Consider the following 72,089-nt stretch of genomic DNA (forward strand, 5'->3'; position numbering starts at 1 on the left):
TATGCAGGTTATATTGTGTTTCTATTCATAGTGAGGATAACACCTTTTGCAATTTGCACATGTCATTCACTTAATATCACAGACAAAGAAGTGGGAGAATTGAAGCACAGTAAGAGAAGTAAAAGATGTTGATTGACTGGAACATTATAACTTTTATTACATACTGTGGACCCAGGATGTTATAATAATTAGCCTGTCAAGTCAATTGTTACTCTTCATTAAAAATGAGTATGAGGGAGCAATTCATCTCACAACTTTATCTTCATTAGGAAACTCTGTTTTTTGAGTTAGTAGCAGATGGGTTTCTCAATCTAAAGCATGTATCATTTTCTAATTAAAGGTTTTTCCCTTCATTATTTTGATTTTTGTACTCAAGCAGAAAAGTATAAGCTTATTTAAAAAACATAAAATTCTGCATTATTTCTAACTTCCTTTTTGAAATTCATTACATATACAAGAGTTCTTTTCTTGCTCCATTTCTGCTACAAGTCTGTAAACTCAGAATGTCACACACTTTGAAAATAAATCATGTTTTTTAAAATGCTGATAGTCACAAAAATAGTCCAGAATTGAAAAAAAAAAGCTTTTCTACATATCTCCAAAAATTATTGAAAGAATCTGAAGCTGGGAGTTGATATTTTTGTTACATTGGGTGGTCAGAAGAATGGTAAGAAAAACGTACCTGGTAATAAACCGTGGCTAATTTGTGTTAATTACTGACCAACTGATAACAGAGACTGAAAACCAAATTGCTCCTGTCTAAAGGAAATATAGGGACAAAGAGTGGAGCAGAGACTGAAGGAAAGGCCATCCAGAGACTCCCACACCTGGAGATTCATCCCATATGCAGACACCAAACCCATTGTTGATTCCCAGAAGTGGTTGCTGATAGGAGCCTGATATAGCTGTCTGACTCCTGAGAGAATCTGCCAGAGCTTGACCAACACAGATGTAGATGCTAGTAACCAATCATTGGACTGAGCCCAGGGACTCCAATGGAGGAGTTAAGGAAGTACTTTAGGAGCTGAAGGGCTTTGCAACCCCATAAGAAGAACAACAATATTAACCAACCAGATCCCGCAAAGTACACACGGAGAAACCCATGGCTACAGGTGCATATGTAGCAGAAGATGGCCTTCTTAGGCATCAGTGGGAGGGGAGGCTCTTGGTCTTGTGAAGCCTTGATGCCCCATTGTAGGGGAATGTGAGGGTGGTGAGGTTGAAGTGGGTAGGTGGATGGGGGAACATGCTCATAGAAGCTGGGATAAAGGAGATAGGATAAGGAGTTTGCAGATGGAAAACTGTGAATGGGGATAACATTTAAACTGTAAATAAATAAAAACAGGCAATAAAAAAAGAAAGTAGAACTCATATCATGGCAGAAGTATTGCTTTTACTTTCTATATTTGACCAGAATAAACACAAAATAGATTAATAGTTAAAAACCAAGAACTTTTTTTTTCACTGACAAGTGTCATGAATTGGATATTTAAAGATAAAAGAAGTCTGTGTGCCATAATCTGGTAACACAGAAATATATCATGAAAAGTAGAACATTTATTAATTTCTTCACCCCTACTCAACTTTGCCATATAAAATTCTATTGAGGAAATGTCCCAGTGTGCTTGAGAATCAGATAAAGCATTTATTGCTTCTATGGATATATGAATGAATAGCATACACACACACACAACGTTTACAAGTGTAAGTGTCACCCAGATATAGCTGTCTCTTTTGAGACATGCTGGGGCCTAGCAAACACATAAGTGGATGCTCACAGTCAGGTATTGGATGGATCACAGGGCCCCCAATGGAGGAGCTAGAGAAAGTAACCAAGGAGCTAAAGGAATCTGCAACCCTATAGGTGGAACAACAATATGAACTAACCAGTACCCCCCGGAGCTTGTGTCTCTAGGTACATATGTAGCAGAAGATGGCCTTGTCAGCCATCAGTGGAAAGAGAGGCCCATTGGTCTTGCAAACTTTATATGCCCCAGTACAGGGGAACACCAGGGCCAAGTAGTGGGAGTGGGTGGGTGGGGGAGTGGGTGGGGGAGTGGGTGGGGGAGCAGGTGGAGGACTTTTGGGATAGCATTGGAAATGTAAATGAAATAAATACCTAATTAAAAAGAAGTATAAGTGTCAAACAGTACCAAAAAGAATGTGCTTTTACTGACCGGGCTTAAATGGAGCCTTGTTCCTCATGAATATATTGTTTGGGAGAAGAAAAATTATAAAATCTGAACTTTGTGAATATGTGCCATTTTGGAAAGTTTTAACCCCAAACTCATAGGTATTTAAACCCAAATCCATACTTAATGACATTTAATCTAACGGCAATGATCAGAAGTAAGGCTCCATAAAAGTGGCTAGATTGGAATAGATCCTTTAGCTCTTAACACCTAATCCTGATGGGGTTAGAAGGAAAGTGAAGAGCGGACACACACTTGCCAAGTCTTCTATGTTCCTGCCATAATGAAATACAACCACAGGAGTATCACACCACAGCTCTATTATGGTATTGAAATTCTTGGTTTGCTAACCTGTGAGCTAAATAAACTTCTCTTCACTAACAAATAAGTCCTTATGGATATTTATATACTCACTAAGAATAGACTATCAAAATATGACAGTGTTTACTTTTATAAAAATTATTCATTGTCAAGCATTTTTGTAGTTTGGATATCTAAAAACAAGATGACAGCAGAATTTTTTTTTCATGACTTTATACTCAACTTTCATATAGGTAGCTGTCTTCTTTATGTACCATTGCAACAAATGTGTGTGCTTATACATCTGGATACATGTCTACATTCATCATTCTATAAAGAATTTTATTTGATTGGAAAAAAAAACTGTCTTGTTTTATCTAAATTACCCCCTTTAAGGGTCTTAAATACATTTATGTATTACAGTAGTGGGTCAGGCCTGCAACAAATGAATTTCAAGGGAACAGAATATAGTCTATAATACAATATCTATACAATTAGAATGAAGGGACAAAAATTCTCAAAGATTCATTTGGAGGGGGTTGCAAAGGGAAGACTGGGAACTGGGACAACATTTGAAATATAAATACAGAAATTAACCAATTTAAAAAGAGGGAGAAAAATCAATAAACAAAACACACAAAAACATAATCTGTAATGTGTCTTTCACAGGGTAGCAAATGAGTGAAAGTTATTTTTTCTAATTACCCTTAGACATGTAATATCTAACTATTGAACCTTTGATTGAAGTTTCCTTGTTAATCTATGTGTGGCCTAAGAAACAGATCAAAGCAATTGGGAATGATATCAAATAATTCAATGAGACTATATACTATAAGTACCATAAATGAAAACAGTACACACCACAGTACACACATACACACACATACACACACACACACACACACTGAGAGAGAGAGAGAGAGAGAGAGACAGAGACAGAGACAGAGACAGAGACAGAGACAGAGACAGAGATAGTGAATAAAATGTTCTAAAGAGGTCCTCAGTTGCGTCTGCCATACAGCTGGTTACCTCTTCTCAGTTTCATATTCCTTATTCTCTGATTGTACAGTGAATCTCCACCTCTTTCCCAAAATCCCCTCTGTTTCTCTGCTGGATTCCCACCTTCTATTTCTTGCCTCAGCTAATAGGCCATCATCTTTTTTATTGACAGATGATGCTTCCACACAGTACCTAAGAGTCACCCTCTACATGTATTAGTCATTATTATTAGTTGGATATATATCTACTATAATGGAACTTCACTATCCGATCTTAGAGATTATCAATAGGTTTGTTTACCATGAATACAGTCATATAACCTTCCAACAAAAACATTGAGTGTTTTCACATCCAGTTGATACATCTTAAAATCATTTGCTTAAAACAAGATCACATCATTATTAAAGTTTTGTTTTTGATAGCAAATACTTTTCTAGAGATATCTACTTATTCTTATCTGAAATGTAGGGATTTTCTGCTATTATGATGCAGTCATGGAGTTTCAATGAGTTTCTTTGCTTGCTTATCTTAATCAAATCCAGCTATAAGATTATACTGAATTTCGTACAATTGCTAAACTATACATATTTTATTCTCCCTGTTATTTGTATAGTCGATTGTATTCAAGAGGTAACCAGCTGTATGGCAGACACAATCTCTAGGATGGGAACCTATATGGAATTGCTGAGATTTATTTGGTTATATCTAATATAATCAGCATATGGTGAATATAGAATAGTTAGCTTTGATTTGAAGTCCAATCATTTAATAGAGATATTAAAATTATAGATATACATGGGAATTATATACAATATTCTACTTGACAATAATTTACTGCAATTTTTGAAGCTTTATCAATCTGAACATTTGTGTCATCTAACCTGTTACCATTGAGGATGCTTTTAAATGTGTGAATTAATTAGATAGATAGATAAATAGATAGATAGAAAGATAGATAGATATAATATCAACATATAATTACCGATAATTATCAAAAATACCAACATAAAATATATGATGTAGAGTCTGAAGAATTATACACACCTAGTAAGCCTATGATCTTTCTTTCCTGCTAATTTCTTTACTTGGGATTGTTTCCTAACTTTGTAATGCAGATGGAGTTCTAAGAGTTTAACAAACCACATTTTACTTTAGTCATTAGCTCATGATGAAATAAATGGTTTTAAGATCCCAAGCCTGTAAGCGTTAATGGATTTTAAATTGCCTGATATGTTATCATATGCATATCTATGTATATTTTTAATGTATACACATCTTCCTTCCCCTAGTAATATACTTTTGACTTCATGTAGCAGAACTGATAATATATTCTCAAAAAAGGATGAACTAAGAGAAAGCCTTCATACATAATCCTGAGAAAAGAAGTTAAAATTACTTGGTATTTAGTTTCTGGTTCTTGGTCACCCAAGTAGTGTCAGATGTTTGCTTTATCTAATCAATTAATATCAAATCATATAATGGTTGCTTAAACCAAAAGGTTTTTGTTACTGTTGCCCTAGCATATTTAGTAAGCTAGAGTAAAATCAAATACTACAGTTTAAAAAAAAAGAAAAGAAAAAAAAAAAGAATGAAATTTAAAAGTAACAATGAGATAACTCTCCTTACCAGCTCTGCCACTGAGCACAACTTCTTGGGAAGGTGGGCAGTTGGACTGCACTTATCCCAGGCCAGTGTTGGAGCATGTGCCAGGCTGTAGGGAAGCACAAGACACCACTCAAGGGGTGGGAAATAACAGTCTGAGGTGTGTGATAGCAGAAATTGGTTTGGGAGTCCCCGAACCTGTGATGAAATCAGAACATGGTGTTCTCAGACTCTTGGATATCCAGGCACTACTGAGAGTCACAGAAAATGGAGTCGGGGTCCTGCAGTCTGGGAACAACCTCTAGCCCAGGACAGAAGGTTCGGTAGAAAATGGGAGGTTTGACCTGTCTTAGAGATGATAATTCTTAGCTTGGTGTGTGTAGGCATGGTGGAGGCTGTGGCTGGGAGGGAAGGGATGCCTTCAATTGGAGAATGTCTTCTCCTTGACTCCCCATGGCAGATCTTGATAAAAGAAACATTTAATGGTTCTAAATTGTTTATTGGTTGTTCATGGCAGAAAATGGATGCATAATGTACCTTACCCATTTCTCAGGGTAGAACTGAGATTAAATACTTTTGTCAGGGAGGACTATCTGGGAAGGAAAGCTTAGTGGCAAAGCCTCCAGGCCTTTAGGTGCCTCATTAGCATGGAGAATTCTGTTTCAGGCCTAGATGACCACAGAACACGTGGTTTCTCTGTGTGTGAAGTGTGGCACAGGTTACAGGCCAGGAATCTGGCAGGAAGCTGGGCACCACCTAAGTCTCAGGTGTGTGTCCACCAAGTCTTCATGTCTCAACCTCCTCTACCTTACGATATTTTCTGACATGGATTAACCATCCATCCAACATGACACTTAATGATATTTCTGTATACTCATAGATCAGTGTCTTATTCAGCAATCCCTCAGAGAATTTACCTTCTACAGCAGATGAAGACAAATAAGGTGTCATATAGTTAGAGATAATGAGATTTGATTTCATTTTGAGTTGTATGTTTAACATCTCTCTGCTTTTTACTCACCTGAACAAAGACAACTGCCTCCAACACATGAATTAGAAGTCTAGAAATCACTAGAGATTAAAGAAGGAATGGGCAAATCAGCCCACTCATGTATATCTATAGCCCAGATATGAAAGGCAACACGATAAAACTCAATGGGGTCTCAGACTCAATAGACCACAGTATATTAGTTCCCAAACTTTCAAGTGTGTGTTATTTAGGGCTAGTTAGCAGAAAAATGAATTCCACAGACAACACTATGGTAGAAATCCTATTATACATACTATACATATAGATGTGGACAAAAATAAAAACAAATAATTCGTACTTTAGGAAAAGACTAAGAATTCAGAGTTGCTTTTATGTTATACCATCTTCACCCCTTAGCAGAATACTTTAATATTCTTGGTTAGCTGAAGCTGCCATTATTTCTGATTTTGTGAAGCATCCTTGGCCTCAGAATGGAGTGATTCTGAGCCTTCAGAAAAGATCAGTAGAACTGAATGTGAAGAGCCTGATGTGGCAATGAGACACACAGTTAGATTTCAGTACCTATGATTCTAGAAAAGACTTGCTCAGTGGAAGGATGAAGTAGCTATTTATGATTTCTTTGACAATGCAGTATGTCATGTGATATTTTTCTGGAAGCTGTCTTGTGAAAGGGCATCTTACGTTAGGCTGAAAACAAACACTTAAGAGGGAATGTTGTGTTTAGAACGCATGTAAATAGAACCCCAAAACAGTGAGAGGATACACTTGGATTGTTATGCCCTGCAATGTTTACATTGGTTTTCACTGGTCTTTGCTGGTCTTTACCTCATAGTGAGAAACATGTTAAACAACTTCTTGTAGTGTTCTGGTTGATTCTGACCTTTCCACTGACTCTCACTGATGTGGTTGAGGCTTGCTGTTGCTGCTGGATCATGACACTATTACTGATTCATGTTTCTTGTTTGCTATTGAGCTGGACTGCTGTTATCCTGAGAATGAAGAGAGAAGTTACCCCAAGGAACTACTTCTAAAAATGTCCACAACATCCTTTTCCTATTAATTTTCTTTTTCCCCTTCCTCTGCTTGGTGGGTTAGAAGTACGAAGAATTAAAGGACTCTAAGTTAAGTATGTTTCAAAAACACCTAAGCTTACAGAAGGCCTTGTGTTAGGATGTGTGAGACCTCATGGATGTGTTCCTCATTACTAGATAAATATTATGAGATATGTGCTTGTGAGTGTGACAGAATTACATATATGTTCAATTATGTTTTCTATTGCTGACTATACTTGGCATAGAATACAGGAATAAATGCTTCTATAGTACACTATCAATTTTTTTCTATTTGAATTCACATTATTTGTGCATAAATATAAATTTTAGTGTATATTTGACAAGGACTTCTCATGTGTGTGCCACTTCAATTCTTCCTTAAAAATCATTTCACTTACTAACTTAGTGTTGAAATAAGCTAACAGGATAAACTAATACTTCATGAAAGTTGCTAGATTTTAGCCTTGTTATTTCTTCTTACCTTTGCAATGCTTAGGAAAGGATTAGATTAATCTATAAAGATGGTATAATATAGCAATTAAAACCTGATTGGAGAGGACCTATGTAGATTCAGTGCCCCAGTGTTTTATAAGATGCCCTAAGATTATTCTTTTCCAGTATCTGGATCTTATATTCTTCTGTAGTCTAAACACATTTTTGAAAATAGAAAATAAAATAATGCACAACAAGGCATCAGAGAATCTAGCACTGCAGAGTGAAAAATTTTGACTATAACCTCATACTGGTAGCTTTGAAATACACTTTTGGCATTTCAAAATTTCTCTTTGATCACATTTCTAGGAAGGAAGTGAAAGACATTCTCCTCTACAGGATGTTTTCAAATAATACTGATAATTCTAAAAAGAAAACCAGGATGGACCACAAATGAAAGAACTTAATAGAATAGCATGCTTTTCTTTATTTCTTATCACTGAATAATGAAACAATTTTAAGTATAGTGATTCAATATAGATTTTTAAATGAAAATTTCATTAATAAGTAGTCAAGGTGTCATGTGCTTTATTTTTAAAGTATTAATATTAGCAGTATGTATTTATTCATTTATTGTCCATTCACCTAAGCTCATCACCAGATACAATCAGAGATAAACTTATAATCATTGAAATCACCGGACTTTGAAGATGTAAAATCAAGATGGAGTAGCTTTGTTGAAAATCCAAGAGGATTTTCTTTTTTTTTCCTTATACAGCATATATTTGTCTCTATTTTAAATCAAATTTTGCATTATATTTCTGTGTAGGAACATTGGTGCCCTTTGACAATATAGGATTACAAAATTATAGAACCAGTTATCTAAAACACTAAAGCCCTAAGATTAAGAGTGTTGTTTTGGAATTGACAGCAGGTGCTATGAGGAATGATAATACCAAATTAGCTGTTTCACCATCAACAGAAAACTGAAGCCAGTAACAATAGAGAAAGAAATCCCAAAGTCCTCAGACTTTAGAATATCTCTTATTTATAGCAATACATTTATTTCTCACAAAGCCTACGCAATTTTTATGACTTAATTGCCTTCCTCTATTTGCATTTATAACACCAATCTCCTCCCTGTCTTTCAACTTGTGTCCCAGAGAAAGGAAATAGAAACACAGTACATTATTCAATAGGATTTCATTGTGCACTGAGGGGGGAAAAGCAGGCACATATAAATGGAAATACATTTGAAAGCCTTCCCCACTGAAACCTGAAGGGAGGCAAACCACTTCATTAGGATTTGTAACATCGATAGCAAGTTACTTCACACAAAGTGCTACAATCGTGAATAAGGCACAAAATTGACTGTCAAGGAGATGTAAAACCATCACAGAATCCAATCGTTTTTACGCAGAGTACACCATGGTAACAGTAAACCTCTGCAGCTCTAAGATTTAGATTTCATAAACTGTTGGAAGAGATTCACCACTGAATCTTCATTAGGCACTGGAATAAAACCCCATGATAATGACACCATGGGAACTGTTCAGCTGATGGCAGGAAACAAGTTTATATTTTACTGATATGTTCTGAAAATCACGGTCAAATGCGATTCCACGCACCCTCAATTTCAAATGTGAACAGTGACATGACTTAATCTTATAATGACGATAATTATATATTGTGTGCCCGATTCTATGGGTAGAAATAGTCTCAAGGTTGCTATTCTGAATTTATGGTCATATAGAAACAAATAAATCCTCTGGTCTCCCATACACAATGACTCCCATTATTGAAAAGCATTGGTAATGCATGTTTGCTGCTGAGTAATATTCATGGGGCTTGTTATCACTTCTTAAACTGATCCCTTTATAGAGTACATACATCTTCTCACCATCCCATTGTTTCAGACTACTATCCACTACCTTGTTTCAATATCTTGTTACATAGAAGGATGAAAATCATCAGTAATGAACCAAGTATTCATTGTATTTGTAAATATGACTTACAATTAAATACTAATTGCATATGAAATGCTTTTTGGAATTCTACAGTGGCTAATTAAAATATAGATTTTCTTTACATTTCTTTGTTTCTAAAATGTACAATTCAGGAAAATATATGAATTCACATGACATAATATTTTAACTTGAGCATTTTAGAAAATGCGATGGAATTACATTCCTGAGAATTTCATTGAAGTGATATGATTCTTGATCTGGCATGATCTTCTTCTTAACATAAATGTTTTAATCTCCATCCTTTTGAGGCATAAGCTACTGAAAGATGAAGATACTTGATTGTAGTGCATATTGAAATTTAACACTGGCTTCAGCAGGGCTGTCTTCAATTTTATGTATGCAAGTATACATTCGCAGCATGGTTTATGTTAGTGCATGTAGTTAAAGAGATTCAAATTAATACAGCTTATAATAATTCATTTATATAGATATTATTTTACTACAAGGTACATGATCTTTCTTTGATTATTAATTATTCCCATAGATGAGAACTACTTTGGTCACTTGTTGACATATGGCTCAGAATTAGATACATGACAAAGAGGTTTGGATGTTTTAAAATTAGCCATTTCCAATGTGACCCTTATCATAGAATGGAGAAAGTGTTGACTTTTGTTTGAAAAGAAATGTTCCATGAGAGAAGAATCAGATGTAAAAGCACCCTTTCCCAAGTTTTTGTCTTACTGAATACTTCTCTCATACAAAGGAAACCATACCCTTCAATTTTTTCCAGCACTTTTAAAAGAGATAATAGTTGATTCCTAACATATCAAGGATAAGTAATAATACATTGATAATGATAACGAAAAAGACAACAAGAGTCTATTTTGCTACATACTTTCAAATTTTAGAGTTAATAAGTAATTATGATGTGAATTCATGTGTGCGGTAGTCCCTTCATGTCCATAAGTCACTGCTTCTCTATGATACTTGCCAAATGCTGGCTCTTCCAAACATTTTATTTTTCCTCTCCTCTAAGATGGTTGTCAATCCTTGGGAAAAGGTATGAAACTGATGTCATATCTATAACTGAGAACTCCATTTCCAGAAAAAGTATTTCGTTTATGAAATCTCTGTGTTTTGAGAATGTAGTGTGCCTGAACTATATGTAACTATGAATAGCGAAATAGCAGAGCATCATCTAGTGCTGTGGTAACTGAGTCGCTGATGAGCAAGGGGCAGTTCTTGCTCAGGGCATAATGAATTAGGCGAAAAAAAGGTACAAGAAATATAAACTCTTGTAAAGAAAAATAAATGCACGATAATGTAAACAGACAAAACACACAATAGCTCAGTTTTTAAAGTGTTAAACTACTACTTATTAATATCTCTTACCCTGTAAATACAATTTCTCCAAATGGATCAAAGTAACACAGATGAACTTCACTGGTTCAGAAATATGCACCTCACCTAACTGAATTTTTCAAGTGGAAAGAAGTTCTTTTGAAGTGATAATTAGTAAGCATTCTACAGGTATTATTATTTCAAGTATTAAATTGAGAAAATAAGCTCAATTCATGTTCAGCTTACACTTGCTGGCAGCCCTCCCATTCATGCTGACTGCTGTTGTGAGGGTCTCCCTTTGACTTTCAGTACAAGCATCTTAACACCTCTGTCTTCCTCCAGCTCCAGCATGCAGAGATCAAGAGCATGACAGAGCGAATAAGCTGGTCTCTTTTTAACCTGGTCTTTATAGTTATGCAATTATTTTTTATGTTTTTCATTAATGATAATTGTTCTAATTTATTTCCATTTTCAAAAAGTCCCTGTTGCCAGTGTATAGTGGAAAACCCCATTAATCTAATCATTTGGGAGACAGAGGCTGCTAGATCTCTATGAGTTCAAAACCTGTACTAAAAAGTAAGTTCCAGTATAACCAGAGGTACATAGTGAGATTGTGTGTTGAAAACAAAACAAGGCAACAAATACCATAACAACAACAATGACTATGACAATAACAAGAAGAAAGGTAAGTACACTCAAGAAAACACACCGAATTAATCACCTCACAACAAACCCCAAAAGAAGAGAACTGCACAAACACAAACCACCTCTACCAACAAAAATAACAGGAATCAACAATCATTGGTATTTAATATCTCTTGACATCAATGTATCCAATTCACCAACAAAAAGGCAGGCTAACACACTGGATACATAAACAGGACCAAGTGCTTTGTTGCATACAGGAAGCAAACCTCAGTGAGGAAGACAGGCACTACATCAGAGTAAAAGGCTGGAAAAGTTTTCCATGCAAATTGTCCCTAGAAACAAGCTGCAGTGGCCATTCTATTATACAATAAAATAGACTTTCAACCAAAAGTTATTAAAAGATATGTGAAAGAACATTTTTAACTCATCAGAGGAAAAATCCTCCAAAGAGAAAGTCTTAGTTTTAAACAACTATGCCCCAAATACAAGGGCAGCCACATTTGTAAAAGAAACTATACTAAAGCTCAGAACACACATTGAAACCCACACAATCACAATGAGAAACTTCAACATCCACTCTTATCAATGAATAGATCATGGAAACAGAACATAAACAGAGAGAGTGAAACTAACAGAAGTTATGAACCAAATGGATTTAACAGATATCTATAGAACATTTCATCCTAAAACAAAAGAATATACCTTCTTCTCCTGGTACCTTCTCCAAAGTTGACAATATAATTAGTCACAAAACAAGCCTCAACAAATATAAGAAGATTGAAATAATCTTCTATCAGACCGCCACACACCAAGGTTAGACTTCAATAACAATAAAACAATATAAAACACACATACTCTTGGAAACTGAACAACTCTCTATTCACTACATAGTCACTTCCAGGATAACCAGAGGTACCTAGTAAGACTTGGTAAGGGAAGACATAAGAATGAAATTAAAGACATTCTAGAATTTCATGAAAATAAAGGAACAGCATACCCAAACTTATGGTATACAGTGAAATCAGGAAATCTCATAGCACTGATATTGGAGAGATCTTAAACTAGCAACTTAAGAACACATCTGACAGCCCTTGATCACAAAGAAGCAAACACACACAAGAGGAATAGACAAAAAGAAATAATCCAACTCAGGACTGAAATCAACCAATTAGAAACAAGACAAACTATGCAAAGTATCAACAAATCCCAAAACTGGTTCCTTGAGAAAGTAAACAGGATAGATAAGCCCTTAACCAAAATAACTAAAGTTCATAGAGACAGTATCCAAATTAGCAAACACAGAGATGAAAAGGGAAACATAACAACAGAAACTGAAAAAAATTAAAAAAAAAAAACAGATCTTACTACAAAAGCCCGTACTCATCAAAATTGAAAAAAATCTAGAAAAAAAAATGGATGTTTTCTAAACAGATATCATGTATCAAAGTTAAATAAAGATAAGATAAACTGTGTAAACTGACTTATAACCTCTAAAGAAATAGACATAGTCATCAAAAGCCAGAAGAAAGAAACAAACAAAGAGACAGAGACAGAGAGACAGAAAGAGAGAGAGAGAGACAGACAGAAAGAAAGAAAGAAAGAAAGAAAGAAAGAAAGAAAGAAAGAAAGAAAGAAAGAGAGAGAGAAAGAAAGAAAGACCAAACTACATACATACATATATAACTACAACAACAGAACAAACAAACAAACAAAAACAAAACAGGGCCAGATGCTTTTAGTGCAGAATTCTACCATATCTTCAAATAATACCTAATACCAATATTCTTCAAACTAATTTACAAAATAAAAAGAGAAGAAACATGATCTAATTCCTTCGACAAAGTAACAGTTACTCTGATACCTAAAGTAAGACCAAACTAAGGAAGAGCACTTCAGACCAGTCTTGCTTACGAATATCAATGCAATAATGCTCAATAAAATTCTTGCAAACCAAATCCAAGAACAATTCAAAATGATCATTCACCACAATCAAGTACCCTTTATCCCAGGAATGCAGGGATGGTGCAACATATTAAAATTCATCAATGTAATCTACTATAAAAGTAAACAGTTCCATGATCATCTTAGTAGATGCTGAAAAAGCCTTGACAAAATGAAACCCCCTTTCATTTTAAAAGTCTTGGAGAAAACTGAAATTCAAAGCACATACTAAAATATAATAAAGCAATATACAACAAACCAACAGCCAACATCAAATTGAGTTAGTCTTGAAGTAATTCCACTAAAATCAGAGACAAGACAAGGCTGTCCACTCTCTCCCTATTTATTCAATATAGTGCTCAAAGTTCTAGCTAGAGCCACTAGACAACAAAAGGAGGTCAAAATGATACAAATTGGAAAGAAAGAAGTGAAGATATAACTATTTGCAGATGATGTGATACTATACTAAAATACACCAAAATTTTTATCATTGCACCCCTTCAGCTGATAAACAATGACTAAAGTGGCTGGATATAAAATTAACTCAAACAAATAAGTAGCTTTCACCCATACAGAGGATAAATGGGCAGAGAAACAATTAGAAAAACAACACCCTTCACAAAAGTCACAAACAATATAAAATTTCACAGTATATCTCTGACCAAGTGAGTGAAAGATCTGTATGACAAGAACTTCAAGTCTCTGAAGAAAAAAATTGAAGACCTCAGAAGATGAAAAGATCTCCCATGCTCATGAATCTGTAGGATTAACATTTTAAAAGTGATTATTTTACCAAAAGCTATCTACAGATTCAATGCAATCCTTATCAAAAACCCAACTCAATTTTCCATAGGGTTAGAAAGAACAATTTGCAAACTCATTTGGAATAACAGAAAATCCAGGATATTCTCAAAAGAACAAGAACTTCTAGGGGAATCACCAGCCCTGATCTCAAGCTGTCCTACAGTGCAATAGTGATAAAAACTCCATGATATGAGTACAGAGAAAGAGAGGTTGATCAAAGGAGTAGAACTAAAGACCAAGAAATAAGCCCCACACACATATGAATATTTAATCTTTGACAAAATTCCAAAAGCATGAAGAGGAAAAATAAAGCATCTTCAACAAGTGTTACTGTTCAAACTGGAGGTAAGCATGTACAAGAATGCAATTGAACCAATTTTATCTCCTTGTACAAAGCTCAAGTCCGAGTGGATTAAAGACCTCCTCATAAAACCAGGTACACTGACTCTAATTGAAGAAAAAATGGAAAGTAGACTGAAACATATGGAAACAGGAAATTTTCCTGCACAAAATATCAATGGCTCAGGATCTAAGATCAACAATTGACAAAACTGAAAAGCTTCTATGAGCCAAAGAACACTGCCAATAAAATCAAATGGCAACGTACAGATTGAGAAAAAAATCTTTACTAACTCTATACCCAATATCCAAACATCCAAAAAGCTAATATCCAAAATATACAGAGAACTCAAGAAGCTAGATTCCAAATAACCCTATATAAATGGGATACAGAGCTGAACAAAGAATTCATAATTGCAGAATCTTGAATGGCCAAGAAGCACCTAAAGAAATATTCAATATCCTTAGTCATCAGGGAAATGCCACTCAAAATGACCTTTATATTCCACCTCACACCAATCAGAATGGCCAAGATCAAAGTTAGGTGACAGCACATGTTGGTGAGGATATGAAGAAAAAGGAACACTACTCCTTTGCTAGTGGAATTGCAAACTGGTACAACCACTCTGGAAATCAATCTGTGGCTTCCTCACAACACTCTTGGGTATATACATGAAAGATGCCCGCCCCCCGATGCCACAAGGGTATGTGTTACACTATGTTCACAGTGGCCTTGTTTGTGATAGCTAGAAGCTGAAAACAACCCATGTATCTCACAACAGAAGCAAACAGATAATGTGATTCATTTACACAATGGAATAATGCATAGCTATTAGAATGGGGACATCCTGAGGTTTGCAGGCAAATGGATGGAACTAGAAAATATTATTCTGAATGCGGTAACTCAGACCAAAAATGAAATGCATGTTATGTCTCACTTTTAAGTGGCTATTAGCTTAAAAAGTACAGAATTCCCAAGATACAATCCACAGAACTCAAGAAGGCTAACATGCTGAAGGGCCCCAGGGAGGGATGGGGTTGCCTTCCCACAGTGAAAAACTCTGACCCATAATTGTTCCTGTTTAAAAGAAATGTAGAGACAAAAATAGAGAAAAGCCTGAGGAGAAGGAGGTCCAGTGACAAGTACAAATTGAGATCCAGCTCAGGTGGAGGCCCCAAGACCTGACACTATTACTGAGGCTATGGTGTGCTTACAAACAGGGACCTATCACGACTGCCCTCTGAAAAGTCCAACATGCAACTGAAAGAGTCAAACTCAGATATTGACATTCAACCAATGAACAGAAGCAGGTATCCCCTGTGGCTGAATTAGGAAAAATCTGGAAAAAAAATGAGGAAGGCAACCCTACAGGAAGATCAGAAGTCTCAACTAACCTGGACTCTCGGGCTCTCTCAGACACTGAGCCACCAACCAGGCAGTATACACCAGGTGATGAGACCCCAAACACATATACAGAAGAGGACTGCTGGGTCTGGACTCAGAGAATATGCAGGTAACCCTCAAGAGACTTGGGGTCCCAGGGAGTGGAGAGGTCTCATGGAGTCAGGTGGGGCATCTTCTTGGAGACTAGGGTTAGGGGGCAGAGGAAGCATGGATTTTGGAACACTCAGGGTGGAGCAGGAAGGGGATAAAGTCTATACTGTAAAAGTAGATTAAAGGATTTTTTTAAAAAGATCAAAACCTTACTGTTATATAATAGGAAATTGTTTTTTAAAGGAATTACACACAAAAGAAAATGGTGTGGGAGATGAAGAAACAAACAACAACAACAACAAAACAAAATAAAACAAAAACCTTAACAACAATTCTCATAAAGAACAAATCATGTAGAGCTATTTAATAAGACAATCAAAATAGAGAAAGTGAAAATGCTTAGGATTTAAATCTAACTTTTGTTTTGTTTTATTTTTTTCTCATTTTCATTCTTTTTTATTTTATTTAATCTTTTTTTTTATACTCCAGATTATATCCCCTCCTCATCAACCCTCTAACTGTTCCATATCCCACACCTCCCCTCTCCCTCCCCACCCCACCAGACTTTCCCACTTTCTGGAGCCTCCAATCTCTTGAGCATTAGGTGCAACTTCTCTGACTGAACCCAGACCAGGAAGTCCTCTGCTATATATGTGTTTGGAGCTCCATATCAGCTGATGTATGCTGCCTGGTTGGTAGGCCAGTGTCTGACAAATCTCAGGGGTACAGGTTAATTAAGACTGCTTGTCCTCCTACAGGGTCACCCTCCTCAGCTTCTTCCAACTTTTCCCTAATTCAACGACAGGGATCAGCAGCTTCGTCCATTGGTTGGGTTCACATATCTGCATGTGCCTCTTTTATCTGCTTGTTGGGTCTTTGGAAGGCATTCATGATAGGCCCCATTTTGTGAGTGCTGCATAGCCTCAATAATAGTGTCAGACCTTTGGTATTGGGTGGGGGTAAAGGACTGAAGCCCTGAGGGTCAGCAGAAAGAATGGAAACAGGCAACCCCTGAAGGTGGGAGAATGACCCTCCAGAATTTACCAGAGACCTGGGAGGTAAGAAGCTCTCAGGACTCAAAGGGAGGTACCTTAGATGAAATGTCCTACAGTGGGAAGGAGGAACTTGTAGAGCCCACCTCCAGCAGAAGGACAGGGAATCAAATGAGGGATAGGGTTGTCATCCCACAGCCAAAACTCTGACCCATAATTGTTCCTGTGTGAAAGAAATGCAGAGACAAAAATAGACAAAATCCTGAGGAAAAGGTGGTCCAGGGAAAAGCCCAAATTTGGGATCACTTTTCTTTTCTTTTCTTTTCTTTTCTTTTCTTTTCTTTTCTTTTCTTTTCTTTTCTTTGCTTTGCTTTGCTTTGCTTTGCTTTGCTTTGCTTTGCTTTGCTTTGCTTTGCTTTGCTTTCCTTTCCTTTTTCCTTTCCTTTCCTTTCCTTTCCTTTCCTTTCCTTTCCTTTCCTTTCCTTTCCTTTCCTTTTCTTTTTTTTCTTTTTTCTTTTTTTTGTTCTTTTTCATCTATTCCTACAATTTGAATTTCTTCTAGGTGTGGTACTTCATGGACATTATCTTAATACTTGAAAAGTGAAAGCAGAATGGTCAGAAGTCCAAGGTCATCATCAGTGTACCAAATATTATTCTAGGCTACAAGAGACATAATTTACATTATAAATGAAATAAAACTCAAATAGTCATGACAACTGCCATGCAGTGACAGATGAATAATTGCTAAAGGAGTCCAGAGGCCATTACAGTAAGCAAGTATGAGGTGGAGAGATGGGAAAGAATGATAATGGATGATTTTGGACACTATGGAGTTTAGGCAGACCTGTAGATGTAAGGATTGAAATGTTTATCCTGATATCAGTAGCCTGCACTGCCATCTGAGGCTATGCTAAAGACTTGGCCCCATGCTGCTGCACAGGTCCATGACCCTGCACAAAAAGTTGTCTGTTTTGATTTCATGGTCATGTTACCACCAACTGCTTTGCAGACATGGCTGGTCTGGTCTACTTCTGGAACCATCTCCATATATAAGACCTAAGCAGAGTTGGACCTGCCCCTCATCAGCTGTAATGCTTGGGAAAGTGTCCTTCCTCCTTACCTGGGCATTGTGGGAAAGGTGGCTCATAGTGCAGGAGAGCAGATCTGTTCCTTCTCTTCTTTGGCTGTGCAGTGTACAGTGTCATGGACATGGAGAGATGTTCCCTCCCCCCAAAAACTGCCTCCTCCACTAGCCCCTTCCAGCCTCTGGCAGGCTGGAGTGCTGACCCCATCTGCTTGCCTTAGCAATGCAGTAGAACTTGTCCTGGTAGCACCTGTGCAGGACAGCTGGACTCATTCCCTGTCATGTTTCTGATAGGAGAGATCTCTTTCCCCTGGCCCGAATTGCTAGTGGCCATTAGCAAAGTGAAATGCAAAGGAGAGCATCCAGCCCCCTTGTATGGACAATATGGGAGAGCATGGCCCACGAAAGAGTAGGTCTTGGTGGTGTGAGTAAAGGAGAGATGGCAGGCTAAATACCACAATCACTACCCAGGATAAGATCCAGGGCCCTGAGTTGTCCCACCCCAACATCTACCTCATTTATGAGACTCTGGAGTATATTAAGGGGCTGGTACTGCCTAACTAAAGCTGCAGGGTCTCCATGACACAGGGAGAAAACAGGTGAGAATTTAGTATTAATAGTGTAGAAGAAGCCAGAGGCCTCAAACTATACCAATAATGCAAGTAAAATTATTTCAATTCTTGTGACATACTGTGACACACAGCATCTTACATTGCAATTTTTATGTTATTCTCTCTCTCTCTCTCTCTCTCTCTCTCTCTCTCTCTTTCTCTCCTCTATTTGAGAATAATTATTTTTATTTTGTTGTTTCTTTTTGGGTGGGTGGGAGGTCACAAGGCCAGAGAGTTAATCTGTAGGGATGAGAGATATGTGATATTAAGGCACATGAAGTGAAATTAGAGAGAATCAATACAAAAGTTAAAACAAATAAATGAAATAAAACACAACCTACTGGACAAAAGAAAGGAAGATTGGAGGAAGAGGTGACATTAATTAGTCAGAGTCATGAAATCCAAGATGCAGTTCTAGGATGCAAATAGGGAAATGGCTCACGTTCCTAGGGGAGCTAGGTTACCAGTATCATGCAAAGGAGGAACCTAATTTGTCATAGAAAATTAGATGTAAGACCCAAGACCAAACTTTTAGGAAACGTGTTCTGACATAATTCCTAGCACACTAACAAAAGAGGAGAAGGTGTTCTTTGTATTGCTTAAACATAATGTGGTGTGCTAGAAACTGGAAACTACCTAGATGTCTATCAATGAACATATGGAGAAAAAATATATGACACACTTAGAGAGTGGAATATCACTTGGCTCTTAAGACAAATAAAATATTCAAATAAACAGAGGAAACTAGAAAAATTATCCAGACAATGTAGCACAGACCACAAATTACATCTTTACTATACTGTAATCGGTAAAATGATATGTAAGGACTGGTTTTTGGTATCATGCCACACATGGGATCATTTTACCAATTACTGCCTCAGTTAACAGCCAGGTACTAAAATTCACACTTACAGATATTTGCATGAATTCCCTCTCTGTTTTTCCATGTGGTTGAAACCTGTGCAAGGACTGTGTATGCTGCCACAATCTTTGTAAGTACATAGGTGTATCAATTCAGTTATATCTGAATGTACTGTTTCTTTGCTATCATCCATTTCTTTTGTTCTTGCATTCCATCCATCTCTCCTTCCATGCAGTTCCCCTAGCCCACACAGGAAGGACTGATGGAAACACTCCATTTAGCACTTGGTGTCCAAGGCCTCTTACTCCCTGCACATTGCCCATCAATGGGTCTCTGCATTAATTCCCACCTACCACAAGATTCAGTTTCTTTGACAACTGCAATGAGAGACATTGATCTATGAATATAACAAACTGTTATTAGGTCTCATTTTATTATTATGGTCACAAAGGTTCTCAACATATAATTTCTCACATTTTGTTGAGGGAAGTGGACAGTGGCTCCCATCTTAACTAACAAGCTATGTCTAGGTGACATCTGCTTACAAAAGAAAACTTAGGGAAACGAAATCAGGTCTCTTCATTTAGGAATATCACTTACCATGAAGTTTTCCAACCCACTGATGCTTGCTACCAAACTGTGTAATGACACAGCTCAATGCCAAATCTCAGCCATACCTTCAAAACTACTTCTGCCCCCGATTTAGGTGTCTGGAGCCTGCCTAAGGCTTGAGGAAAACTTAACAAGTCTATCTGCTAATTCTCATGCTCCCAGAAGGGGTGTATCAAATAGCCAAACTCCATTCTGAAAGCAAAAAATGGATTCCATTGTTACCTGCCTCACAGAATAATGGGCTCTTCTTAACTAACACATAAAAGATGTTCAACATCATAATATACACTCAAATGCCAATGAAAACAATGACAAAACAGGAAAAATTGGATTTCTCCAGTGGAGTTGGCCTGGGTAAATTAACCACATGCGAGTATAGGTTCCATGGCTAGCAGTAGATAACACATAATGAACTCAGTGGGATTTTGTTGACTTTTTGTATCATTGCTCTTCGTCTTACTGATGTTTTGCTTGCATATTACGACTTTAATGGACTTTGTATATCAGTGTGTTTCTTGTAGGGTTGACTTTTTACAATTTTTAAAAATTCTGCTTTATTTGACTGTTTTAATAAATGAGAGGGAAAGAGAGGTTGTAAAGTTTGTGGATGTGATAGTGGGGAGAATCTAGGAGAAACTATAGGGAGAGGAGAACCTATAATGAGAATATATTGTATGAAAATTTTTTCAATAAAAATATAAAAATTTAAAAATTAATAGACTACTAGTGAATGAATTGTGCAAATGCATACTATGCTTTTTAGCTATGCTTATAATCATATGTAGACTATCATATAACCAAATAACACCAGGCAAACTTGTAGTAACTCTGACCACTAAGCAAAACAGTCTGATTAAAGTTCATTTAAGCTTACATTTTCCAAACTATTTGTTACACAACAATTTCTATAGAAACAGTGTTTAGGGACACATCATGTATACTATTCTCAGTGATTTAACAGAATGAGATAAAACTGATAACCAATATCTGATGACTAGGGTCAACTACCATCCTTATATGGCTATTACTGGAATTTGATTTATTTTTTGTACTTGAAGGGCTGATATTCCCTTTTAGTTTTGATTTTATCTAGGGTCACTTTCACCTACTATATCATCCTTTGGATCCAAATCACTTGAACCATAACCTAAGCAAGTAAAAATATTAGTATATTTAGTTCTTAATTTTGTTGCCATCAGAGAGATTATCCTTTTAAATCTCCTCTGACAGAAAAATCTACATTAATGATAATATACTTCAAACCTAACTGATTAGAAACTTCAACTCCAAGTGAAATTTTTCTCAATACTATTCTATAAGCATGCTTTTTGAGAGAATTTTAATTTACCATATTCATAGATTCTCTCCCTCTCTCTCTCCACCTCTCTCTTCCTCTCTCTCTCTTTCTCTTGCTCTGAGTGTGTGATTATAGAAGGACTGATATCATATCCAAATACAAATCATATTTAGTATTCTCCAAATTCTTGTGCTTCATTTGAGATTAAACCCTCAAATCTATAATATATTGAAATATCATCATCTCTTCCAAAATCAAAACAAAATATCAGCTGAAAATAAAACTATATCTAAAATAATATCATTCTTATTCAACTGTTGAAGACATTTCAGGGTATAATTACTTAGGGATCAATTTCTGTCCACCAATTTCTTCATAGTTCATCCATTTCACAATTTGCTTTAATTTGAAGTCTCTTTCAAGGATATGCCATATTCTATCATGTTAAACTCCTTGCCTTATCATGTTAGACCCACTACAATATGCTTTGTGTTAGAATTATTGTATCATGAATATCAGAAACATCTGATAATGTTTTCAGATGAGAGAACAGTGACTATGATAGCAATATTTTACAGGTTCATCCTGTAATCAAGAGAAGGAAATTCTGCCGGGGTGTATCTCAGGAGCTAATATCTTGGAAGTCTACAGAATGCTATAAAAAGTCACATCATTTATCTGAGATTACTTATATTTGAAGCATGTAGGCAGTAGAGAAGAGAATTTTTCTTCATTTTACTTGGTTCATATTTCAAACATTGTCAAGAATGATTGAGGATTATATGACAAAGACTGAGAAGGACGAGGATTCATCAGCCATATAAAATGGAAAAAATTGAAGCAGTATGTACACTCAAAACACACAACTATAAAAAAGGCCAAAGAACAGTGACTGTTCAATGTAAAATTTCACTTAATATTTCAATAAACATTAGATACTTACAGTCAATACACAGGAAGATTAATAGTGTTTTAGAACAGAAAAAAAGGAATCAATTTATCCTGTGTGGTTTATGATGATAATACTGAATTCATATAAAATGATATATTTTAAGGATGAAACCTGATGTATAACTCAAATTTGCATACAGACTAGTAGAGGAATAATATAAGAAAAGATGGGGATTAAATGTTAACCTATATGGTGTCAAGCTGAATGACTTCTCCTTCATTCTTGCCAAGTCTTATATTTTCATGCAGACAGCAGTTTGAATGCATTTTAAAACTCTTTTGAAACTTTTTAAGGTAAACATTGCACCTAACTGAAATATGGCAAAGCAAAGCTGCCACTCATGTTTAGAGGCCTATACGTTTCTCAGTGGATTTCTTTCTTTGACAAAAAAGTAATTAAAAGTCATGATAAAGCTCAAATACAAGTTCAATAATTAACAACATTCTTACCTGCAAATGCATATATTTATATACACATGTAAACCCAGTATTTTAATAGATATAATGCTTTCATAGTAGGTTTAGTCTAAGAGTTGACTTAAAAGAAAAACAAAAAGAAAAATGAAAACAAAACAACCCTCCCCCTTTTAACTGTCTGGTAATTGATTCTGATATACAGGGTAAGTTTCCAAGGGTTTGCTTTGTATTATTTACTACTTTCTGCAGGGTACAAAGTATCTAATAGAGAAGCACAAATATTCAAGCTAAAGCAAAACTATATAATTATTGCTCCAAAAATAGTAAGCTTTAAAAAACGACAAATCAAATGGATATTTCCTGGCACATAAATTTCTTTGGTATTCAAACCTGCATATAGTAGCATACTCCATGTTCCTTAGTGCATTTATTTGGTATTCCTGAGCTGAGAGCAATATTGAAAAACTATGAAAATCCATCGATGATAAATGGCCTACAGAGTCTAAACTATTTAGTTGGTGGCTCTTTATGGATGAGAAGATAAATACTTAACCGTTTTCTAGCCTAGAGAATGAACCTTCCATGATTTTCTTCAACTTGTTCCAGCAGAATCTTTTTTTAAGTCCTATTTTTTCAATGGTTCCTTTAATAACATAAACTCTTCCAATGTTTTTCAATTAAGATTTCTGGTTTTGACTGAACATTCTGATTTCATTGCTAGCAACAGAAAGCACATTACCAATATAATTATCTAATGACTTAGTCCAAGAAATCCATTAACCTGGTATAATTATAGAATTGAGTTGACCATTTCACACAAACTTACCAGTGGTTAGTAAAACCAAACAAGTCAAAGATTTTGTCTTTAATGATGTTCAGTACAGTGAAAGAAAAAAAAATATCCCAATTTGTCTTATATAAATAACTGAACCTGTTAATGGAACATATTTTGTTTGCAAGGGTTACTATGAGGCCAGGAACTATTTAAATTTGCATAAAATTGATTTCCTGCCAACTGAATTGGGGAGTTCCTCTATGAGTCCTGACTGAACACCAGAAAGTACTGATTGAACATGGACAAGCCCTGTTTTAGAAGCTTTGTGCTGTAGACCTGCTTCCTGCATTCAAACTGACTAAATATACCAGGACCATCTTATTCAGGACTCCTACTTATTTTCCCTCTTTTTTTCTCTCTCTCCCTCTGCTTTTACTTTTTTTGCTATTATCTCATAATCAGGCAGTTATTACTGACGTACATTCATATCCATTGTCTTCAGGCTAATAATTAACTGTGTTTATTAATTATCATACACATCATCCAGTTTTGAAGAGTTATGCTGTTCACAAAGAAATACATGACTTTACATATAAGCGATACTATATTCATTAAACCAAATGTGATTTAATAAAGAAATATGTCAGAATTAATTTTATAGCACTTTAATTCTATATATTCATATGAGGAACTTATTTATATTGACTATTGAAAGACATTAATAGGGAATTATTTTAGTAGTTAGAAACATAAAACATGTGACTAGAAGACTGATTGTTTACACTTGTTTTTAGCAAAGTTGGGAATTAATTCACATAGTGAGAAAATTCTTGATATTCATGTAGGGTACTGATAAGCTCCTATGTGAAGACAAATGGTCATAGACTGTGATAATTCACAACATTTAATATGTAAGTGAAAAAAACTGACTTTTTCATTTCTTCTTCCATTTTCCCATCATCTAAGACACATCTGCAGAGAGAAAAGATATCTTTATAGTGTACAATTCACTTGAAATTGGGTTGGTGACATGGTACTTGCACTCAAATTAATCCTTTTCCTGATAGTGATAAGTACATGAATCCTTTTAGATTGCTGCTATTTGTGGCAATCTTAGGGTAAAGTAGAAAATTTACTGCGAAGTAAGGAATGGATACCCATGAGTAAAGTCATGAAATCGAAAGAAGAGATTAGTGTCAATTCAGACATGCTCCATACTGCCTCATTCATTTCTTTGAGCCCAAGGTGAAACTAAGAACTTTTGAAACTAGCTTAGAATAATTCACCATTATAGGAGATGAATGTAATAATTTTACATATTTTATTGAATTTAAGCCACAAGTAGCAAGAAGAAGAGTCAACTTGGAATTTAATTTTAAAGATGAAATATTGAAAAATACAGTTGACATTACTTCTATACTTATCCAAAATAATACACGCATATTTTATACTACATTCAGCGAACACTGTAATGATCAACTAGGTATATGTATTTTTTCCACTCTGTGTTGAAATAATTTGACATAATTATTCATACTTTTAGAACATGTTATAATAATTCATTAATATTGACCACTGTATCTGTGATGATATTTTCATATTATTAACATGAAAAGATCAGATTAACTTGATGACTAACAAATTCAAAATAATTAATCAGTTTATGAATTATCAACTAAGATGTTAAATACTATGTAAATAATCATTTGGAGTATAAGAGCTTTTTTTTTTTTTCTTTTACTTGACTTTTAAGTTGCAAAATGGGAGACTTGTAGTGACTATTGTTAAGATATGGACTTAAATTATATGCTTGACATTTGACCAAACTATAGATGTTTCTATCTTTTATGATTAATTAATTGTGTTTGAAGTTTTTGCTTTTTCTTAAGGTCATATTATTTTAGGCAATCATGATGAGTCTTTTGGTAAGTCAGCATGAATTCAAGAATTATACAATCATACTTGGTTGTCAGGTGGAGACTTGTGTTGAAAATTAACTTAAGACTTCTCATCCAACAGTGCTTTTAAAAAGGTATGTCTTCTAACTTCTCTATTTAACACTCATTTTATCTCTCCTTGTAATGGCGTGGTAGTATATATTTATCCCAAAGGTACTTGCTTCCCATTTATTTGACTCCTTTTACAAGTGGTCACATTAAAGTGTCTTAAAGTGAAATTACATAAACAATAAGATTATGCTATAAAAAGATGATTTAGCTTACTTTCTCATGAGAATATTTGAAAAATACATCTGATATCCAAAAAGTAATATATTTGAAATTTTTTCTTTCACATGATTTGTTTTGGAAAAATATTATTCTCAATCCATTACTTTTGTAAAAAAATATTCACAAATTAATGAAAGAGAACCAATTCTGATGCTAGGGGTCAAGTGGTGAAATTCAATTAGCTATAAATTCACTTTGTGTATATTATTTATCTGCTAAGGCTTGTACCCAATACACTGTTCTCCATCAACTGGTTTGTATCCTACATGTATGCTCTGTTGTTTGGTTGGTTTGCTGTAGAGGAATTTTCATCCAGGAACATGGCTTCTCTGGCAAGGGGTCACATTCAAAGACCTTCTAGGTGTATATGATCTGGCCAGAATGCAGACAAGCCCTGGATTACAGTATGATCTGGCTGAAATATAGACACACCCTCATTATACACCTTTCATCCCAAACAAAGAAGGTAAAGTTAGTTTGTAGAAGGAAGCAGTAATGTTTGAAAGTGACATCTACTTGAGGAACAGACAAAATGATGAATCAAAACTCCTTCATTTTTGGTGGGATTGCAAGCTGGTACAACCACTCTGGATATCAGTCCTGCAGTTCCTCAGAAAATTGGACATAGTATTACCTGAGGACCCAGCTATACCCCTCCTGGGAACATACCAAAAGGATGCTCCAACATATAGCAAAGACACATGCTCTACTATGTTCATAGCAGCCTTACTTATAATAGCCAGAAGCTGGAAAGAACCCAGATGTCCTTCAACAGAGGAATGAATACAGAAAATGTGGTACATTTACACAATGGAGTACTACTCAGCTATTAAAACAATGACTTCATGAAATACTTAGGCAAATGGGTTGAACTAGAAAATATTCTAAATGAGGTAACTCAATCACAAAAGAACACACATGGTATGCACTCACTAGTAAGTGGTTACTAGCCAAAAAGCTCCAAATACTCAAGATAATTTTTACAGAACACATGCAGCTCAAGAGGAAGGAAGACCAGTGTGGAACCTTCAGTTTTTCTTAGAAGGAGAAACAAAATACTCAAGGGAGAAAATATGGAGACAACGTGTGGATCAGAAACTGAAAGAAAAGCCATGCAGAGATTGTCTGTCCCACCTGGAGATCCATAGAGACACCAAACCCAGACACTATTGTGGATACCAAGAAGTGCTTGCTAACAGGAGCCTGATAAAGCTGTGCCTGAGAGGCTCTGCCAGAGCCTCTCAAATACAGAGGTGGATACTCACAGCCAACCATTAGACCAAGCACAGGGTCCCCAATGGAGGAGTTAGACAAAGGATTGAAGGAATGTAAGGAGTTTGCAAAACCATTGGAAGAACAACAATACCAACAAACCAGAGCTCCTAGGGTTAAATCACCAACCAAGGAGTACACATGGAGGAACCCATGGCTCCAGCCACATATGTAGCAGAAAATGGCTGTATTGGGCATCAATGGGACTGGGTGGATATGTGGGAGTACACCCTAATATAAGCAGGAATAGAGGTGATGGGATAGGGTGTTCCTGGGGGTGAAAATCGGTAAAGGCAGTAACATTTGAAATATAAATATAGAAGATATCCAATTAAATAAATAAATAAATAAATAAATAAATAAATAAATAAATATAAGAACCATTTGACAAAAGTGTATCAGAAATAAGATATACCCAACTCTCACAAGAACAGACAGGAAAAGAGGAAGAAGTAAAGGGTAAACTAGGCAGAAAATAAGAAGGAACCAGAAAATTAGAACCAATCGACAGAATTAGTTTAAGGGGAAGAAGAACATTCAGTCAGAAGCCAAGAGAATCCAGCTTTAATCATTCAACTTGGAGAGGATTTTGAGCCAGATTACCTGATTTGAACCAGCCAGCCAAATTTAGAAAAAGCAGAAAGGTACACCTCCAAGTTTACAATTGCCTTATAGTTTGTACCCACTGTGTATGCTCTGTTGTTTGGTTGTTTTGTTTTATTATTTTTCCTATGTGTATGCCATATCAGTTCGTTGGCTTGTACCCTGTGTAAATGCTCTGTCAGGTGGTTTATGCTCTGTGTTTATTCCATTTGCATGTCAGCCTAGCTCTAAACACTATACTAAGGTTTGTTACTCTATTATCGAAGAAATTATTTATTTCTCCTTCTCATGTGTTGTTTTAGCATATGGGAAAAATCAATTTATGTTTAAATGCAAAACTCTTAGGAAGATTTTCCTAAGTCTGATTTCCTAAGTCTCAGAAGTCAAAGGAAAGAAATTTGAGTAATCTCAGTCAAATACATGTTCCACCCTCAAATTAAACTCTCACTCAAGAGCAGTGTCTAATCCAAGCATCATTCACAGAGCCTTTGACATGCAGACAGACTGAACTTTCAAAACATCTCTTTATACCTCCAGTGCTTTGCTGATAGAAATCTGCCCCTCAGCTTGTATTTTCAGCTTCCTTATCTGTGTGACTTCAATTTTTATTACATGTTTGTGGTTTGCCAAGTTGATCTGAATCAGTTTTTGTTGCTTTTAAGGTCAGAACATACTTATCTGTCTAGTCAGATTTTCTATGGTAATATGATATTTGAAATATGCATCCTAGTAATTAATAGTTGCTACACAGTATGAGAGCAAAGTAAATGGTGTCTCCTTTTAATTTCCTTTTGTATTAGTGGGAGATTTTAAATAGGAAATTATGTCTGTCAACTTAATATTTTGGTTCATTTGCTTTTAGTCATTAAATAAAGGCAGTTTAGAAATATAAAGCTGAGTTACACATGTTAGATTCTAGTATAGTTCAAACAACAAATTCTCTGGCTACAGGAATTTTATTTACCACAATTCTGCACATATATCATCTGCCTGAACAGACTCCCCAGAACATCAAGTCACAGAATAAAAAGTTTTTTGATGAACTAAATGTTATTAGAGATAATCACTATGTATTCACTAACATAATTCATATTTTTCTGTTTAGAACAAAACAATAATTATACTGAACCTTGGTATTTTATACTGTATTGTTTATATTAACAAAAACCAATTTTTAAGAATTTAATAACACCAAATATCTGTTTTTATATCATAATTTTTTTTTCAGAAAAGACACTTATTATGTGATCATTTGCTTTAAAGAATAAGAATTTATTCCAAGACCATTTTGTGTGATCATGGATAGGAACAAAGATTAAGACTGTTCTACATTCTGTACTTTAATATGAAAGCAGCTTTATGACAATTTTAGAAGTTTTACAAAACAAAGGAAATAATAATTTAGACAAAAATAAATTTAAAATTAGATATATTAGTGCATACATCACAGAGTCAGTTACAGTGTAATAGGGAATACTTTACATAGGCCCACGATGCTATCTGATGAAATTCTTATCTTTTGAGTTGGAGGAAAATACTGGTCTGCTAAATTAATAGATTCCAGAATGATTTTTATCTATTAATCCCAATATGTGAGTTCCAACACAGAGGTATGCAAGGAACGGCTGGTCTACGTTCTAGAAATAGCTCAAGATAAGGTACTTATCTGGATTTGCAGCTTCCCACCTTTCCACATTTTTCTTCAGTGTTTGCAGACACAGGTTCCAGAAGCTATTGTTCATAGTGCCCCCTGCTGGTCAAGCTTCACACTTTAGGCATTCCGGAGTCATATATTATATATTAAATATTAATATTTTTTCCTTTCCCTCTTAGTTTCTAAAAACAAATATATTAAAGGATGCTATTTATCAGAGTTCAACTAGAGAAACAGTAACAATGGAAAATGATAAATTTGACATTTACAATGGTGGGAGATGGCCAATATATCTGAAATCCATAGTGTGGTAACCAAGAAGAGTAGCCTAGACCTTTCTGATGAGACAGAAACTCCATTTTCCATGGGAGATTCATCTTTGTTCTTAAGTCCTTTGCATTTGACCATTCAGGTCATCCAAGATAATTTCAGATAACCTGACTTCTGCAAAAACTCTGACCATACATGTTATGTCTATGGTTATATTTACAGCAATACTGAGAGAAGTGTCCGTATTATGAGGAACTAGCTTTGGCATTCTGCCCAGATGCTTGTGGATGACCTACCTTACATTTTCAGACATTTTTGCTCAGGAAGTCTTATGATGTACAATCATTCTTCTGAGAAAATTTCTTAACACACATAACGAAAATCTTACTCCCTATGTTGAATTACAGTTGATGTATTCTTGGGACTTGGAAATTTGTTTTTTTTTTTTATTTTTACAGATTCTTGGGACTTGGAAATAGGTGTTTTATTTTAACCCCTCACTTCTGACATTTTTCTCTTCTACCATAAATCAAATTTTTTTCTCCTTCTTCCATTCTTCTCTCTCTTCTTTTCATTCTGTGATAAATTTGGCAAAAAGTCTACTGACCTTTTAAAAATCTAGTCTTGAAGTATCATTCATTTCTTCTACTATTTTCTTTTATCACTTTCTTTAAAAGTCTATTTATTATGTTTGTTCATGTGTGTACCTGAATAAGTTTGTGAAAATAATGTGTGTGTGGTTACAAGGAAGATACAAGATATTTGATTCCTGAGAACTAGAGATATAGATGATTGCCAGACACCTGATATGGGTACTGGTAACCAAAGCTGAATTCTGTGCAAGAACAGTTAGCTTTCTTCACTACTGAGCTACCACTCTAGTCCCTTTCACATTTTAAAAAACTAACATTCATGAATTTTTTTCTATCCTTGTTTCTTCATTCTAGGATCAACTAAAATGGATTTGAATTAATATTTTTTGTTAACAATTATATTCCACAGTTCACTATGGATCTGTTATTTATTGTCATATTAAGTTAGAAAGATAAAAGGTAGAATTTTTCAGTTTGTTTGTTTGATCTTTAGGGGGTAGCTGCTTGTTTTATGAATGTTAACTCTGTTTCCCCAAAAATCTGTTTGCATGATATGGTCTGTGAGTAGCTTCTGGGAACCTGACCCCAGTTGGTTCTGATTGGTAAATAAAGAAGTCAGCAGTCAATAGCTGGAGAGGACAGACCGATGCAGGATTTTATGATACCTGGCCTTGGAACTAGGAAGAGGAGCAGCAGAGGAAGAATGAAGACCCACATTGCATTAGGTGAATTTGGAGAGAGGAGCTACATGGAGGCCACCATGAGGTAGAGAAGCAAGGAGAGTACTCTGGATTCTGGTCAGAAAGTGTAGCTCAGAGGGCTGCACAAATGGGTCCAGAGCTACCAAGAGGGAACATAAAAATTAGTAAGTAGTAACTCAGAATTATTAGAGGAAGGTAAATTCTACCAGCATAGAGCCTAGGCAGTAGCCCAGCTATTGTGCTGATTAAGGCATATTAAAATATAAAGATTGTGTGTGTGTCTTTCATTAATGAACATAAACCACTGGAGCAGGTAACAACCCTGCACCGGGATGCATTAATTATTAATTGACTCTACATTTAGGTACTATAGTTCTTATTAAATTAAAAATCTCTGGCTTGAATAGTGAGGGAATAAAGTAAAACACAGATGAATACCCAGAGAAAAAGGTAAGATCTTGTAGTCTATACACTCAGCTGAAGAATTCTCAGCAATGTAGGTCAGCACGTTTATTATATAACAAACAGAAAAACAGAGTTGTTGCATAATGATGAAAAAGAAAGAATGATTATTACAAAAAGATGAAAAAAAGGAACTAGGGCTTTTTATATGCACCTAGATTAAAGGGGCAGGTTTAGCTCTTCTAGGTAGAACAGTCTTGAAGCCTTAAATTTCTTAATAGATCGTGTACAGTGCATTTCCATACTTTAGTGGATGAAACCAATCACAAAAGAGTTGGTGACTCCAATAAGATTCATGCAACTGTTGTATGGTGGGCATATACTGCCAAGAAAGTCATTATTCTAACTTGTTAGTTTTCCAGTTGGATATGATTTCTGATTACTTTTCTTCTCTAGTAGCATAAATAGCAACTTCAAGTGTTTGAAAACTTAGTGGGACTGAATCTTCCAGGTCAGTATCCTTTGGATCTCTTCATGTTCTCTTACTTAAGTGTGTAGTAGACCCTTCAAAAGTAGGGTCTGACTAACAAGTTGTGGTAGAAAACTAAGAGCAATAGCTGTCAGTAATTATTAATCACTAGGGGAGTCCAAGTGACCCCAATAACCAAAGACTGGAAAAGAGGTAACACAAGACAGGTAATAAGCTTTTATTGAGAAGCCTAGGGTGTATGGAAGAAGAATCACTAACACTCCTCCCCATTACATATTAATTCCACTGAAACATCTTTTGTTTATGTATATGTGTATAGGTAGGTTGTATTCACTGTAGTATGTTTTCATATGCATTTTCAAAGGCCATTAATATTTTCTACACACACACATAAACACATACACATCTCCTGTTCTAGCTTTCCCTCTCATTTCTTCTTTAACCCTTTCCTAATTTATAATTCTCCTTTCCATGATTTTATATTAAACCAAAGGAATCAAGAAGAATTCAAGGTGTTTGTCTTTAATTTCCATTTTTCAAATAATTTTCTATTACCAAGTCTAAAACTACTTGCCTACATTGGTAATATAATTTGAACCAATTGTCCTCCGAATACTCAGAAATCATTAAATGTTGACCCAGAGCTCATTTTTTCCAGCTTGAAGATAAATTTCTTCATCATCTGCTCGGCCAGGGTTTCATTTCCTTATTGACATTTATATTCCTATTAAGTTCTTTAATAAGACAAATACTTGTGTTAAAAGAAAAATGAAAAAGAATGAATGACTCTAATTAAATTTGCTGAAGTTTTTCTTTTTCCAATCACATGAAGCACTTGAGCTTTGCACTACTTTTGAATGAAGTGGGAAATAACTCATTATACCATTACATTTAGGCAAATTTATTCTTAGGAATAAATTTTATAATAAAAAACTATTATTCAGCTGATTCATTAGGTCAGAAATAAGTCAAATATCCTTTACCTTTTTAAGAGAGGCAAAATAGGTCTATATTTGAAGAACAGTAAAAAAAAAGTGCTACTATTCTGATGATTTAATGATTCAGTATCTGAGGGTCTGAACAAATATGTTTAATTTAAATTTCCTTATTATAGGATATTTTGATAAAATTAGCCTATGCCAGAGCCTTGAATATGTTAATGGTTTTGTTTTCTTTCAAAGCTTAGAAAAACTCTACTACATTACAGAAGTTTCAAAAAGAAAAGGTAAAAAGAAACAACTAAGAAAACATTTCTGCATAGAATATTGACATTACTATCCATCTATCTATCTATCTATCTATCTATCTATCTATCTATCTATCTATCTATCTATCTATCTATCTACCTATCTATCTATCTATCTATCTATTTATTTATCTATCTATGCATCTATCATCTATCTGTATGTGTGTGTATGTGTATTCAAGTCTCTCTCTCTCTCTCTCTCTCTCTCTCTCTCTCTCTCTCTCTCTCTCTCTCTCTCTCTCTCTCTCTTTCTTTCTTGAGTAAATCGACAAGATAGACAAATCCTTAGCTAAAAAAATGGAAAGACAAGGAAACAGAACCCAATTTTACAAAATTGGAAATGGAATTCGACACATAACAACAGACATGAGGAAATTCAAAGAATACAGCCTCTGCCTCCCAAATGCTGGGATTAAAGGTGAGGGTCACCACCACCTGGCATGACCAATGATTCTTACTTCCTGTTAGTTTGACATTGGTGATGGTAGTGTGTGCTTCTTTTCTATTGAAATTGTCAGTGTGAAGGCTTGTATAAAGGTATTACTTAAATTTGGATTTGTAATGAAATTTCTTGTTTTTTCCATTTTTGGTGATTGGAAGCTTTGCTGGGTATAATAGTCTGGGCTGAAATCTGTGGTTTTTTAGGGCCTGTAGGACCTCTACCCAGGCCCTTGTAGCTTTGAGTCTCAGTTGAGAAATCAGGTGTAATTCTGATATTTCTGCATTTTTATGTTACTTGGACATTTTCTATTGCAGCTTTTAAATTTTGTTCTTTATGTGTTGATGTGGTGGGAGAATTTTCTTTTCTGATACAATCTGTTTGGTGTTCTGTAAGTTTATTTTACATTTGTAGGCATCTCTTTCTTTAGGTTAGGTTATTTTTGTTGTAGTTTTGTTTTGTTTTGTTTTTTGTATTATTTTATTAAATATGTTTTTTGTGCCTTTGAGCTGGGAATCTTCTTCTTCTAGTTCTACTTTTCTTAGGTTTGCTATTTTCATAATGTCTCAAAATTCCTGGTTTATTTTGACATGACCTTTTTAGATTTTGCATTTTCTTTGACCATTATATTGATTTCTTCTATCTTAACTTTTATACTTGAGATTCTCTCTTCTGTCTCCTGCGTTCTGTTGGTCACACTTCTGTCAGTAATTCCTGTTCTCTTTACTAGGTTTTCTATATCCAGGTTTGCCTGAATTTATGTTTTCTTTATTGCTTCTTTTTCCCTTTTCAGGCAGGTCTTAGACAGTTTTAATTATCTTATTCACCTGATAGATTAAATTTTCCTGTTTTTCTTTATTTTCATTTGCCTCGTTTTTAAGGCTTCTTTCCTTTTGAATGCACTTTCCACTATTTCTTAAAAGGATTTATTCCATTCCTATTTAAAGTCCTCTCTTATCTTATTGATTGAATTTATGATCATCATCTTGTGCTTCATATTTCATTAGGATATCCACGGTTTGCTGTAATAGGATAACTCAGAACTGGAAGTGCCATATTGCCAGGCATGTTGTTGATTTTGTTCCTAATCTGTCCTTTAGGCATCTGGTTTTGGTTGGTGTTGGCAGGATGATCCTCATGGCAGCAGGGCTTCTTAAAATGTTTGAGGGTAATGGTGGGCAAGACCATGGATATCAGGGTAGCTGACTCTGCTGTTTATACCTCAGGCACAGCAGCTTGGCAAAGGATTCATGGAGCAATGTTCCAATGTTCCTATGTCTCCACAGATCTCTACAGAGATGTAGGGCGTTCTTGGGGTCCACCAAGTTACCCCAGGACTGAAAAGGAGAACCAGAGGTAGACAATGTAATTCAGGGGACCATGAGAAACTCACCTCTGGAAGCTGTGTCTGGGGAAGATTACTGGGATGGGATTGGTAAAGTAAGGTTCCAAGCTTGTTACTATTGGGATCCCCAGAGACTTTCACTGGGGAGCAGGATGTTCTTGGAGTCCTCCAAGGTTACTAAGGACTGAAAAGCAAGTCCAGAGCTGGACAATAGATTTCAGGGGATCACAGTAACTCACCTCTGATGTGTTTTTTTAACCTATAGTTCTTTTTTTTTTTTTTTTTTGAAGTCTTTCCTTGATTGATCATGTTAACTCCAGGAATATTTATGGAACAGTGGAAGTTTCTGCAACTTTCCTTAACCCACCTACCAATATATATATTTAAGATGACTTCATTTAAAATTTTGTTTTCTTTTTTAATTTTTAATATTTTTTATTACATATTTTCCTCAATTACATTTCCAATGCTATCCCAAAAGTCCACCATAGCGCCCCCCACTTCCCTACCCACCCATTCCCATTCTTTTGGCCCTGGCATTCCCCTATATTGGGGCATATAAAGTTTGCAAGTCCAATGGGCCTCTCTTTCCAGTGATGGCCGAATAGGCCATCTTTCGATATATATGCAGCTAGAGACAAGAGCTCCAGGGTACTGGTTAGTTCATAATGTTGTTCCAACTATAGGGTTGCAGATCCCTTTAGCTCCTTGGGTACTTTCTCTAGCTTCTCGATTGGGAGCCCTGTGATACATCCAATAGCAGACTGTGAGCATCCACTCATGTGTTTGCTAGGCCCCTGCATAGTCTCACAAAGAGACAGCTATCTTTGGGTCCTTTCAGCAAAATCTTGCTAGTGTATGCAATGGTGTCAGCGTTTGGAAGCTGATTATGGGATGGATCCCTGGATATGGCAGTCTTTAGATGGTCCATCCTTTCATCACAGCTCCAACCTTTGTCTCTGTAACTCCGTTCCATGGGTGTTTTGTTCCCAATTCTAAGAAGGGGCATAGTGTCCACACTTTGGTCTTCATTCTTCTTGAGTTTCATGCGTTTAGCAAATTGTATCTTATATCTTGGGTATCCTAAGTTTTGGACTAATATCCACTTATCAGTGAATACATATTGTGTGAGTTCCTTTGTGATTGTGTTACCTCACTCAAGATGATGCCCTCCAGGTCCATCCATTTGGCTAGGAATTTCATAAATTCATTCTTTTTAATAGCTGAGTAGTACTCCATTGTGTAGATGTACCATAATTTCTGTATCCATTCCTCTGTTGAGGGACATCTGGGTTCTTTCCAGCTTCTGGCTATTATAAATAGGGCTGCTATGAACATAGTGGAGCATGTGTCCTTCTTACCGGTTGGGACATCTTCTGGATATATGCCCAGGAGAGGTATTGCTGGATTCTCCGGTAGTACTATGTCCAATTTTCTGAGGAACCACCAGACTGATTTCCAGAGTGGTTGTACAAGCTTGCAATCCCACCAACAATGGAGGAGTGTTCCTCTTTCTCTACATCCTCGCCAGCATCTGCTGTCACCTGAATTTTTGATCTTAGCCATTGTGACTGGTGTGAGGTGGAATCTCAGGGTTGTTTTGATTTGCATTTCCCTGATGATTAAGGATGTTGAACATTTTTTCAGGTGCTTCTCTGCCATTTGGTATTCTTCAGGTGAGAATTCTTTGTTCAGTTCTGAGCCCCATTTTTTAATGGGGTTATTTGACTTTCTGGAGTCCACCTTCTTGAGTTCCTTATATATATTGGATATTAGTCCCCTATCTGATTTAGGATAGGTAAAGATCCTTTCCCAATCTGTTGGTGGTTTTTTTGTCTTATTAATGGTGTCTTTTGCCTTGCAGAAGCTGTGCAGTTTCATGAGGTCCCACTTGTCAATTCTCGATCTTACAGCACAAGCCATTGCTCTTCTATTCAAGAATTTTTCCCCTGTGCCCATATCTTCAAGGCTTTTCCCCACTTTCTCCTCTATAAGTTTCAGTGTCTCTGGTTTTATGTGAAGTTCCTTGATCCACTTAGACTTGACCTTAGTACAAGGAGATAGGAATGGATCGATTCACATTCTTCTACATGAAAACAACCAGTTGTGCCAGCACCATTTGTTGAAAATGCTGTCTTTCTTCCACTGGATGGTTTTAGCTCCCTTGTCGAAGATCAAGTGACCGTAGGTGTGTGGGTTCATATCTGGGTCTTCAATTCTATTCCATTGGTCTATTTGTCTGTCACTATACCAGTACCACGCTGTTTTTATCACAATTGCTCTGTAGTAAAGCTTTAGGTCCGGCATGGTGATTCCACCAGAGGTTCTTTTATCCTTGAGAAGAGTTTTTGCTATCCTAGGTTTTTTGTTATTCCAGATGAATTTGCAGATTGCACTTTCTAATTCGTTGAAGAATTGATTTGGAATTTTGATGGGGATTGCATTGAATCTGTAGATTGCTTTTGGCAAGATAGCCATTTTTACAATGTTGATCCTGCCAATCCATGAGCATGGGAGACCTTTCCATCTTCTGAGATCTTCTATAATTTCTTTCTTCAGAGACTTGAAGTTTTTATTATACAGATCTTTCACTTCCTTAGTTAGAGTCACGCCAAGATATTTTATATTATTTGTGACTATTGAGAAGGGTGTTGTTTCCCTAATTTCTTTCTCAGCCTGTTTATTCTTTGTGTAGAGAAAGGCCATTGATTTGTTTGAGTTAATTTTATATCCAGCTACTTCACCGAAGCTGTTTATCAGGCTTAGGAGTTCTCTGGTGGAATTTTTAGGGTCACTTATATATACTATCATATCATCTGCAAAAAGTGATATTTTGACTTCATCTTTTCCAATTTGTATCCCTTTGATCTCCTTTTGTTGTCGAATTGCTCTGGCTAGGACTTCAAGTACTATGTTGAATAGGTATGGAGAAAGTGGACAGCCTTGTCTAGTCCCTGATTTTAGAGGGATTGCTTCAAGCTTCTCACCATTTACTTTGATGTTGGCTACTGGTTTGCTGTAGATTGCTTTTATCATGTTTAGGTATGGGCCTTGAATTCCTGATCTTTCCAAGACTTTTATCATGAATGGGTGTTGGATCTTGTCAAATGCTTTTTCGGCATCTAACGAGATGACCATGTGGTTTTTGTCTTTGAGTTTGTTTATATACTGGATTACGTTGATGGATTTTGTATATTGAACCATCCCTGCATCCCTGGGATGAAACCTACTTGGTCAGGATGGATGATTGTTTTGATGTGTTCTTGGATTCGATTAGCAAGAACTTTATTGAGTATTTTTGCATCAATATTCATATGGGATATTGGTCTGAAGTTTTCTATCTTTGTTGGGTCTTTTTGTGGTTTAGGTATCAGAGTAATTGTGGCTTCATAGTATGAGTTGGGTAGAGTACCTTCTGTTTCTATTTTGTTTGTGAATAGTTTGTGAATAGTTTGTGAATAGTTTGTGAATAGTTTGTGAATAGTTTGTGAAGAACTGGGATTAGATCTTCTTTGAAGGTCTGATAGAACTCTGCACTAAACCCATCTGGTCCTGGGCTTTTTTTGGTTGGGAGACTATTAATGACTGCTTCTATATCTTCGGGGGATATAGGGCTGTTTAGATCATTAACCTGATCTTGGTTCAACTTTGGTACCTGGTACCTGTCTAGGAACTTCTCCATTTCATCCAGGTTCTCCAGTTTTGTTGAGTATAGCCTTTGGTAGAAGGATCTGATGGTGTTTTGGATGTCTTCAGGATCTGTTGTTATGTCTCCTTTTTCATTTCTGATTTTGTTAATTAGAATGCTTTCCCTGTGCCCTCTAGTGAGTCTGGCTAAGGGTTTATCTATCTTGTTGATTTTCTCAAAGAACCAGCTCCTTGATTGGTTGATTCTTTGAATAGTTTTTCTTGTTTCCACTTGATTGATTTCGCCCCTGAGTTTGATTATTTCCTGCCGTCTACTCCTTTTGGGTGAATTTGCTTCCTTTTGTTCTAGTGCTTTTAGGTGTGTTGTCAAGCTGCTAATGTGTGCTCTTTCTAGTTTCTTTTTGGAGGCACTCAGAGCTATGAGTTTTCCTCTTAGAAATGCTTTCATTGCGTCCCATAAGTTTGGGTATGTTGTGGCTTCATTTTCATTGAACTCTAAAAAGCCCTTAATTTCTTTCTTTATTCCTTCCTTGACCAAGGTATCATTGAGAAGAGTGTTGTTCAGTTTCCATGTGAATATTGGCTTTCTATTATTTATTTTGTTATTGAAGATCAGCCTTAGTCCATGGTGATCTGATAGGATGCATGGGACAATTTCAATATTTTTGTATCTGTTGAGTCCTGTTTTGTGCCCAATTACGTGGTCAATTTTGGAGAAGGTACCATGAGGTGCTGAGAAGAAGGTATATCCTTTTGTTTTAGGGTAAAATGTTCTGTAGATATCTGCCAGATCCATTTGATCCATAACTTCTGTTAGTTTCACTGTGTCCCTGTTTAGTTTCTGTTTCCATGATCTGTCCATTGGTGAAAGTGGTGTGTTGAAGTCTCCCACTATTATTGTATGAGATGCAATGTGTGCTTTGAGATTTACTAAAGTTTCTTTAATGAATGAGGCTGCCTTTGTATTTGGAGCAGATATTCAGGATTGATAGTTCCTCTTGGAGGATTTTACCTTTCATGAGTATGAAGTGCCCCTCCCTGTCTTTTTTGATGACTTTGGGTTGGAAGTCAATCTTATCAGATATTAGAATGGCTACTCCAGCTTGTTTCTTCATACCATTTGCTTGGAAAATTGTTTTCCAGCCTTTCATTCTGAGGTAGTGTCTACCTTTTTCTCTGAGATGAGTTTCCTGTAAGCAGCAAAATGTTGGGTCTTGTTTGTGTAGCCAGTTTCTTAGTCTATGTCTTTTTTTCGGGGAGTTGAGACCATTGATATTAAGAGATATTAAGGAAAAGTAATTGTTTTTTCCTGTTATTTTTGTTGTTAAAGTTGGCATTCTGTTCTTGTGGCTGTCTTCTTTTAGGTTTGTTGAGGGATTACCTTCTTGTTGTTTCTAGGACGTGGTTCCCATCCTTGTATTGGTTTTTTCCTGTTATTATCCTTTGAAGGGCTGGATTCGTGGAGAGATAATGTGTGAATTTGGTTTTGTCGTGGAATACTTTGGTTTCTCCATCTATGTTAATTGAGAGTTTGGCTGGGTATAGTAGCCTGGGCTGGAATTTGTGTTCTTTTAGTGTCGTATAACATCTTTCCAGGATCTTCTGGCTTTCATAGTCTCTGGTGAAAAATCTGGTGTAATTCTGATAGGCTTGCCTTTATATGTTACTTGGCCTTTTTCTCTTACTGCTTTTAGTATTCTATCTTTATTTAGTGCATTTGTTGTTCTGATTATTATGTGTCGGGAGGTATTTCTTTTCTGGTCCAGCCTATTTGGAGTTCTGTAGGCTTCTTGTATGTTCATGGGCATCTCTTTCTTTAGATTTGGGAAATTTTCTTCTATAATTTTGTTGAAGATGTTTACTGGTCCTTTGAGTTGAAAATCTTCATTCTCATCCACTCCTATTATCCGTAGGTTTGGTTTTCTCATTGTGTCCTGTATTTCCTGGATGTTTTGAGTTAGGATCTTTTTGCATTTTCCATTTTCCTTGATTGTTGTGCCGATGTTCTCTATGCAATCTTCTGCACCTGAGATTCTCTCTTCCATCTCTTGTATTCTGTTGCTGATGCTCGCATCTCTGGTCCCAGATTTCTTTCCTAGGGTTTCTATCTCCAGTGTTGCCTCATTTTGGGTTTTCTTTATTGTGTCTACTTCCCTTTTTAGGTCTAGTATGGTTTTGTTCATTTCCATCATCTGATTGGATGTGTTTTCCTGTTTCTTCTTAAGGACTTCTACCAGTTTGGTCGTGTTTTCCTGTTTTTCTTTAAGGACTTGTAACTCTTTAGCCATGTTCTCCTGTAGTTCTTTAAAGTCCTTCTTGATGTCCTCTATCATCATCATGAGATATGCTTTTAAATCCAGGTCTAGCTTTTCAGGTGTGTTGGGGTGCCCTGGACTGGGCGAAGTGGGAGTGCTGGGTCCTGATGATGGTGAGTGGTCTTGGTTTCTGTTAGTAAGATTCTTACGTTTACCTCTCGACATCTGATAATCTCTGGAGTTGTTATAGTTGTCTCTGTTCAGAGGTTGTTCTTCTGGTGATTCTGAGTATCGTCTGTCAGCAGACCTGGGAGACAGGCTCTCTCCTCTGAGTTTCAGTGGTTTGAGCACTCCCTGCTGATAAGCTTTCCTCTTAAAGGGAAGGTGTACAGATATCTGGCGTTTGGACCTTCTCCTGGCCGAAGAAGAAGGCCGAAAACAGGACCTTTCCCAGATGCTGTGTTGCTTTGGCAGGTCACAGAAGCTGTCAGCTTCTGTGGTGCACACTCTCAGCTGTGCAGACTACGTTCCTAAGTTCAGAGGAGTCCTGGATCCAAGATGTGCTCCCTGCTCCTGAGGCAGAGGGCTCCTGTGCAGGGCAGAATACAGTCTTCCAGCTGGGAGGGTTCCGGATGTCTGCAGCCCCAAAAGGGTGCTGCCTCAGCGGCTCTGTGGCTCCTGCCTGTCCCAGAAGCTGTCTGCCTCTGTGGTCCTCACAATCACCTCTGCAGACTAAGTTCGGCGGAGCCCCGGAGCCAAGATGGCGCTCCCTGCAGGGCAGATCACTGTCCTCCAGCTGGGAGGGTGCTGGATGTCTGCAGCACCAAAAGGGTGCTGCCTCAGCGACTCTGTGGCTCCTGCCTGTCCCAGAAGCTGTCTGCCTTTGTGGTCCTCACTCTCACCTCTGCAGACTAAGTTCGGCAGAGTCCTGGAGCCAAGATGGCGCTCCCTGCAGGGTGGATCACTGTCCTCCGGCTCCTTCAGTTCTTTTTTAATTCTTTATATTTTAGATGCCAATACTCAGCCAGATGTATTTTTGATAATGTTTTTTCTTTTTTAATTTTCCCATTCTACAGGTTGCCTCTTTGAAGTTTTGGTTGGTTGCATGACACTCAAAATATTGTTTGTCTTTTTTAACAGCTGAAGGAAGGTATTTATTGGTGGTGAGGATGCATACATATGCAGCAGACACTCAAAGAAAAATACCTTCTGCAAAGCAGAGAGGGCATTCAGAAATCCAAAAACTCTCTGTAAAGTCTCCTCCAACCCCTAAATTTAGCATTAGCTAGTTGGAAGAAAGGAAAGAAAGTTGATTCACCCAGAACTGTTATCTGTCCTGTGCTAAGCAATCCTCAAACATGTCCATTAGCAAACAGCCTGGTAGTGGGAGGGAAAAAGCCTAAAGATCCTTTATTTTAAACATTAAGGCATTAAAGATTTTTTTTTTCTCAGGTCTGGAGTTTAAGGAAGAAGCTGGCTATCTTGGAGAGTTGCCACTTTCATTATTGAGCCATAGCCCCTGTTCCTATTTGTCTTGCTACCAGGAAGTCTGGCTAACTATAAGTTCCTCATTTCCCACTCTCAAAGGTCACCCTAACTGCCAGAAAAGAGATTGCAGGTGACAGATGTCTTTTCTTAGCTCCTTGGAGTTGACAAATGGTCAACTATTAAGGATCAGCCATCAGAGTTTGTCAGTGGTGTGCCTGCATAAAGGACCCTGCAATAATTGATTGTCTTAGTGTTTATCCTACCAGTGTCTAATTCAGAAAGTCCTTTCCTATGTCAATTAGTTCAACTATAATTTAAAACTTCTATGAAATGACAAAAAACACAGTATAGTTTAAAAAACATCCTTGAACAGCAGCAGCAGCAACAACAACAACAAAAACTGTTGGAAAAATCCACCTTCTCAGATTTCAAATTATACTACTGCAAAGTTGTACTAATGACAACAGCATGGTATTGATTGGTCGAAACAGACATATTCATCAATAGAATATAACTGAAAACTAGCACATAACTCTCCACATCTATGGATCTGTTTTTTGATGAAACATGCCCCCTCCATGGATAAAAAGACAGCATTTTATACAAGTGGTGCTGCTAAAACTGGATAACTGCATGTAGGAGATTGAAAAATAGATGCATACCTGTTATCCTGCATAAATCTCAACTCCAAATACACTAGAGATCTCAATATAGAAACTGATAACCTGGACATGATAGAAGGTAGATTATATAATACACTTATTTTTTTTCTTTTAATCTGAATACAATGTGAGCATTTCATTGATTTAGGAAAGACATTATTTTTTAACTAAACTGACAGTGTACTACTTCATCTGAGCAGTCCCAGAACACATACAAACACACACACACATACACACACACACACACACACACTCATCCATGTGCACATGCTCAAATACAACTTTCAGAGCCTATTTAGTTATGTTTATTTTTCTGTGTGTTTACTACAGACCACTTAGGATTATTTAAGCTATCAAATGTCTTGTCCCTGGAAAATACTGTTTCTCCTTCTGTCAGTGTCCAGTGATTGTAAGTAACTCCTTATTTAGTAGTTGGAGCCTTGTCATATGTTCCTTGCCTATAATATTTGGGTCCCTTTTGACAAGGTGACATATAACATATGAGTGAAAAGATCTAGAATCAAGCCTACCTAAATAAGTGCTTATACTTCGTGGTCTTTACAATCATGAAGCCTGAATATATGCAACCATCTTAGGGAGTCTGTGTCTTCTAGGTTTGATATCTTATTTTCAGTTCTTTGAAAGTCAAAAAGACATTGACCAAGATATTTCTCTGGGGAAATTTTGAAAAACAAAACAAAACAAAACAGATAATCACTTGTTTAGATTACAAGGAATATACATTTATCTGATAAATGTTACTTTAATCTGGGTTCAATATCTAGGCATATCATTGTGTTACTTTTATGACATAATCTATGTTAGGTGGTAGAATCTGAATTCTCTGAGAACGGTTGAGGTTAACTAGAAATCACTAGGAAATATATCCATAAACATTGCTGTTTCGTAGACTTATTTTGGTGGTGCTAAGAAATATTTCTTTTAGCTAAAGCTTTTGTGCTCTCAGCTAATTACACATTATGCTGTTTTCCAAATTATTCTATCTAACATTTAAATTGAAAACAAACTTTTCTCACTACAATACAGGGAATGTTCTTCATTCCACCATTTAATACTGCAATTCCCCCATGTCTTTGAGAGTGGGCACTATCATTACAGGGTCAAATCAACAGTAACCTAAATCACCTCACTGATACTCATAAAGATTCTGAATATTACTTTATACAGTACCTTCACACAAAAATACAAAATCTACAGGAAGATAATTCATAAGTATGTATAACTAGTCAATTTTACTCCTGAAGAAATAATAACATAAATAAATCAAAAACATAAAACTGCTGGATTTGAATATATTGAGAGTGACTTTAGTAAAATGTCTTGAATGTTTAGTGGCTCTAGACTAAAATAACCAAGTACTTTCTACAAATTACTTTCTCTGATTACCTGATAATTTCTCACAGTAGCTTTCTCTAGTCAGTGTAAAAGTGATAATTCATGGAGCTCTGAAAGCACAACGTTTAAGTATGTACACATTATACCAGACATCCTCTTCTTAAGACATAACACCACTATTTATTAAGCCAATTAAGGGTTTCAATCTTTATAGATTTAAAGCTGTTACCATTATGAACTAGACAATTTTGCTACAAACCAGTAGAAGAAAATTGCAGTGTTCTGATGGCAAAAACTGTTCTCAAAAAAAGGTAGCATGATATTCAGGAAGGAAAACAGGGTTAAAATAGATTATATGAAGTTTCTTCATATTTAAAGATGGATGTATCTCTACCATGGCCAATAGCCAGGCAGAAACTGCACTTACAGGAAAACCCTAACTGCTGTAGAGTGATCCAAATTGTCCATGTGCACTGAGTAGACAAAGGTAAATAAAGAAAAGATTGGGCATAAAAGGAATAGTGATGAATCAGTAGCTACTTGGCAAATTTGTAAGGGAATTTGAGAGTTTGTATTTGTTCATTGCTGCGGAAAAAAACGGGTAAGTATAATTTTTTACTTAAACATTATTAAAATTTAATTAAACATTATTATATGCTAAAGGACGTTGCTATACCAAGCTAACTTAAAAGTATTTACATAGAGCATACTTAATCATATCATATTTTTAAAAAGTCAAATTTATGTTTAGACTTAAACTCCATTATTAGTGAGGATAAAAAGATGTCAATAATCAGCTCCAGGATTTGTTTATGGGAGATACTCTGATGTAGAATTTTATTTATTTATTTTATTGGGTATTTATTTCATTTACACAGGACATGGAGTCTGTGTCTGGTTTATATACCCAGTGAGACTACATTGGGGATAACTGTGTTTTCTTTGTGAGCAGATTTCAGTAAGATATAGCTTTGGGGTTAGGAATGTGTGTGTGTCCACTTCTGTCAGGACCCTGACTTTATATAAGGCTTATGCTGGCTGTTTGCATCCTGTTTCAGTGTCTGTGAGTCGATATGTGCATCAGCCCTTTTGTGTCTAGAAGGCTTGTTTCTTTGGTATCCTTCGTTTCTTCTCTTATAATATTTCTGTCTCATCTTCTTTAGGGTTCCTTAAGACCTGAGGAGAGGAATTTGATGGGGATAGCCCATTTATTACCAACTGTTTCAAGGTCTCTTGCTATCTACACATTTCCAGCTCTAGGTCTCTCTATTTTTATCCATCACAGCAGGAGGAAATGACTTTGATGATGGCTAAGCAAGACATTGGACTATCTAAGTGGATATCCACCTTTCTAATGCTCTGACCATTTAATACAGCTACTTATGTTGTAATGACTCCAAACCATAAAATAACATTTTTCTACTTCATTACTGCTATGGATTTTAATGTAAATTCTTGTGGTTTTGGATAGTAGTGTATGACCTCTCTGAAAGGGTCATCTGATCACCCATTGGCATTGTAATCCATAGGTTAAGAACTACTGGTCCATGAATACAACACAATGTTGTTAGGCATCATTTTATTTTTATCTTCTTTAGCAGAACAGTAGTATTTTGTTTTTCTCTAGGTTCCTAGCCTATCTAATTTCAGGCTCTTGGCTACCAGAGTAGTGTCAGGCATGAGATCTTCCTCATTGGTTAGGCTTTAAATCCAACCAGATGATACTTGTATGTACATCACTTGTGACATTGTTCCACCAATATACAATAAATAAATATTGTAGATCAAAGGCTCTATAGTTGAATTAGTGTTTACCTTTCTTCTCTGGTAGCATACACAGTACATTCTAGTATCATGATCACTAGTTAGTAGGGGCAAAGTCTCTAATTAGTCACCAGCTTAACTTCTCCAAGTTCAATGAATTAGATAGGAGTTATAGTCAGCAAAGGGGCTATATAACTAGTTTGTAGAAAACAACTGATGTAATTGCATATAGCCTAGGTTGTTTAGGGTTTTCCATGTGGTATCTTTGACAAATTATGCCAAAGATAATATGTCACTTTCTGTCACTGCAGGTTTATTTTATTGCAAGAGATAGGAGCATTGTTGACCCTGTTTTTGGTGATTACATTTACATGTATGTAGTTTAATATTCTTCTAGTATAATAGATTATCATATGACTCCCCAAATGATTTTTAATATTAGATTTCATGAATATATTGAATCATTTACATCATCTTCCCTTTTCCTTTCAATATAATCTTCCTTTTGTAGTCCCCAGTGCCTCCTGCTAGTCTCCATATAACTGTATATTGTATTTCCTCTTCCTAGAGAGAGCCTCTATACCAAGATCCTTTAGTGGATACATAAGCTCCTTGGTTAATTGGATTTTAGTTTACTTATCAGTATCTTAAAAGCTAACATCCACATGTCAGAAAATATGCTATGTTTGTATGTATCAAGACAACGTTTTTCTAGCTGCATCCATGTCCTGCAAATTTCATTACCTTATTTTTTTAAAGTGTTGACTAACATTTCACTTTGTAAATATGCCTCATTTTCTTTACACATTCATCTATTTATGAATATCTAGAATGGTTTCAAATTATGGAAGACCTTAATAGACCAGGAAAGCAATATGATCACTTCCCCGATTTTAGCAGCAATGATTTTAGTTTCTGTTTGTTTAACATGATATATAAGTCACCTTTATATTGAGATATTTTTCTTACATTTCTACTTTATCCAGGATTTTTATCATGAAGGGGTCTTGGATTTCTGTCAATGACTATTCTACATCTAATGAGATGACCCTGAGGGAATTTTCTTTCATCTTGCTTATATAATGGATTAAATATATTGATTTATATATCTGGAGCCATTAATGAATCCCAGGATAAAGCATACTTGGTTGATGATTTTTTTATGTGGTTTTGGGTTTGGTTTGCAAGTATTTTATTGATGGTTTGCATGTATTCACAAGGGAATATGGTCTGCAACTTTTTTCTTTCTTGGGTGTTTGGGTGGTTTAGATATCAGGATTATTATGATTTTCTAGAACTTGGCAATATTTCTTCTGTTTTGCAAAATAGTTTGAGGAGTATTGGTATCAATTCGTTTTTGAAGATCTGACAGAATTCTGCATTGAATCTATCTGGCCCTAAATTTCATTTATTTGTTTGGGGGCCTTTGCAAGACTGCTTCTATTTCCCTGGGTGTTACTGGACTGCTCTAGACTTAAATTTGGTGGGTTGTATATATTAAGAATGGTATACATTCATTTCATTTATATTTTCCAATTCAATGGAATATAGATTTTTAAAATATATTCTTATAATTCCATGGATTTCCTCAGTCTCATGTTATGTACTTCTCTCTCTCTCTCTCTCTCTCTCTCTCTCTCTCTCTCTCTCTCTCTCTCTCTCTCTCTCTCTTTCTCTCTATCTCTTATTTTGACTTTATTGAACTATTTGTTAATTTGACTGAAGGTTTATCCATATTACTGATTTTCTCAAAGAAACAACTCTTTTCTTTATTGATTCTTCAGGTTCATTTTTTTTTTTGATTTGATGTATTTCAGCCTTGACATTATTTCTTGACGTTTACTCTATTTGTGTGTTATTTCTTCCCTTTTTTTCTAGAGATTTCAGATGTCATGTTAAGTTGTTAATAAAAGATCTCTTCATTATTTTTGTATAAGCACTTAGTGTTATATACTTACCACAATATACCCCATATATGTATAAAATTTAAATATGTATAAAATTCTTATTTTGTCTTTTACTATAGATTTGACTTTTTAATGAAATCAACAATATTTCTATAGCAATATTATGTTTTATATACAAATAAAAGACAATCTAACTGCTATGGATATACCCCAAGATGAGAATATTTACCAATATGTGCAAAGTCTTTGTTTCAATACTGATTGACAATAACCTGCTTATGAAATACAAAATAAGGTCATTGAGAAATGTTATATTTTTGTGGATCCTGCTCATATATTAAATCTTGGCTACCAATGCAGTATCATTTGTAGGTGACAGGACCTTTAGGAGGAAATCCAGAATCATACCATAAAATGCTATTTAAACTGACAAAGGGAAGTACTGTATGAACAAGAACAATGAGCTGAGCCATTATGACAAAACATCCTTAAATACACAGTAAGAAATACCTACATTTCTTTCTTTCTTTTTTTTTTTCCCCAACAACTATCTAATTACACTTAAGGTGTACTCAACAGAAAGGAAAGTATCCCTGGTAATAGAAACCTGGTCACATTTTCTGGAGCTAAGTAGAGAATATATCTTAGCACACAACAATCATTATTTTGCTAGAATAGTATAAATTTATAAACATTATCCTTATATATAAAGGTATGTGTAACTATCAGGCCACTTCAAAGAAGGCCATCATGGAAAAACACAAGTGGTTACAATGAAGAGATTTATGAAGATTACAGCCCTAAAAGTTATATCTGTATTACTGCTCATGTACCTACATCTCAGCACAAGTCTCAGAAGAGGGAGCAGAAAGATTTTAGAATTCAGAATATGAAGAAGTCTGCTATGTAAAAGTCTCCCCTATAAATTGCTACAAAAATGAGACTTAAATTATGAGTATATCATCATGCAGCTTAATGTTGAAAGGGACAATATTCATGCATACCCCCACAGGCAAGGAACTACAGACAACTGATAACTTCTGAGAGTAGGAGAATTATCCTCTTTTGGTTGATTTTGCTTCAGTTTGCTTACTTAATACAAAGGTGTTAGCCCTAAAACAATACATACACAAACAACAATAAACTGGGCATAAATATATAAATACTTATATATTTATGTACACACACACACACATACAAATAAGTGTAACATTAATAATCTAAGAATCAAGGCAATTAAGTAGACAGTGCTGGAATCATAGAAGGAGTTAGGGCTGGGAGTGACAGAAACAAGGAATGAAAGGGTGACAGTAATCAACATTTATAAATAAAATGTTTAATAAATAAATAAATGCTAATGTAGGTTTCATGCAGGAGACATAAAACCTAAGATACTGGGTTCTGTTCTTTCTCTTTGTTTCAAATTCTGGGAGATAAGGTGAACAATTGCACTGGGACCGAAAACAATAAGAATACATATTTCTATACTAGAATTTTCAAAACATGAATGAAAATAAACTATTATAAGATGATTATCAACTTAGGTTTCCTTCTTTCACATAATTCTAATTTGTGTGTCAAGTTGACATAAGAACAGCCAGCGTACTTTTCTCCTTTGATTCTCATTGATACAATAATGCTTAAAATGTTAACTTCTGTATTTAACTGTAAATAATAACTGAAGAATACATTTGTCTCTGCTGGTTTCAGTAATTACCATAATATTAAAGAAGTAATCTCTAATGCTAGTGAGGGAATGGACTTTTCATTGATGGTAAGAGTGAGCAGACAAAGAAAACAGCCTCCTTCATCCTTGTCCATATATAAGCAGCCACCAGAATGTGCTGTTCAAATTAAAGGTGAGTCTTCCCACCTCAAAAAGATATAGATTAAAGTTATATCTCCATGCATCAATGATCTAGACTTCAAATAATGTAATTATGACAAAATTCTGCCACTTCCCTGAAGACACCACAGCCTGAGGCATCCCAGGAGATCCACTGCACATAGGGCAACTTACACCACAGCCTGAAGACATTCCAGAAGATCCACTACACACATGGCAACTGGGCAACTGATCACCAGCTTCTCTGCTCCCATAAAAACACCACAGCTTGAAGGCATCCCAGGAGTTCCTTGGCACACAAGGCAACTGGGCAATCAATTCCACAGTCTGAAGAACTCCCAGGGGCTTCACAGTATGCATAACTGACCCAACAGATTGAAAGCCTCCCTGAAGATTTGCTGCACACCGAGAAACAGAAACCACAATCCATAGGATCCCATAGAGAACAGCTTCACACAGGACAACAGCTGGACTGTTCCTCTGAAGACCCAACAGTCTGAAGACCTCACAGAAGATCTGTTGCAGAGCTCCAAATACATATACAGCAGAGGACTTCTGGGTCCGGGTTCAGTCAGAGAAGCTGTACCTAACCCTCACGAGACGGTAGACCCCAGAGTGTGTGTGTGTGTGTGTATGTGTGTGTTTGGGGGGTGCTGCTGGGGTGGGGACTGGGGATGGGGACATCCTAGTGTAGACTGGAGGGGGGAGGTAAGTGATGTGGAAAATTCAGAGGGTGGACTGGGAAGGGGACAAAATCTGGAGTATAAAGAAAAGACTAAATAAAAATTTTAAAATGCAATCATTTCTATGTGCGGCATTAATTTCAGAATATTAATTATTTGGTTTAACATAACAAATGCCACCAAATAATAACAAGATTGTTTCCAAAGGGGAAAAAAAAGAAAAAAGGAAAAAAAGAATTCTAAATTGTAGCATGCATATTGTTTACATTAGAGTTAATATCCACTTAGAAGTGAGTATATACCAAGTTTTTCTTTCTGGGTCTGGATTATCTTACTCAGGATGACTAATTCAATTCCCACTCACTTGCCTGCACATTTCATAATGTCATTGTTTGTAACAGTTGAGTAATATTCCATCATGTAAATGTACCACATTTTCTTTATCAGTTTTTCAGTTGAGGGGCATCTAGGTGGTTTCCTGTTTCTAGCTATTAGGCATAGAACTGCTATGATCATAGGTGAGCAAGTTTGTGGTAGGAAGGAATGTCTTCCTAACCCTCAAGAGACTAGAGGCCCCAGGGAGTTTAGAGGTCAGGCGGGGGTAGGGGGTGGGGCCATCCGCGTGGAGATGGGGTCGGGTGGGGAGGAGGTTTGTGATATGGACCAGTCGGAGGGTGGATGGGGAGGGGTGGGGAATGGAATATGGAGTGTAAAAAATGAATTACAAATAAAATTGAATTTAAAAAAGGAAGGAGTGTCTTTTGGGTATGTGCCTAGGAGCAGTATATCTGAATCTTGAGCTAGAATGATTCCCAATATTCTGAGAAACTGCCATATTGATCTCCAAAGTGTCCTTATAAGTTTGTCCCTTCAAGTAGGGATGGAGAAGTGTTATACTTGCTTTAGAATAAACTGTCACTAGTGCTTTGGAACTCAGCTATTCTGAAATGTGTAAAATTAAATCTTAAAGTTGTTTTGCATTTTCCTCATGGCAAAGGATGTTGAATGTTACTTCAAGAGCTTCTCAAAACATTTGAGATACCTTTGTTGGGAATTAACTGTTTACATTTATTCCCCATTTGGATTATTTGGTTTATTGATGTCTAGTTTCTTGAATTCTTTTTTGGATATTATCCCTTTATAATATGTGGAGTTGGTAATAACACTTTCCTATTCTGTATGTTGACATTTCAGTTAAAAGAAGTGATTCAGGGGGAAATGCATGCCTCTCCATGGGACAGGAAAATTGAATTGCTATTATAGGTGGGCAGTGTGTAAGTAGGTACAGGAATATGGGGTAGAGAAGATGAGAGAGTACTGTAAGTGATAACTGGAATTGTGAGACAATTCGGGTGAGGTAGATAAAGTCCCAGGGATCCATTAAAGTTATCCTATAAGACTCCTAGTAATGAGTGATACAGAACTTGTACTGACTATGTCCTGTAACCAGTGAAGGGAACAGGACATGAACCCACCAACTAAACCTTTTATATACATGTTTTTTTCTGCAAGCATGATGAGTAAAGGTAGCACAGACATTGTGGGAGATGCCAAGCAATGATTGATCCAGCTTGGAACTCAAATCAGGAGAGGGAGCCTACACTTGCCACTTCTTGGAGGACCAGAAACTAGAGGCTGGATGGCCAAGTTACTTAGGATAAAACCAAAATAGAAAAAAAAGTGAGAAATGATTTCATGGATAGCATGGATTCGCCTGGCATAATCAGCATTAGTGAGGCTTTATCCAGCAACCAATGGAAACAGATGCAGAAACCCACAACAAAATATTGTTCAAAACGCAGTGAATCCTGCAGAGGAAGGGAAGAAGGATTGTTGGAGCCAGAAGGGTTAAAGATACCTCAAGAAAAAGACACAAATTCAATAAACCTGGACTCAGAAATTCACTCAGACTGAACCAACAGAGAGCCTGCATGGATCCAACCTATGCCCTTTGCATATATGCTACAGCTGTGTAGCTTTGTCCTTTGTGAGGCTGCTATCAGTGGGAGTAAGATCTCTTTGTGATATCTTTGCCTCCTTTGGAATCCTTGTCTTCCTACCGGGTTGTTTCATCCAGTCTTACTATGAGGAAAGGTGCCTAGACTTACTGAAAATTGATATGGTTTATTTGCTTAATATCCTTGGAAGGCCTGCCCTTTTATCTGAGGAAACAGAGTAGATTGGGAAGGAGGATTTAGAGGAGAGCAACTGGAAAAACAGGAGAGGGGAAAAACTGCAGTTGGGACGTGATATAGGAGAGAACAACAACAAACACACACACACACACACAATTGTAAAATTCCTCACAGGTATATACAAATATTTGGCTTTTAGTTAATTGCAGATATAGAGAAGTTGACAATTAAATATAGCTATCACACTATTGGTCACACATGAAAGAATTGCCTGGAAAGCCATGCCACAATTTAAGTGATGAAACTAGATTCTGATACATTATTTTGCCAAATTCTTATATGCATTATATAATCTGGATTTTTGTGATTATTTGAATTTGAAGGTAGCCTAAATGTAGTTCAAGCATATGAAAGTTTGGAAATATCTTTCTTTTTCCTTACCATGTAGGTCTGGATAGCTTGTCATTCACTCTATTGGCCACACTGGCCTGAACTCAGAAAGATATACCTGTTTTGTCTCTTAAGTGCTCATTAAGTGTCTGCATCACCATGCTCTGCTTAAGTGTTGCCTTCATGTTAATAATTTGATATTTGAGCCACAACAAGACCATTAACCATTCAATTATTTCAAATCTCTACACAGAAGAGATCACTAGGGTCTTGAGTATTTCGGTCATGTATGGAAATCACTAAAGTAAAATTAATTGAACAGCATTTTAATTATCATTTAGTACTTTGAAATTTCAATGGCAGGCTTGACATACTTTTAGTAAGTCATTTCTCTCATTAAGGATTAGTCTGACATTTTTAGTATTCCACAAACTTTGGTACAAGCATAATAAAAATTTTATAAATTTAGATAATTTAAAATTCACTAGAGTTTAGAAAGAGTCGAAAGTATTATGGAACAAAGACATACATTGTAAAAAATGTTGTATTTACTTATTACGCCTCTATATTTTTCTGTTTTAATCATTTTATGATGAATAGAAGGTTTCTTTGCAAAGGTAAATATTTTTAAATATTAAAAAGAAAATACAAATTTACATGAACATTAAATTGAACTGTGCCCTGTACTTTGTTTGATAGTTTATTAATATACTCGAGAGAAAAGATACAACAAAACACAAATTAGTCATCTTCTGTTGCTTTTAATTTTATTTTTTAGTATATATTATGCAAAATCAAGAAAGCATAGTGCATTGTAGAATAAATAAAAAATAGAGTATGATCAAGTTACATTTTGATGCTGAATTCACTGTACAAATCCAGAAACCACTTCAGTGGAAGTTTTTTGTTTCCTTTCTTCCTTTCTTTCTTTCTTTCTTTCTTTCTTTCTTTCTTTCTTTCTTTCTTTCTTTCTGTTCTTTTTAGAATGCTTCTTATGTGAACAATATAGAAGGATATTTTTTGTTAGAGAAAGTCATGTATTACCAGTAAATTTTATGATACAACCCTCATCTTTTCCCAAGTATTAAAATGTTCAAATCAGGATAGAAATACAAGGCTCTGCAACTAAGAGTTGTACTGATTTTTCAAAGAAGCTGGGTCACTTCTCAGTATATCAATATGGTAGTTCACAATCACCTGTAAGTCCATGTCTAAATCACTCTTCTGGCTTTTATGGCCTTTACATGTAGGTGGTCCATATAAATGCATGCAGGCACACATATATATACCTTCATGAAAATAAGTAAATACATATTTTTATAAAGGCACATCAACCCAAACTGGTAGTCCCAGTAACAGCAAACTTCTTTTAATTTTGGCTGCTTTCCATATTATCAATGTTAAATTGGTTCATATGAAGGAGGAAGACCTTCAGTGGTGAATTCCAATGTGTCTACATATCCCTGTAGAAAACTTTGGACTTTGCAGTACCTTGTAGAAAAATAAGCACTTTGAGCCAGTTGAATTATCACTGGTTTTGGAAAATGTGTCTTATGCCAAAGTGGAACTCTATGTTTTTGGACACTGCTTAAATTAATTTTCCCAATACAATATTTTGATTAATTATTTGAGACTTACATAGAGCATCACAATCACACTCATTTCCCAGTCCTTCAAGGTCCACACACATCCTTGTGACTTAATTTAAAAATAAAAAGATAAAAATCAAGAAAGAAAACATACACCAAGTTCAATTTGCATTGCTCATATATTCACTGGAGCATGGTCAGACTTCCAGTGTCCATATTCTTAATAAAATGAGCCCTCTATCCCCACCCACTACAGAAGGCATCAATTGTGAAGAACTACAGTTCAGAATTACTATCACATTTATTCTCTTCTTGTCTAGACTGATTCTTTCTTTTAAGTGGGTGTAGGGGTGGAAGGAAAGTTGCCACAAATGCCTTTTATGTTGCTTATTTTCTGTAGTCATGATACCATGCAAAAGAAGTTTCCTTACTTATTATAGTCAATAATATGGTTTTTGGTGATTGCATGGATCAGGGCTATCCACATGGCCTCTAGTTTCAGCACAGATCTCAGCATAGTCTCTGGTACCAGTACAGATCAAAGACATGAATATAGCCCATGGCCAAACCATAGATCACAGACCCCACAAAATTCTTGGCAAAATCAGGAGCATCAACATGGCTTCAGGTGGCAACAAAGATCATGGACATTTTCATAGCCTTCAGTTATAACATTTGCCACAGACACTAACACAGTTAAACCCCAGTTGCAGGATGGATCATAGATAGTACATGGCCAAGGTAGGCATCATGGACCATAATTATGAACATGGCCTCAAGCATTTGGCCTCTGGTAGTTGTGCAGACTGTAGACATTGGCATTTCAATGAAGTGGAATAATTTCTTGTGCATTGTGAAAGATTGTTTTTGCAATATTTAAATGCTTATTTCTAGACCTACAATTATTGGAATATAGGCTGGAGTTTGGTATTGTTATTTTCATGAAGAATCAGCCATCTTAGTGCTTTTTGACATCTCCATCATCTTGTGATTGGTATAATAATGAGTTTAACATCCTAGAGCAAAACAGGAAAGGATAAGTGGAACTTCTATCCCAGAGATAGAAACTTTGGGAAAGAGTGAGGCAAAAGATTTGTCAGTCAAATTTGGGGAAAGCTGGACACTTGAGACTGAGGAGAGGAAACAAGCCTTGTGGCAGGACAGGGGTAGATAGTCCAGTTTACTGTAAAAAGCTAAATGAGAGTCTGCCAAGCTAAGGCCAAGCTATCTTTTTATCAAAAAGTCTCTGTGTCATTACATGGCAGCTGACACCTCAGAGGCAGTCTGGTGGTATCATCATGTTCTTCCTTTATAGGAAATACATGCAACCACTTTGCGTATATTTTGCCAGGAGAAAGTATAAACATATGGCACCATGTTTTATAATCAATACTGTTAATATGACATTATGCCGAAAAATTCACTCACAATTATGTAAACATCATCGTATTTCCTGTTATCATGTTAAACCTTCTGTTTATGTAGTTTCTTCATCTATTTTCTTGAATATTTTTCCTTTTGAAATTATCCTTATTCCTTTCGTCATTTTTATATGGTACTTTTGGTAATTTTAGGATCTTGTTTCTAGGGATAAACTTTCTAGGAATAGACTGGCAAGTCTTTGCTGGGATTCATAATTTTAATTCATCTTTAGAATATACATTAAGAAAGTAAATGGAATTCCTTGATCATCTGAGAATGATTTGTCAATTTGCTTAAGTTGTTCTGATGTACTTCAGAATTTCCTCTTCACTTCTTCCTTCCATGTCTCTGCTCCCCCCACCCCAGTTTATCATTTCTCTTTCCTTTTTCTCTAGTGTCCTCTCTTGCACCTCTCTCCAATTTGTGTGCCTATAAAACCTTTCCTCCATATGAAGAAGCATCAGCTTAATATATTTCATTAGTGATTGCTTTTAATGAGAAGTTCATTTGCTGTAATATCCATTAACACTTGGCAGGGTATATCATATAGATTTTTTAATTTAGTCATAGATTTAAAGTGATATTTATGGATTTAATTTACACATCTCTGATTACTAAGATATGTGTATTTTCTTATATGTTCTTTATTTTGGACTATGCAAATACAGTCCTTGTATAAAATTCTAAAAACAAAATTTAAACAATTTAATGAGTAAATTTTCCTTTATATTTCAGTGGGTTATTTATCTTCTTACCTAACATTTTTCTGAGTATTTATTTCTTTTAAGACTGTCATAATTAGTTAAAAACTTGGGAAGATAAACACTTGAGAATAAATGGCTATTAAATAGTACAACAGAATCTTGGTTTTGATATTTATTTTCAGATGATTTAGGGCTGATACATTCACCTTATTTTGAATTTAAAAGAGTAGGTGTCTTCTGGCAAACTTGGGAGCCTTGAGGTCTGCCCCATCCCTTATGTGTTCCATCTTTCTGTTCACAAAATTGCATACAATGCCAACACTAGGTTGACTAAAGGCTAGTTTAAAAACAGTCAGTAAAAGCCAGGGCAATATGACAACAGAAGAAACCAGCTCTGCAACTAAAGCAAACCCAAGAAATCCTAACACGTGTGAATCATGAGAACACACCTTGAATCTAATTTTATGAGGATGACAGACATCTTTTTTTTTAATATTTTTCATTAGCTATTTTCCTCATTTACATTTCCAATGCTATCCCAAAAGTCCCCCATACCCTCCCCCCCACTCCCCTACCCACCCACTTCCACTTTTTGGGCCTGGCGTTCCCCTGTACTGGGGCATATAAAGTTTGAATGTCCAATGGGCCTCTCTTTCCAGTGATGGTCAACTAGGTCATCTTTTGATACATATGCAGCTAGAGTCAAGAGCTCCGGGGTACTGGTTAATTCATAACATTTTTCCACCTATAGGGTTGCAGATCCCTTTAGCTCCTTGGGTACTTTCTCTAGCTCCTCCATTGGGGGCCCTGTGATCCATCCAATAGCTGACTGTGAGCATCCACTTCTGTGTTTGCTAGGCCTCGGTATAGTCTCATAAGAGACAGCTATATCTGGGTCCTTTCAGCAAAATCTTGCTAGTGTATGCGATGGTGTCAGCGTTTGGAAGCTGATTATGGGATGACAGACGTCTTAAAGAGCAAACAAATAAATCCCTTAAAGACATACAGAATAATACAATCAAACAGTTAAAGGTCTTTAAAGAGGAATTGAATAAATATAAAGAAATAGAAGAAAATACAATACTGAAATAGAATAATGAAAAAGAAAATACACACACTGAACTGCCCACATTAATAGTGGGAGACTTCAACATCCCACTCTTACCATCAGACAGGTCATCAACATAAAAAATAAACAGAAAAATGAAAAACCTAGACAACGTTATGAATCAATTGATTGTAATATTTATCTACAGAACATCTTAACCAAACACTGTAGAATGTACTTTTTTTATTGAACGTCAGGGAAGCTTCTCCAAAATTGACAAAGCAATCCAAACCAGATACAAGAATACTGAAATAACTGTATCCTATTAGACCAAAATAGATTAAAACTGGACTTCTGCATCAACAGAAACAAAAGAAACAACACAGTGTAAAAACTCATGGAAATTGAAAAATTCTTTACTTTGATAACTGGGTCAGGAAAAAATTAAAGACTTTCTAGATCTTAATGACAAAGAAGGCCCAACTTGCCCAAACTTATGGAACATAATGCAAGCAGGACTAAGAGGAAAGGTCAATAGCACTAGGTACTTCTGGTTCTTTGACAAAATCACCAAGATTGACAAATCCCTAGACAAACTAACTGAAAGACAGAGAGACAATATCCTAATTAACAAAATCAGAAAAGAAATGGGAGTTATAACAAGAGACATTGATGAACTTCAGATTCAGTAGGTCTTACTTCAAAAGCCTGTACTTCACAGAATTGGAAAATCAAAATAAGATGGATGATTTTCTAGACAGATATCACTTACTGAAGTTAAATCAAGATGAAGTAAACTATCCAAATCATCCTATAACCCCTTAGAAAATATAAGCAGGCACTAAAAGTTTTCCAACAAAAAAAGCCCATGGTTAAATGGTTTTAGTTGATAATTCTACCTGACTTTCAAAGAATAGCTAAGACTAATAATGCTCAAATAATTCCACAAAATAAAAAGAAGATGAACACTGTCAAATGTATGAGGCTATAATTGCCCTGAGACCTAAACCACACAAAGACTCACAAACAACAAAAAAATTCAAATCAATTTCCCTTATGACAGTGGATGCAACATTACTCAAATATGCACAAACTGAATCCAAGAATACATGATCAAGTATGCATCATTCCAGGGATCCAGCAGTGGTTCCACGTAAAATTCCATCAATATAATACACCATATAAACAAACTGAAAGAAAATAAAAGACCTGTTTATCTTATTAGGTAATGAAAAAAATCTTTGACAAAATCCAAAACCATAGGATGTTAAAAGTCTGAGATAGATCAGGAATGCAAGGTACATAACTAAACATGAAGGTAATATACACTAAGCCAATAACCAACATCAAATAAAATGGAGGAAAACTTAGAGCAATTACACTTAAATCATGAACAAGTTAAGTCTGTCCATTTTCTCCATATCTATTGACTCTGGTACTTGAAGTTCTAGCTTAAACAAGACAACTAAAGGAGATCAAAGGGATACAAACTGGTCAGGAAGAAGTGACAGTTTTCACATGATGTGATAGCATACATAAGGGACCTCAAAAATTCTACCAAAAACTTACAGCTAATAAACACTTTCAACAAAGTGGCTGGATAAAAGATTAACTTAGAAACATCAGTAGCCATCTTTTATACAAACAATATATAGATTGATAAAGAAGTTGAAGTGATAACACCCTTCACCACAAATAATATAAAATACTTCAGTGTAACTCTAAGCAAGCAAGTAAAAGACCTGTGTGACAAGAAATTCAAGTTTCTGAAGAATTGCACTGAAGAAGATATCAGATGTAAAAATTTTCCATGCTCATGATTCAGAGGAATTAACGTAGTGAAAAATGCCCATCTTATTAAAAGCAATCAAAATATTCAATCCAATCTCCATCAAAATTCCACATTTTTTACGAACCTTGAAAGAACAATTCTCAACTTCATATGAATAAATAAAACATCCAGGATAACCAAAACAATCATGAACAGTAAGAGAACTTTCTGAGGTATTATTATCTCCGACTTCATGGAGTACTGTGGCACAGTAGTAATACAAGCTGCACGATGTTGGTTTAGAATCGAACAGGTTATTAAATGGAATCAAACTAATGCCCAAGAAAGAAACCTATACATCTACAGAAACTTGAATTTTTGACAAGGAAGCCAAAACCATAAAATGGAAAATGAATAGCATCTTCAACAAATGATGCTGGTGTAACTGGATGTCTGCACATGGAAGTATACGAACAGAACCATATTTCCACCCTGCTAAGAATTTAAGTCCAAGTGGATTAAAGAACCCAAATTTCAAACAGATACACTCAATCAATTAGAAGAGAAAGTAGGAAATAACCTTGAACACATTGGTACAGGAGACAACTTCCTGAACAGAACATCCCTAGCTCAGGCACTTTCATCAACAATTAATAAATGGGACCTCATGAAACTGAAATGCTTCTATAAAGCAAAGGACACCATCGGTCGGACAAAACAATAGCATACAGAATGGGGAAAAAATCTTCACCATCTCTATATGTGACCGAGGGCTAGTAACCAAAATATATAAAGAACATGAGAACTTAGACATCATCAATAAGAATATCCTAGTTAAAAAATTTGGTACAGTGCTGAACAGAGTATTCATTACAAAAGAATTTCTAATTGCTGAGAAGCATATTAAAAAATATACAACATCCCCTAGTTATTGAGGAAATGCAAATAAAAACAACTCTGAGATTTGATCTTACATCCATCAGAATGGCTGAGTGAGCTAAGATAAAAATCTCAAGGGACAGCACATATTGGCAAGAACGTGGAGCAATGGAGAAAGTCCTTCATTGGTGGTCAGAGTGCAAACTTGTACATCCACTCTTGAAATCAATTTAAGGGTTTTTAAGAAAATTTGTAATAGTTCTACCTCAAGAACCAGTCATACCACTCCTGGGAATATACCCAAAAGATGTTCCACCATACTTCAAGGACACTTAATTACATAGAAGCTTTATCTACAACAGCCAGAAACTAGAAACAACCCATAGATCCCTCAACTGAAGAATGGATTAAAAAAAAAAAAAAAGTCTGGTTCATTTACACAATGGAATACTATTCAGCTATTAAAAACATTAACATCATGAATTTTGCAAGAAAATTAGTGGGTCTAGAAAATATCATCCTGAGTGAAGTTACCCAGACCCAAAAGGACATGTATGATATGTACTCATTTGTAAGTAGATATTAGCCATAAAGCATAGAATACCCATGCTTCAATCCACATACCCTAAGAAGCTAAATAACTAGCAGAGCCCAAGACCGTATACTTGAATCTTACTCAGAAGAGGAAATAACATAGACACTGGAGGTGGATTGAGGGAGGTAGGTAGGTGGGAGAAGTGATAAGGCAGGGAACTGATGAGTGAGACATCAGGTGTAGAGAGAGCAGTGGAAAGAGAATGACAGTAGGGAGCTGGCATTGGTGTGGTGGAGGACATCACTAGGACATGCCAGAGACATGGGAAACTGGGAAAATACCAAGGAATCTATGGGATGACTCTAGATAAGACACTTACCAGTGAAAGATATGGAGCCTGAATTTGCCGCCCCCTGTAGTCAGGTAGGACTGTTTGTGAGGGGATGATGACACCAGCACCCCACAAAACTTTCTTTTTTAAAAATTTTTAAAAATATTTTTATTAGGTATTTTCCTCATTTACATTTCCAATGCTATCCCAAAAGTCCCCCATACCCTTCCCCCCACTCCCCTACCCACCCACTCCCACTTTTTGGGCCTGGAGTTCCCCTGTACTGGGGCATATAAAGTTTGCATGTCCAATGGTCCTCTCTTTCCAGTGATGGCTGACTAGTCCATCTTTTGATACATATGCAGCTAGAGTCAAGAGCTCCGGGGTACTGGTTAGTTCATAATGTTGTTCCACCCATAGGGTTGCGGATCCCTTTAGCTCCTTGGGTACCTTCTCTAGCTCCTCCCTGTGATCCATCCAATAGCTGACTTTGAGCATCCACTTCTGTGTTTGCTAGGCCCCGGCATAGTCTCACAAGAGACAGCTATATCAGGGTCCTTAACACCATTGCATACACCAGCAAGATTTTGCTGAAAGGACCCACAATACTTTCTAACCAAAATGTGTCCTGACTACAAGACATACAGGGACAAAGATGGAGCAGAGATTGAGGGAATAGCCAACCATTGGCTGGCCCAACCTGAGGCCCATCACATGGACAAAAATCAATCCCTGACAGTATTAAATATAATCTACTATTCTTGCAGACTGGAGCCTAACATAAATGTCCTCTGAGAGCTCCACCAACTAGATGACGGAAACAGATGCAGAGACTCATAGCCAAACATTACATGGAGCTTAAAAAGTCTTATAATAGGGCTGGTGAGATGGCTCAGTGGGTAAGAGCACCCTACTGCTCTTCCGAAGGTCCAGAGTTCAAATCCCAGCAACCACATGGTGGCTCACAACCATCCGTAACGAGATCTGGCGCCCTCTTCTGGAGTTTCTGAAGACAGCTACAGTGTACTTACATATAATAAATAAATAAATCTTTAAAAAAAAAAGTCTTATAATAGAGTTTGGGGAAGGATTGAGGGACCCCATAAAAAGACCCAACAAAGTCAACTCACCTGGACCAATTGGGGCTTCCAGATATTGAACCACCTACCAAAGCACAATCATGGGCTAGATCTTAGTCCCTGCACATATATAGCAGATGGACAGCTTGGTTTTCTTTCAGGTGCCTCACAACTAAAGTGAGGACTGTTCCTAAATCTGTTGGATGACTATGGATTTCATTTTCCTGACTCTCTTTATCTGACCTCAGTAGGAGAGTACTCATGTAGTCCTGAAGTGATTAGATGTGCCAAGGTTGATTGATACCCAGGGAGTCCCTCCCCTTCTTAGAGAAAAAGGAACAGAAGGGATGGTGGAAGGTTTGTGTGAAGTGTGAAAATGGGGAAGGGAAAAGGGTGCTGCATTCCAATTATAAAGTGAATAATTAAATAAAGTGATAAAAAAGTAACTACAAAATGATTGAAGTGTTTAGAAAGCTCATACTAAGTTTGAATACTTGAAATAGAAATGCTTTTGTTTTATTGAGATATTCACTAATGTTGTTTGTTTGTTTAAATACTATGATTGACTACAACAAGCACTATTAAGCTCCTATCACAGGCAGATTAACTATAACTACTTTAAAATGTCTAAGCTAGAGAGACAGCTCAGTGCTTACAAACACTGTTACTCTCCCAGAGACACAGGTTAAATTTCCAGAATCCATATGTTGGTTTACAGGCATCTATAACTCAATTTCAGGGGATCCCATTCCCTCATGTGGCCTTCATAAATTTCTTTCAACTCTCTTTGCTTTTTCTCACCTCATCTTACAATTGTCGCAAGGCTGTGATAGTCAAGAGAGCCAGTAACTCTGTTGACCCCCACAAAAGCCATAGTTTCTTTTGCACACATTTGTACAAATATCCATTCAAAGAAAACACACACATATAGTAAAAAGAAGTATAAAAATTGCTAAATTACATTATAAATAAATGAAAAATTAATTTCACCTAAACTTACTTATATCCTAATGTTACCTTGTGTGGCATAAATTATTTTGGAAATGCCATTATATTAGCTTCTTGGCATGAGGAATTTATTGTACTTCATCCATGGAATTCTAATGTGATTATAGAGACCCACATATGAGGCAGGCAGTGACAGATGAACATGGCAGAATACAGAGTAATCACCAAAGAGAGATACTAAAGTGATGTTTCTAAAGACTGAGTAGGATTTATAAGCAGATATATAGGGATGGGGAAAAAGAATTGCACAGAGAAACAGAAAAGATAGAAAGAGAGCAACAGAGAGAGTATAGGAGAGGAAAAGAAGGAATGAGCAAAAAGAAGGAAAGAAAGAGGTGGAATGTGGATAGAAAAGAACACAGTAATGTGCCCCTTGATGTACAATATTTTTGTTCATTGAACTTGATTTTGGACTTTTAATTGTTAGAAATGTTAAAGTACCCACTTTGGAATTAATTACTTATATATCTACTAGAAAATAATACATGTAACTACAGCACATTTCCCCAAAATATACCCTGACGCTTCCCCTCCAACGGTCTGTTTTTGAAGTTATCTCAGTTCGAAACATACATCTTAGTGGTTTAAAAATATGGCTTAAGTAATGTCAACAGACTGACCCAGTTGACCATCATAGTCCTTGGGAAATTGTATGATAAAGTGAGGAAGGCAAGAGGAGTTGGAAGAATCTATTGCAATTTTAGACAGGCCTATAGAACACCATGCTTTCCTGTTGATGCATCTGAGAACATCATATGCAAAGGTTCATGAGATTCTCATAATTAAAGTAGCTCTTATGTGCAATATGTTGGAAATTGTCTACATAAATTTGGATTAAAAATTTCAGGTAATGTGACCAATATTTTTCCTTTTCAGTGTTAATTAAAATAGGCCACAGTGGTTTAGGACTTAAGGGAACTAACAAGAACATATTGTTTGTGGGGAAAAATTGGGGCCCAACATCTTCACAGGGCTAGGGCTCCTGAGTGAGTTGTATGTGGGGAGTTTGACTGTGCTTACCCCTATCGAATAGCTGGGTGGGAGTCTGGCTGTGAGAAGCCACAGGATCCGACTCCAGGGTAGAGAAGGCACAGCCTAAGGTCCTCACGGACCTGACGGAGTCAAGTTCAGACTCTCAGGCACCACAGACACCACTGGATACTGCGGAAGAGGCAATTCTGGGGTTAGGACTTCATGTTGCTGGATGTTTTGAAAGAGCTAAGAACACCAACAGTTGTGGGGCAGTGAGCTGTGCACATACAGCCTGGCCCCAGTCAAGCACAGATCTTGAACTCTGGTGACCTGGGGGGGGGGGGGGCGGTGGTGACTTCCACTTGCATGGGACAGCAGGTGTTCGGCCACACATCCTGGGCCTCTTGATCATGTCTCAACTATAGTCTCCCCCACACTCCCCCCACCCACAGAGAGGTGTGTGGTCATCAGTCATGAAGGCAATGTCCCAAGCTCTCTCTCTTACCTCTTATTCTCCTGCTCTTACTCTTGCTTCCTTGCTTCCCCTCTCTGTGCCTTCCCTTCCTCCCACCTCTCTCCACATGGCCATGGCCAGCCTCTACTTCCCTACTCTCTTCCTCTCTCTGTCTTTCTACAATGAACATCTGAAAACCATGGACTCTCTCTTTTCATTGGGATTTGCCTTGCTAGAGCAATGGAGCAGGTCTTCCCCTAACAAGCATATGGAAACATTCAACATAAAGAGTGGTGCAGGTAAATGGATGGAACTAGAAAATATCCTAAGTGAGGTGACTCGGACGCAAAAGGACATGAATTTCATGTACTCACTTGTAAAATATTAGCCAAAAGAAGTAAAAAATACCCAGCATAAAGTCCATAGAACTCAAAAAGATTAATGAGCTGAAGGGCCCAAGTGAAGATGCTTCAATCTCATTGGGAAGGGGAAGAAAGCAATCACAGGAGGAGGGACAAAGCGAGGGTCCTGGGTGGGAAAGAGGACAACTTGATCAGGTTTTGGGTGGGGAAAAAGGACTGAAGCCCTGAGGGCCAGCAGAAAGAATGAAAACAGGCAACCTTGTGATGTAGGATGTGGGAGAACCCTCCATAATGGACAAAAGACCAGAAAGTTGAGAGACTCTCAGGATTGAAAGGAATGGACATTAGATGAAATGCCCTACAGTTGGGAGAGGGAACTTGTAGAGCCCAACTCCAGCATAAAGACAGGGCAGCAAGTAAAAGATGGGGTTGCTATTCCAGAGTCAAAACTCTGACCCATTGTTGTTCCTGTCTGAAAGAACTGCAGGGATGAAAATGGAGAAGAGCCTGAGTAAAAGAACGTCCAGCAGCAGGCCCAAAGGGGGATCCAGCTCAAGGGGTGCCCCCACGGCTTGGCACTATTTCTGAGCTATGGAGCACTCACAAAATTGGACCTATCATGACTGTCCTCTGAAAGACCCAATAAGCAGCTGAGAGGGTCAGATGCAGATATTTGCACCCACCCAGTAAACAGAAGCTGCTGACCCCTGTGGTTGAATTAGAAAAAAGCTGGAAGAAGCTGAGGAAGAGGTTGACCCCTGTAGGAGGACCAGCAGTCTCAATTGAACTGGACCCCAGAGATCTCTCAGACAGTGGATCACCAACAAGGCAGCACACACCAGCCAATATGAGGCTCCAAAAACCCATACAGTGGGTGACTGCTGTGTCAGGGTTCAGTGAGAGAAGATCCACCTAATCCCCAAGAGACTGGAGCACCTAGGGAGTTTAGAGTCTGGGGAGTGGGGACAACCTCATAGATACAGGGAGGCAAGAAGAAAATATGGGATGTGGAACAGTCAGAGGGAAAGCAGAGCCGCCTCACATAGAATGCCTTAGTAGCTAACTCAAACACACATTCTTCTGATTTTCAAAAGATAAGTACTTTGTCAGTTAGGTGAAAGCATGAGGACTTTAGCAAATGAATTTTGGGCTCCTCTGAGCCTTTTGCATGATTCCTTTTGTCTGTTCTTTTTTTTTAAAGATATTTTCTTCATTTACATTTCAAATGCTATGCCCAAGGCCCCTATACCCTCCCCCCTGCCCTGCTCCCCAACCCACCCACTCCCAATTCCTGGCCCTGGCATTACCCTGTACTGGGACATATGATCTTTATAATACCAAGGGCCTCTCCCCCCACTGATGGCCAACTAGGCCATCCTCTGCTACATATGCAACTAGAGACACAGCTCTGGGGGGTAGTGGTTAGTTCATATCATTGTTCCTCCAATAGGCTTGCAGACCCCTTTAGCCCATTGGGTACTTTCTCTAGCTCCCTCTTTGGAGGCCATGTGATCCATCCAATTGATGACTGTGGGCATCCACTTCTGTATTTGCCAGGCATTGGCATAGACTCACACGAGAGAGCTATGTCAGGGTGCTGTCAGCCAAATCTTTCTGGCATATTCAATAGTGTCTGGATTTGGTGGTTATATATGGGATGGATCCCCGGGTTGGGCAGTCTCTGGATGGTCTTTCCTTCCATCTTAGCTCTGAACTTTGTCTTTGTAACTCCTTCCATGAGTACTTTGTTCCCCAATCTAAGAAAAAAGGAAGTATCCACACTTTGGTCTTTCTTCTTCTTGAGTTTTATGTGTTTTGCAAATTGTATCATGGATATTCTAAGTTTTGGGGCGAATATCCGCTTATAAGTGAGTGCATACTGTGTGTGTTCTTTTGAGATTGGGTTACCTCACTCAGAAAGATATCCTCCAGATGCATCCATTTGCCTAAGAATTTCATGAATTCGTTGTTTTTAATTGCTGAGTAGTACTCCATTGTGTAAATGTACCACATTTTCTGTATCCATTCCTCTGTTGAAGGACATCTGGGTTCTTTCCAGTTTCTGGCTATTATAAATAAGGCTGCTATGAACATAGTGGAGCATGGGTCCTTATTACAAGTTGGAAGATCTTCTGGGTATATGCCCAGGAGAGGAATTGCTGGATCTTACGGTAGTATTATGTCCAATTTTCTGAGGAACGCCGGACTGATTTCCAGAATGGTTGTACCAGCTTGCAATCCCACCAGCAATGGAGGAGTGTACCTTTTTCTCCACATTCTAGCCAGCATCTGCTCTCACCTGAAGTTTTGATCTTAGCCATTCTGACGGGTGTGAGGTGGAATCTCAGAGTTGTTTTGATATACATTTCCCTGATGATTAAGGATGTTGAACATTTTTTAGGTGCTTCTCAGGCATTTGGTATTTCTCAGTTGAGAATTTTTTTTAGCTCTGTACCCCATATTTTAATAGGGTTATTTGATTTTTCTGGAGTCTACCTTCTTGAGTTCTTTTTTTTGTTTGTTTGGGGTTTTTTTTGTTTTTGTTTTTTGGTTTTTTGGTTTTTTTTTTTTTTTTCGAGACAGGGTTTCTCTGTGTAGCCCTGGCTTTCCTGGAACTCACTTTGTAGACCAGGCTGGCCTCAAACTCAGAAATCCGCCTGCCTCTGCCTCCCGAGTGCTGGGATTAAAGGTGTATGCCACCACGCCCATCTTGAGTTCCTTATATATATTGTATATTAGTCCCCTATCAGATTTAGGATTGGTAAAGATCCTTTCCATGTCTGGTGGTGGCCTTTTTGTCTTATAGACAGCGTCTTTTGCCTTACAGAAGCTTTGCAATTTTATGACATCCCATTTGTCAGTTCTCGATCTTATAGCATAAGCCACTGCTCTTCTGTTCAGGATTTTTTCTACTGTACCCATATTTTCAATGCTTTTCCTCACTTTCTCCTCTATAAATTTCAGTGTCTCTCGTTTTATGTGGAGTTCCTTGATCCACTTAGACTTGACCTTAGTACAAGGAGATATGAATGGATCAATACCCATTCTTCTACATGATAACCATCAGTTGTGCCAGCACCATTTGTTGAAAATGCTGTCTTTTTTCCACTGTCTGGTTTTAGCTCCCTTGTGATCAAGTGACCATAGGTGTGTGGGTTCATCTCTGGGTCTTCAATTCTATTCCATTGGTTTACTCTGTTGCTATACCAGTACCATGCAGTTTTTAATCACAATTGCTCTGTAGTAAAGCTTTAGGTCAGGCATGGTGATTCCACCAGAGGTTCTTTTATCCTTGAGAAGAGTTTTTGCTTTCCTAGATTTTTTTGTTATTCCAGATGAATTTGCAAATTGCCCTTTCTAATTCATTGAAGAATTGAGTTGGAATTTTGATGGGGATTGCGTTGAATCTGTAGATTGCGTTCAGCAAAATAGCCAATTTTACTATATTGATCTTGCCAATCCATGAGCATAGGAGATCTTTCTATCTTCTGAGATCTCCTTCGATTTCTTTCTTCAGAGAATTGAAGTTCTTATCATACAAATCTTTCACTTCCTTAGTTAGAGTCACATCCCAGTATTTTATATTATTTGTGACTATTGTGAAGGGTGTTGTTTCCCTAATTTCTTTCTCAGCCTGTTTATCCTTTGTGTGGAGAAAGGCCATTGATTTGTTTGAGTTAATTTTATATCTAGCTACTTCAGTGAAGCTGCTTATCAGGTTTAGGAGTTCTCTGGTGAAATTTTTGGGGTATCTTATATATACTACCATATCATCTGCAAAAAGTTATATTTTGACTTCTTCCTTCCTAATTTGTATTCCCTTGACCTCCTTTTGTTGTCTAATTGCTCTGGCTATGACTTCAAATACAATGTTGAATAGGTAGGGAGAAAGTGGACAGCCTTGTCTAGTCCCCGAATTAGTGGGATTACTTCAAATTTCTCTCCATTTAGTTTGATATTGTTCCTTGTTTGTTCTTTGATTATCCCTTCAGTTTGGAGAGATGTTCTGAATTTTTGTAGCTTGTCTGAAAACAGTATTCGTGTATATATATAAGATCTGAAGGGACTAAGGGAGGAAAGTATTCAAATGTATGTAAATGCAAACAGCTACATTTTCCTAGGGAATGAGGAGAATGTGCCAGTGGGGAAGAGGAGGAGGTTGACAGAGGGGAGGGAGTAAATAAATAAAAAATAAAGCAAATAGCACGTGTGTATAGACCCAATGATGACAGCCATTACTTTGCATGCTGACTTAGACAAGGAGCTGGTTCTTTGAGAAAATCAACAAGATAGATAGACCTTTAGCTAGACTCACTAGAGAGCACAGGGACAGCATTCTAATTAACAAAATCAGAAATGAAAAGGGAGACATAACAACAGATCCTGAAGAAATCCAAAACACCATCAGATCCTTCTACAAAAGGCTATACTCAACAAAACTGGAAAACCTGGACAAAATGGACAAATTTCTAGACAGATACCAGGTACCAAAGTTAAATCAGGATCAAGTTAACGATCTAAACAGTCCCATATCCCCTAAAGAAATAGAAGCAGTCATTAATAGTCTCCCAGCCAAAAAATTCCCAAGACCAGATGGGTTTAGTGCAGAGTTCTATCAGACCTTCAAAGAAGATCTAATTCCAGTTCTGCACAAACTATTCCACAAAAGAGAAGCAGAAGGTCCTCTACCCAACTCATTCTATGAAGCAACAATTACTCTGATACCTAAACCACAGAAATATACAACAAAGATAGAAAACTTCAGACCAATTTCCCTTATGAATATCGATGCAAATATACTCAATAAAATTCTCACTAACCGAATCCAAGAACACATTAAAACAATCTTCCATCCCGATCAAGGAGATTTTATTCCAGGGATGCAGGGATGGTTTAATATATGGAAATCCATCAACGTAATCCATTATATAAGCAAACTTAAAGACAAAAACCATATGATCATCTCTTTAGAGGCAGAAAAAGCATTCGACAAAAATCCAAGGGATGATCATGGAATTATTTATAGTTTACATGAAAACAGAAGATTGTGGATAGTGTAACACATTAGCATGCTTCTTATTCTGTCCTTGATAACATTTATTAAACCTTTCTATTCTTGCTCCTTTTACTTCATTTCCTCAAATATATGCAAAGTTTCACTACAGAGAGAAAAATTGTTCACCTGCTAAATTTCTCACTTTCAATTCCCAGCAAAGTAACTGGGTCATAATAATTATTCACACATAATAGATAATTGGAATTGAAAAAGAAATAAGTAAGTTGTAAGCATATTCCTACACCTGAGAAAAGGAGCCTAACTTATGTTCACATGTAGGAATTCACACTTATAAGGTAAATTGTCAAACCTTATTGTACTATCAAACAAGTTTTAGTAGAATGGCATAAAAACTTTGCCTTGGTTACTAAAACCCCATGCACATTGGCTATCTCTCATGTCCTCTCACTGCTGAGCAAGAACCCTAAAATGCATTTGTGAAGGCTTTAAAGATATTTTCCTGCTAAACACAGTACTTGACTCCTTTATGCTACTGTATCTAGTTTTTAGATTTATTCTATTATGTAGCTTATTAAAAAAAAGTTTTAATGACATTATAGTCCTTCCCAAAACAATTTTAAATTATCTAGTAGCTGTTCAAAATTATTAATATTCTCAATATGATTCATCATTAGAAACAAAATTAGATTCTGCCTTTTCCAACATTCTTTTGAAGACTACTAAATGTTAACTGTATGATCTTTGTTAATCGGTAAAATGTACGAAAAAGAAATTTATACATTTTTTAGAAAGATATTCTATTTTAAAACACCCAGAGGGGTCAAACTCAGATTTTATGAATTAGTTTTTCTTAAATACAAGGCAGAACAAGGTCTTGAGCTTTTGAGAATTAGGTAGGTACTTTCTTCCAAAAAAAATCACTTGATTTCATTTATTGGTCTTTTGTTACTTTGACTTGCCCAGGAATAACAGGCATCCAAAATTCATTTGCTCTTTTGTCCCCATCAGTCTGTTAGTTTGTGATAATCCTGGACTTTATATAAGTTCGATATATAGAGTTGTCTATGACTGTAAAATTCCAAACTCATATTAGGAATACAGATTTAAGTGGATGCAAAGCTGAAAACATTTAAAATGAGCCCAGGAGTAGGCGCCACACTTGTAATTACAACACCCCTAATAACGAGTTCATAAAGTCATGCTGGGAAAGTTAAGCTTATTTATTTTATTATTGCCAACTTTCGTAAAGTCAGTGTTTATACAATATTGCAATGCTAAATTAAATTTCAGATTCCCAGTATTTGATCCTGGACATATTTTTACATATTTTCGTATCTTGAATAAGTGACTAAACTCTTCTCTATTTCTGCTCATGATATAGAAATGATATTATTAATGTTGTAACCCAAAAGCTATGGAAAGATTAATTAAATTTTCAATAAAACATGTAAAAAACAGTATGAGTATTTCTGGCTTTTGTACCTCCACTGGGCATATTTTATTAAAATCTTTATTGATTAAAATACTAAACTTCTTATGGTCTTAAAATGTACTATTCAAATTTTTTCAATACGTTTTCTTTCTTGCTCTGACCATGAGAAAGATATTGCTTTATATGTAGGAGCCTGCTAATCTTTCTCACAGTTGACATATTTCATAAACTTTGTTTTATATTACCTTTATATAAATGTGTGTGTGTGCGCGCGCACGCGTGTGTGTGTGTGTGCGCAGACAAGTGTCCAGAGAGACTTGAACATGGAGGGGAGAAGAAAGATTGAGGTCCCCTGGAGTAGGAACTACATGTTGAGAAATGGATTCGAATCTCTAGCATCAC

Source organism: Mus caroli, unplaced genomic scaffold, assembly GCF_978045245.1.
Source record: "Mus caroli unplaced genomic scaffold, Mus_caroli_1 scaffold_6, whole genome shotgun sequence".
NCBI lineage: Eukaryota > Metazoa > Chordata > Mammalia > Rodentia > Muridae > Mus > Mus caroli.